At 37.5% G+C, this 72,089-nt stretch overlaps 4 long non-coding RNA genes and 9 gene segments (V, D, J or C); all 13 read right to left on the reverse strand.

Annotated features, from left to right (window-relative positions):
• Positions 1 to 1,449: 1,449 nt before the first annotated feature.
• Positions 1,450 to 2,992, reverse strand: LOC131530409 (T cell receptor alpha variable 19-like). The segment is given in 2 exon segments: positions 1,450 to 1,814; positions 1,910 to 2,992. Coding segments are annotated over 2 exon segments (351 nt in total).
• Positions 2,993 to 10,074: 7,082 nt separating this feature from the next.
• On the reverse strand, positions 10,075 to 10,977 carry LOC131528402 (T-cell receptor alpha chain V region RL-5-like). The segment is given in 2 exon segments: positions 10,075 to 10,439; positions 10,626 to 10,977. Coding segments are annotated over 2 exon segments (405 nt in total).
• A 1,522-nt stretch (positions 10,978 to 12,499) lies between these two features.
• Positions 12,500 to 13,256, reverse strand: LOC131528410 (T cell receptor alpha variable 9-1-like). The segment is given in 2 exon segments: positions 12,500 to 12,951; positions 13,139 to 13,256. Coding segments are annotated over 2 exon segments (492 nt in total).
• Positions 13,257 to 23,571: 10,315 nt separating this feature from the next.
• Positions 23,572 to 24,090, reverse strand: LOC131528415 (T cell receptor alpha variable 18-like). The segment is given in 2 exon segments: positions 23,572 to 23,882; positions 23,978 to 24,090. Coding segments are annotated over 2 exon segments (351 nt in total).
• Positions 24,091 to 28,346: 4,256 nt separating this feature from the next.
• Positions 28,347 to 29,957, reverse strand: LOC131530423 (uncharacterized). The gene is made up of 3 exons (XR_009268374.1): positions 29,762 to 29,957; positions 29,465 to 29,616; positions 28,347 to 29,354 (listed from the first exon to the last, which is right to left on the reverse strand). It is a non-coding gene; the product is annotated as an uncharacterized LOC131530423 (long non-coding RNA).
• An 8,852-nt stretch (positions 29,958 to 38,809) lies between these two features.
• On the reverse strand, positions 38,810 to 40,540 carry LOC131528418 (T cell receptor alpha variable 18-like). The segment is given in 3 exon segments: positions 38,810 to 39,013; positions 40,052 to 40,347; positions 40,442 to 40,540. Coding segments are annotated over 3 exon segments (540 nt in total).
• A 1,380-nt stretch (positions 40,541 to 41,920) lies between these two features.
• LOC131530393 (T cell receptor alpha variable 14/delta variable 4-like) lies at positions 41,921 to 42,609 on the reverse strand. The segment is given in 2 exon segments: positions 41,921 to 42,384; positions 42,493 to 42,609. Coding segments are annotated over 2 exon segments (357 nt in total).
• Positions 42,610 to 48,856: 6,247 nt separating this feature from the next.
• On the reverse strand, positions 48,857 to 49,800 carry LOC131530461 (uncharacterized). The gene is made up of 2 exons (XR_009268396.1): positions 49,668 to 49,800; positions 48,857 to 49,522 (listed from the first exon to the last, which is right to left on the reverse strand). It is a non-coding gene; the product is annotated as an uncharacterized LOC131530461 (long non-coding RNA).
• Positions 49,801 to 50,840: 1,040 nt separating this feature from the next.
• LOC131530436 (uncharacterized) lies at positions 50,841 to 52,740 on the reverse strand. Its single transcript, XR_009268388.1, has 4 exons — positions 52,377 to 52,740; positions 52,211 to 52,270; positions 51,736 to 51,855; positions 50,841 to 50,951 (listed from the first exon to the last, which is right to left on the reverse strand). It is a non-coding gene; the product is annotated as an uncharacterized LOC131530436 (long non-coding RNA).
• A 3,374-nt stretch (positions 52,741 to 56,114) lies between these two features.
• On the reverse strand, positions 56,115 to 56,897 carry LOC131530402 (T cell receptor alpha variable 19-like). The segment is given in 2 exon segments: positions 56,115 to 56,541; positions 56,637 to 56,897. Coding segments are annotated over 2 exon segments (351 nt in total).
• An 8,063-nt stretch (positions 56,898 to 64,960) lies between these two features.
• LOC131530287 (T-cell receptor alpha chain V region RL-5-like) lies at positions 64,961 to 65,628 on the reverse strand. The segment is given in 2 exon segments: positions 64,961 to 65,354; positions 65,503 to 65,628. Coding segments are annotated over 2 exon segments (405 nt in total).
• Positions 65,629 to 68,281: 2,653 nt separating this feature from the next.
• On the reverse strand, positions 68,282 to 69,236 carry LOC131530146 (T cell receptor alpha variable 5-like). The segment is given in 2 exon segments: positions 68,282 to 68,899; positions 69,046 to 69,236. Coding segments are annotated over 2 exon segments (504 nt in total).
• Positions 69,237 to 69,626: 390 nt separating this feature from the next.
• LOC131530456 (uncharacterized) lies at positions 69,627 to 70,673 on the reverse strand. The gene is made up of 3 exons (XR_009268395.1): positions 70,635 to 70,673; positions 69,894 to 69,949; positions 69,627 to 69,807 (listed from the first exon to the last, which is right to left on the reverse strand). It is a non-coding gene; the product is annotated as an uncharacterized LOC131530456 (long non-coding RNA).
• Positions 70,674 to 72,089: the final 1,416 nt, after the last annotated feature.

Here is a 72,089-nt window from a genome sequence, read left to right on the forward strand (position 1 = left end):
CTTTAGATCTCAAAGTTGATGAAAATCACTATGCACAGCACTGTGTAATTTATAATTTTTACATAGATTTTTCTTTTATATATTTTTTATTTCTTTATGCTTGTTGTTGTGGGACAGAGGTAAATAGCATGTGGATTTGGACTTCATCATGTAATTAAACACTTCCTCTGTTTTTGTGTGAGTGTTGAGTGTGTTTCAGTCACTGTGGGCCTCAGAGCACAGTAGTACACAGCAGAGTCAGACACACACAGATTCTTGATCGTCAGAGGAACTGAATCTGAAGACACTTCAGAGTCAAATCTCTCCTGGAACTGAGCATCATTGTCTTTTGCTCCAAATTTGTTTCTCCACAGAATGTATTTGGGAAAGTAATTTGCTCTCTGGATGTACCAGAAGAGTTCTGGTTGTGATGAAGTTGTTTTATATTTGCATTGTAACGTTACTGATCTACCTTCAAATTCAGTATTAAATTCAGTATCTGGCTGCTCAACACGCTCTTCTCCACGACACTCTGTAAAACATGAAAACATGTTAGGATAAAACTTAAAAAAATTTAACCTAAGGGTATAAAACTATGAAACAATTAAGAAATTACAAATTCCCCCACTTACTATGATAAACTCATGCAAAAATGAAAAATTTAAACAACCTATGAGTAATCATTTTGTATCATGTGTTGGCTGTAACAGGAGAAAAAGATAAATCCGTGTCAGTAAGAAATTGGATGGTTTATAGCAGGGGAGGAGAGTTTAAACATAAAAATGAAATAAAAATATGATTTTAAGTGGTGTGTGTGTATACTGCCCTTTTCAGGATATTATTGTAAAAAGATTAATAATGTTTATTCATTTATTTATTTATTATTCATTATTCACTGTTACAGTGACTATGTTTCCAGTGTCATCATTTAAGTTATTGATAATTTTACCCTTTTGACACTTAAACATTCATGATTATACCTAACACATTTACATTCTGTACATTTGTACAATGCAAAGTGACAGGAATATGGTTAAATCATCCATTATCATAGTGTGTATCCGAATTAACATATAGGGACACAAGTCAGATTTACATGTATTCAAAGATGTGAAAGATGCAGTAAATCACAGTTCCTTCATATTTACACAAGAGAGAGATGGTTTTTTCCCCTCAAATGCAGTTTGTTTTTCAGTGTTATTGCCATAATAAAATTCCTTAAAACTACTTTAATATAAGTAATATTATCATTAATACAGCATTTAAATGTATAAACATAAATGGATATGATATCAAAGCTTCAGACATAATATGTAACCTTGGTTTTATTTATTCATTTTATGATAAACAACTGTAATTCAGGAATTAGTGTGTTTCATTTTTATTACCTTTTCAGTAACCACACACAGGTGTTTCCACAAGTATAATTAAACTGTGTGAATATTAGATTGTGGGTCTGATATGGCTTGACATTAAAGGGAAAAATGAGTTTGAGTTTTTGTACGGCTTCACATAGTCTTTGTATCACTGGGCTCCTGCTCTTAGAGCACAATAATAGAGAGCTGAATCTGACAGAGTTACACCAGTAATAGTGAGTTTAGTGGATGATTGTGGTGTAGTCGACTGAAAGCGAGGATCAGCTGGGCTGCCACCTCCACCACCTGAATACTTATATATTAAATAGTGAAGCTCTCCATTAAGATACTGTCTGTACCAGTACAGATAAACATAACTGCTGCTTGCTTCATATGAGCAGCTGAGGGTCACAGTCTCGTCTTCCTTTTTTATGACACTAGTTTCTTGATTTGGTCCAATCTGGTCTGCACTCATCACACCTAAAACAAGCAAAAAATGAGAGTCAAGTATCATAAAACTATCCCATTGGATGTGTCTGGATACACATGTAATTATTAAAAGAGTCATATTGTACCTGAAGTCAGAATTAAAAGCAGAAGCAGGTGTTTTTCCATGTTGACTGTCAGATCAGGTGTGTGTTAATGTTGTCTGTGCTCTGAGCTGTAGATCTGTGTTACTGTGAGTCTCTGCAGTTTCACTCAAACACACTGGAACTTCCTGACTTCTGTGATGATACCTTCTGCTGCTTCTCATGTTATTGCTTAGAGGAAGGCTTTCGCAACTGCAAAACAAACAATATATATATATATATATATATATATTTATTTATCTAGCAGATGATTTTGAAGAAAAATACAAACATGAATGACTTTGTTGTGATGGTTTTAGGCTCAAGTGATTTGAGTTTGGAAGTTCCTGCCAAGTACATTGAGTGTGAAAGTTGTTGTAAGATATTGTATCTTTCTGTGATTATGGGATGTCATAGTGTCATAGAGTGCGTTTTAGTCACAGAGATTTAGAGCACAGTAGTACACAGCAAAGTCAGACATACGCACACACTGGATTGTCAGTGGAACTGTTCTTCATGTGGAGATCAAAAAATCTCTCCTTAAAATCAGGCTCAGTAGATCCTTCACAAAAAGTAAATACTGTACACTCGGCATAAATGTTGGTGCTCTACTTGGTAGCTGAATGTATCAGAAGAGATAAAAATCTTCATTTGTTGTTGTGGCAGAATAATTGCACAGTAGATTAACTAGATCTCCTTTATTTGCAGTCTTTTCTCCAGAAGGCTGTTCTACTCTGTCTTGCTCCCAGCACACTGAGATTGCCTGCTTTTCAGTCTTTAGCACTAAACATCTTCCTGCTCTTTATGAAATGCTGCCGTGGATTTCAGTCTTTATCTTCTTTGATGATTTGCTTCATCAGATATCTGCAGCCCCCCAAAAAGTTAACAATGATTTAAGAAAATGACTTAATTATTTTTAAAAGACCCTTTCAAATCTAGAATTTATAAAAGAAAATGGACAATTCTACCATTATTTAATTATTTGTTTCTTTTAGAAATATACTATCATTAGGCTATTACTTCGATCATATTCTCTAAAATCATTATGATGGTGTCCACCTAAAAATTTAAATTTTGTCATTGTCAATAATTTTTAGTTCAGTTTTTACAAAATATTTACTGTACATTAATTACAATTAAAAATCCATGAGCCAAAATAAAATTTACTGAACTGAGTTAATGAATAAACACTAAAATTAGAGCACATCTACAGGATTTTGGGTAATAAGACATCTATCATGCTTGTGATAAATACTTAAATAGATAATTACAAATAAATAATTGTAACACAATAAAAGAAAAAAAACCCAATAATAAATACACAGTAATCTTAAAAATATAATACAACGATGATGCTATTATCTGAAATTACCTAAATTTATTATATTGTCTGTAAGTATGAAAATGTTTACAAATTTGTGTCTTCTTTTGTGCATTGTTTCACGTCTACCTCTTTTTTTAACTTAAAAAAAAACAATTATCCAACTTCTCACACAGGTGTTTCCACAAGTGTAATTAAATTGTGTGAATTATAGATTGTGGTTTTGATATGGCTTGAAATCAAAGTGAAAAATGAATTTGAGTTTTTGTACGGCTTCACGTTGACTTTGTATCACTGGGCTCCATAGAGCACAATAATAGAGAGCTGAATCTGACAGAGTTACACCAGTAATAGTGAGTTCAGTGGATGTTTCTGATGTAGTCGCCTGAAAGCGAGGATCAGCTGGAGTCCCAGTGCTACTCCCTCCCCGACCAACTTTCCATATTAAATACTGAGGTTCTCCATTCAGATACTGTCTGTACCAGTAAAGTGTAACATATCTGCTGCTTGTATCATATGAGCAACTCAGTCTCACAGACTCTCCTTCTGTACTGATGACATTTGCATCCTTATTTGGCCAAATCTGGTCTGCAGCCATCACACCTGCAAACATGAAAATAAATATTTGCTTACATTTTAAGAAACACGTGAGTTAATTTCAGTCACATTACACTTAATTATCTATTTTCCTTAGCATTGGCATCAAAGGGTATTTTACCTGAAATAATGTTTAATATCAGAACCAAGTGTTTGTCCATGTTTACTAAGTCAGATCAGTTCTGTTGATGCTCTTCTGTTCTCTGAGTTTCTGCAGGAACTAAGTCAATCAATCAGGAACTTCCTTCTCTCTGTTGAGATGATGCTCATTTTGGTAAATGAATGAAAGAGGTAGAGGAGCAGATCTGTAAATGACATGTTATTTATCAAATAAAAAGGAGGAGCTAATGATGAGGATTGATAATATGAATCTGTGGTGTATATTGCCATCTTATGGTAAAAGCATTATAACATGAAGTTTAATTTCTTAATAGTTTCCTAATTAATTAAGTTAGTTAGTTTGTTTGTTTTAAAGGTATTTATAAAATTATTAGAACTAAAGTTTGATGGAATACATTCAGTGTCTGAGTTAGCAGTTTGGGAATCTTATTCTATTTATTGTTTTGTGATTCAGTCTAGAAAATGTAACAAGATCATATGGGATGAATGTGCATCAGTATCATGTGGATTTGCATCTCGTCATATAACTAAGGACTTCTTCTGTTTTTGTGCGAGTGTTGAGTGTGTTTCAGTCTCTGTGGGCCTCAGAGCACAGTAGTACACAGCAGAGTCAGACACGTGTAGGTTTTTGATCATCAGTGGAAATGTTCTTGATGTAGAGTTCAATGTTGCAGAAAATCTCTTCTTAAAATCAGGCTCAGTAGTATATTGACTCAGAATTAATGTTGGTGATCTGTTTGGTAGTTGTTTGTACCAGGAAAGGTTTATGTTTGTACCAGTGGTAAAATAATTACACTTTACAATAACTTGATCTCTTTCACTTGCAGTCATTTCTCCTGAAGACTGTTCAACCCTGTCCTGTCCCGAAGACACTGGAAAAATAGACAGAAAAGTAAATCATTAACATTATTAGGAAACTAAGTGTAAATATTTAGTAACCTATATTTAAGTAATTTTCTTTCTGTTTAAGTATGCAGAAACAAAAAAATGTGCTTACCATCATATGGTGCTATGAAGTACTACGGCGTTTTGGTGCCTCGTTAAATTATAATTTTTAAAATCTAAGATTACGAGATTAAAGATTACTTTGCTGCTGTACCATGGCCGCAGCAGGTGCAGTGATATTACGCAGTGCCTGAAAGTAGTCCCCAGCTAGGTACCTAGTTATAATATAGCTGGGGACTACTTTCAGGCGCTATGTAATATCACTGCGCCATGGTACAGCAGCAAAATTCCTTGATTATTACGCCGGAATGAGAGTATAGTTCGTAGCCAAATCGGCCTAGAAAATCGCAACTTTTCATTTTCTGCGGTCTTAGTACGATATAACTACAGAAGAGTCAAGTTTTAAATAGGACAAATATCGAAACTCTTTGGTCATTTTGAACGCGATGCTACTGGTCTAATCGGATTCAATGATCTATGCTAAGCTATGCTAAAAGTGCTATCGCCAGACCCAGAGATTGGCTGAATGGATTCCAAAACGGTAAAACTCAACTTATTAACTCGGGGAGTTGGAGAATGAGCCTAAAGTGTTCCTTTAACCCTTTTTTAATACACTACAAATATATGTGGGATTACTAGCAGAAATCATACCATGTGTCATACTCGCAGGGACAGTATGCTTGGAAATAATATTTCATGTCTTCCATTGCATTCGTTATTTGTAGTGCGCCAGCCACCCAATAGCAATAAGCTTTGTGCTTTTAGTGCTTTTAATATAAAACAAAGTCTCAGCTTTCAAAATCACTTTTATAGCGAAACACAAATTATGTGTTTTACAATAATGTGATTTTCAAGATCTTTAATGTGGCGTGACAGATCGCTGTATTTATGTGAATAAATTCATTAAATTATTGTGAAAATTCCACCACCTACTCCGCAAAATCTGTGGTGTACAAACTTTCATTCCTCACAGCCTGTTTAATTAAACAGCAATAAAACTTTCTAAAGGTTGAAGTGGACTCAAATTTGTTAACACACGTTATATTGTTGTCTTTTCTGCTGTAAACTTTAAGTGACTATTCACAAACTGTTTTATTCATGGTATAGGCCTACTGTAAATGAGGACATTATAATGTCTTCCATTCATTATTTGTAGCGCGCCTGCCAACCATAATCGCAACAATTTTGTGCTTTGTTGCTTTTACACACTCAGCTTTCAAATTCTGCCAGTTTTATAACGAAATACAAATTATAAATGTGTTTTTGCTCTTTATTTCAAGCAAGAAAAAACAGTTTAGCCTAATTTATAATGAAAATAATGTCTTGTTCGTTATTGTATAATCGGAAAGATGACTCACGTGCTGCTTGACAATCACATTATTGCAATATAGCCTACATATTGTTTGTATTTTGCTATAAAACAGATTTCAGATTTTGAAAACTGAGATTTGGAATATCTCCCGGTGCTACCAATCGGCCATTTGCATGACCAAAAGGCTAGAATAGCCTATCTCAAAATATTATAACTATAATCTTTATTCTCGAAACATTTCGACTTTATTCTTAAAACATTTCGATTTTAATCTCGTAACATTTCGACTTTATTCTCGTAACATTTCGACTTTATTCTCGAAATATTATGACTTTAATCTCGTAATCTTAGATTTTTTTTTTTTTAAACGAGGCACTAAAACGCCGTCGTAATGAAGCACAGAGAAATCAAAGCTCATCTAAACATAGTTGTTTCTATGAGGTGGTAAAGGAACAGAAAATCCACTCAGTTCTGCTCTCAAAAGAATCAGAATCAGAATCAGAATCAGAATTAGCTTTATTCGCCAGGTGTGCAAACACACGAGGAATTTGTTGTGGTTTTAAGGTGCTCCTGGTACATACATACATACATACATACATACATACATACATAAATACACATCTGACATGAGAACAGAAAAAAAACATTTAAATAGTAAGACTTAACAATGGATGATAATCATAATAATAAGTATGAATCTGGAACAGTAGATTTATGTACAGATTTGTGCATTATTTACTCTATATACAGCTGTATAGATAAACATATGTATGTGTATTTACATTATACTTGAGAGGGAGGCAATAATTAAAGATGGAGAATGAATTCCAGAATGAATTACAGAACACAGGTAATGATCCACGTGTTAGCTATTTAAGCTGGAGATGGCATGGGGGAAAAAACTGTTTTTATGCCTAGATGTTCTAGTGCACAGAGATCTGTAGCGTCTGCCTGAAGGGAGAAGTGCAAACAAGTTGTGTCCGGGGTGAGAGGGGTCTTTGATGATGTTACCTGCCCGTTTCTTCACTCTGGAGTTGTACAAGTCCTGAAGGCTGGGCAGGTGCACACCAATGATCTTTTCTGCTGTCCTAACAGTCCGTTGAAGTCTTCTTAAATCTGATTTGCTGGCTGACCCAAACCAGACAGTTATGGAGGAGCACAGAACCGACTCAATAACAGCTGAATAAAACTGTTTCAGCAGCTCCTGTGGCAGGTTGAACTTTTTCAGCTGACGAAGGAAGTACAACCTCTGCTGGGCCTTTTTCACGATGGAGTCAATGTGATTGTCCCACTTCAGGTCCTGAGAGATGGTGGTGCCCAGGAACCTGAATGACTCCACTGCAGCCACAGTGCTGTTCATGATGGTGAGTGGGGAGAGGAGGGGGGTTTCTCCTGAAGTCCACTATCATCTCCACAGTTTTGAGCGTGTTCAGCTCCAGGTTGTTGTGACTGCACCAGACGGCCAGCTGCTCAACCTCTTGTCTGTAAGCAGACTCGTCGCCGTCCTGGATGAGGCCGATGACTGTGGTGTCGTCTGCAAACTTCAGAAGCTTGACAGAGGGGTCCTTTGAAGTGCAGTCATTGGTGTAGAGGGAGAAGAGCAGTGGGGAGAGAACGCAGCCCTGAGGAGCTCCAGTGCTGATGGTGCGGGTGCTGGATGTGTGTTTTCCCAGCCTCACTAGCTGCTGCCTGTCTGTCAGGAAGCTGGTAATCCACTGACAGATGGAGGTGGGCACAGAGAGCTGAGTCAGCTTGTTCTGAAGGGTGTCTGGGATGATGGTGTTGAAAGCGGAGCTGAAGTCCACAAACAAGATCCTTGCATAAGTCCCTGGTTTGTCCAGATGTTGCAGGATGTAGTGCAGTCCCATATTAACTGCATCATCCACAGATCTGTTTGCTCGGTAAGCAAACTGTAGGGGGTCCAGCAAGGGTCCAGTAATGTCCTTCATGTGGGCCAACACCAGTCTCTCAAATGACTTCATGACCACAGACGTTAAGGCAACAGGTCTGTAGTCATTAAGTCCTGTGATTTTTGGTTTCTTGGGTACAGGGATGATGGTGGAACCTTTGAAGCAGGAGGGACTTCACACAGCTCCAGTGATCTGTTGAAGATCAATGTGAAGATGGATGATAGCTGGACAGCACAGGCTTTGAGGCAGGCTGGAGAGACACCGTCTGGGCCTTTGGCTTTCCTTATCTTCTGCTTTCTGAAGACTTTGCATACATCATCTTCACAGATCTTGAGTACAGGCTGATTAACAGTAGGGGAGGGAGGGTGAGGGTGTGAATGGCTGTGCTGTGAGACAGTCGGAGGCGGGTGTGAGGTGTCAGACCAGTCTTTTCAAACCTGCAGTAAAACTCGTTCAGGTCTTCAGCCAGTTGTTGATTGGCCTCAGTGCTGGGGATGGGGTCTTGTAGCTGGTGATGGCTTTCAGGCCTTTCCACACTGATGTAGAGTCATTGCTTGAAAGCTGTTTTTAGCTTTCCAGAGTAGTTTAATTTGTAGTTTAATTAAAAGCTGTGTTTATGTCATAAAGCTCTTCTTTATATGTTTGTATATGTCACATTATATACTCATACATGGAGAGAGCAATGCTTACCCCTTGTGGATGAAGTTTGAAATTGCAAAACATGATGTTATTCTGCAAACCCTGAACAATTTTTTTATAAAAGTATGATTGGTATAAATAGGTTTTTAAACAAATGCTTGATCACCTCTATGCTTATGTTTTATCTGAGTATGTTATAAAGCTTTTCACTCATTTTTAGAATAACTGAGTATCATTGTCTGTACTGCATGATTAAAGTCTGAGCTTAAATGATCTTAATGATCTGTGATGACACAGTCTGTCAGGTTCAGCAAAATACCCTCAGATATAAATGCCTCTTTCCTCACCACCTGGGAAAAAGCAAATGCATCCAAGTTGATTTCATTTTAATTGAATGAATGAGGCATTTATATAGCGCTTTAATGTGTATTGCAATACACCCAAAGCGCTTTACAATCATGGGGGGGGGGTCTCTTCTCAACCACCACCAGTGTGCAGCATCCACTTGGATGATGCGACGGCAGCCACAGGACAACGGCACCAGTGCGCTCACCACACACCAGCTACAGGTGGAGAGGAGAGAGTGTCATAGAGCCAATGAAGTGGATGGGGATTATTGGGAAGCCATGATTGACAAGGGCCAGTGGAGGGAATTTGGCCAGGACACCGGGGTTACACCCCTACTCTTTACGATGAGTGTCATGGGATTTTTAATGATAGAGTGTCAGGACCTCGGTTTAACGTCTCATCCGAAAGACGGATCACCTCTTTGAACATGGTTGCCTTATAAAATCAATTTCACGAGTTCACACTTACATATAATAAACTGAGTAAAGGTTATGCGCATTTGGCGTGCTGTCCAGGGAGAGAGCTCCAAGCTTGGTACTTACCCCCAAGCCCAGGGTACTCCCCCTGTACGGGGAGAGGGGTCCGAGCTCTGCATTTAGCCCGGACCCAGAGCATTCCCCCCCGTGCTGGGGTAGGAACGGGCTGAAGGTGAGGAGTCGGGGTGGTGGAGGGATGCTGAAAGCGCTGATGGAGGTAAGACTGCTTTGATTATTTATGGGGGTTCTCTCTCGAGCTGATTGGATAGATGGTGTGATTGCTGATGATAAATTGGCTGTGTTAATTATCTGCGCGTGCTCCTCCCGAAATTTGTTAATAAAACATCACATCTGGAATAACATCTACTAACAAAATCTTTGTGTCAGCCTTTCTGATGTATCTTTTTATGTTGTGAATGACAATCTAATGCTGTTTTTACTGAATAGAGGGATGTTCCCTTGTGTCACCTACAGTATAGCAGATATGGAGGTTGGATATGTGATCATGTAGATGCAGTAGTTTGTATCAGGTTTTTGTACAGTGTTCTTGTGTTTCCTGTCACTGTGGGCTCCAGAGCGCAGTAGTACAGAGCAGAGTCTGATATAGATGCAGAGGAGATCTCCAGATCCACATGGTTTTCTTTGTCTTTGGTGACTTTGGCAGTGAATCTGGAATCCACATTAGACTCCTCAGCCTTTTTTGCACTGTCTGAGATGAGCACAATGAACTGAGGAGCTGATCCGGGATACTGACGATACCAGTGAAGAGTATATGCAGATGAATAACTGCAGGATAATTTAACACTTGAACCCTCATCAGCAAACTTATCTGTTTTGGTTGGTTTGATTTCATTTCCATGCGTTGCATCTGCAAAAGTAGATCAAATCTTTTAAGAACAGGTGTTTAAACTGAATCTATATTAAATTTAGATGCATCAGTATAGAATGCAATATACTACATGAAGAACACTTTATACTTAATTTTGAGAAGAAATTAGCAGTTCTGGTTGCTCAGAATACTTAGATGCAAGACACAAAGCACTTCAATACTTACATGCAAATGCAGAAAGCAGAATGACAGAATGGAGCATCATTGTGTGTGTTTCTTATGCTCTCTCTAACAAACTTGAAGTTTAAGAAGATCACATCAGATATCAGTGCTTTAAACTCCACCTCTTCCAGAGAGCTCTTTGAGAGAGAAGATCATCAGATCTGTTTCATACACCACTGGATCATTTAATTACTATTCATATCCTATTGTACCCTCTTGTGGTTACTTACTACTGTAACTGTCATATAATATACAGCAAGTCCTCAGAACACAACAAACAGAATATGAACTGCATTGTTCCTCATACTTTGGTTGTTATACTTTAGATCCATAAGGTTGATGACATTCATTTTGCACAGCACTAACTAAATATGTATATATATATATTTTTAATTGTATGCATATTGTTGTGGGACAAAAGTAAATAGCATGTGGATTTGCACCTTGTCATGTAATTGAAGACTTCCTCTGTTTTTGTGTGAGTGTTGAGTGTGTTTCAGTCACTGTGGGCCTCAGAGCACAGTAGTACACAGCAGAGTCAGATACACACAGATTCTTGATCATCAGTGGAAATGTTCTTGATGTAGAGTTCATTGTTGCAGAAAATCTCTTAAAATCAGGTTCAGTGTTATATTGACTCAGAATGAATGTTGGTGAACTGTTTGGTAGCTGTTTGTACCAGAAGAGATATGGAGTTCCAGAAGTAGTATAAGTACACATTAAAATAAATGAAATCCTTCATTTGCAGGCATTTCTCTTGAAGACTGTTCAACATTGTCCTGTCCCGAGGACACTGCAAAACAACAACAACAACAAAAAACAATATAAGTCATTTACATAAATTATTAGCATTACACTTAAACATTTAGTAACCTGGATGTACACAAAGCCTTTCTTTTAAAGTAAACAGAAACAGAAGAAATGTGCTTACCATCATAATGTGCTATAAAACACAGAGAAATCAAAGCCCATCTAAACATAGTTGTTCTATGAGGTAAAAGAACAGAAAATTCACTCAACTCTGCTCTCAAAAACTCTGTGATTATCACACAGATGTCTTCTTTAAAGGTTTGTATCGTCACATGTTACACCTATAAATGAAGAGAGCAGTGCTGACCCCTTGTGGACGAAATTGGAAATTGGTAAACATTGGCTGCATGCCAAATCACACATTCCCCTACTTTATAGTAGACAAAAGACAGTATGTGACAAATGAACTATGTCAGAATTCACAGTACTGGTGTGATTCTGAAGTGTACATAAGATGGAGAATTTACTATCCCATGAAGCCACGGGAGAGGATTTATGAATGGCTTTGGCCGTTTCTCAAACGGAAGGCTGCATCCTCCGGAGGTCGCATTTGTAGGCTGCATACGTCATAAAGAAGATCTTATTTTAGAATATTAACAGATATAAATTTGACCAGTATTTTTAGTTAAGTGTAAATTGTTGTAATATGCTTATTAATATAATGCTCAGTTAACTGAAATAAACCAGGATTGATGACGTTATACAGACTGCAGACCTCCGGAGGATGCAGCCTTCTGTTTGAGAAACAGCCAGTGACACAACGCAACTGATAGGTCACGTGACAATGACAACATGGCAAATATAGTACATTGATCAAGCATATGTTTAAAAAAAAACACATCCTACCTTTATGAAGAATTGTTCAGGTTTTACAAAACATCATGGCTGCTTCTGAAACTGCATACTCTCTATAGGTACTTTTTTAATAAGTAGGCCTAATTATTCTGCGGCTGCGAAAAAAAAGATTTGATCACCTTTTTGAACATGATTACTTTATAAAACATTATGAATATTTGGAGAAGCATCTTTTAACCCAATCTTTGTTTCACCATTTCTGTTAGATCTTTTCATGTTGTGAATGACAATCTATGATATTGATTTTGCTGAATAGAGGGATGTTCCTTTGTGTTAACTATAGCAGATATGTGTGTTGGGTATGTAGATGCAATGCTGTGTATCAGGTTTTTGTACAGTGTTCTTGTGTTTCCTGTCACTGTGGGCTCCAGAGCGCAGTAGTACAGAGCAGAGTCTGATATAGATGCAGAGGAGATCTCCAGATCCACTTGGTTTTCTTTGTCTTTACTGACTTTGGCAGTGAATCTGGAATCCACATTAGACTCCTGAGCTTTTTTTGCACTGTCTAAGATGAGCACAATGAACTGAGGAGCTGATTCGGGATACTGACGGTACCAGTAGAGAGTTAATGCAGATGAATAACTGCAGGATAATTTAACACTCGAACCCTCATCAGCAAACTCCTCTGATTTGGTTGGTTTGATTTCATTTCCATGTGTTGCATCTGCAAAAGTAGATCAAATCTTTTAAGAACAGGTGTTTAAATTGAATCTTTATTCAATTTAGATGTATCAGTATGGAATGCAATTTATAACATAAAGAAAAACAATTTATTTAATTTTGAGCAGAAATGAGCCATTATGGCTGCTCAGAGTACTGGGATGCAAAACATAAAACACTTCAATACTTACATGCAAAGGCAGAAAGCAGAATGACAGAATGAAGAATCATTGTGTGTGTTTCTTTTGCTCTCTCTAATGGACTTAAAGTTTAAGAAGATCACATCAGATACCAGTGCTTTAAACTCCACCTCTTCCAGAGAGCTCTCTGAGAGATCAGATCAGATCTGTTTCATACACCAGTCATTTGATTACTAATCATATCCTGCATGGGGCCGCCCGGGCCTGGGCCCGGGTAACTTTTGAGGTCTGGTACAAATTATGACATACAAAAATAAATAGGCTACAGGCCCATATGGATTACTCATTAAAAGATCGCGATCTCAATTCAAACACACTCAATCTTATTGCTATGTCGATGAGACCATGTCTGTAAAACCATTAAAATCACAATCGGAATATTTAAACCTGTTTTCACGCAGCCGCTGATCCAGAGAGAGCAGCGCTCATCATAAACTTCATGTTTGAAACGGCTTTACAAACAGTCTACACAGTAGGCTACATTTCTGTGTTGCAAACATTAAATAATAATGAAAGTATTGGGATAAAAGTTTATAGTCCGGATATAGACTCTGATGTTGCGGCAGCCGTGTTCAAAATGAGAAACTGACTTTTGGATCTGATGATTGTAATGGGTGGCGTTAGGGAGCAGTGGCGCCTCCAGGATTTTTTTTATAGGGTGGCCGAAAGGGGCCAGTATAAAATGTTAGGGTGGCACAATACAAAAAAGCGTTGCATGCCTAAATCTAATGGCAGACAATACTTTTTAGTGTTACCATTAATTCTGGGAGCATATAAAGTTCAGTAGGCTATTACTATACAGAGCAAAATGTAAAAAATCTGTATAGAGCAAAATAGAAAAAAAGTAGCTCTGCAATTCAACTGCAAGTACCCATATTTATTTGGAGTGCAAATTCATTTCAAATGAGAGTAAAAGTAAACAAGAAGCATAGATGTTTAACCCATGACTTCATCAAAACAATTGGTACACTGACTGTTGCAGTAAATGAAGCCCTAAATGTTCTCAGAATTTACAGACCTTTTGCTGAAGAAGGTGGATGTTGACTGCTTTCCTCTTCATTTCGATTATTTATCATAAACCCTACATTTTTTGTGGAAATATGCTGTCAGTGCTTAATTTAAATATTTTCTGTTTCTGTTGTCAGACATAAATTAATAAAATACTACTCGTCTGTCTGGGTAACAAAAAATGTTCTACATATGTGACTTTAAGAGCCAAAGATAGTGCATTAAATGTTGCCCAAATCTGCAATAATTTACAGATCAACTCATGGAGTAACAGAGCTCTACGCTTACTTTTCTTTTTAGGAATACGGTCAAAAATTTAGGAGCACTTTCTAATCAATAATTAAAAATCCCATTATGAGGTGATATTTGACTCCTTAAAGTGATTTACAGGGAATTTTGTTTTTACCTTTGTAATGGCATTTTTCTAACTTTATTAAAAGTATGTCATCTTTTATTTATCAGTTCAAAAATGTATAAGCTTTTTAACATTTCTAATTGAAACAACAGAATAAAAAGTAGAATAACAATAAGTTATCAATCAAATGCAATCTGTATTTAAGGAATAAATTTGTTCTACAGAGGTGGCACAGAAGACCACACAAGTGGCTTGTAGGTGTATTTTCAAGTGTTTAATGAAGCTGAGAGTGCAATTAAATTCATAAATTCATGTTGAGGTTAATGTTTTAAATATAAAATTTTGAATATAGAAATATTAAATGATTTAAATAAGAGGAAATACACTTTAAAAATTAAACTAAAACTGCCAGCAGGTGGCAGCATGTCACTGATTTTATCACTGAATCATTCATTTATTTGATTCGTTTGAACGGCTGATTCATTCAGGAACGAAGTACATGACTGTCTTTATTGACACTAGATTCCTTAAAAACGCAGCTCATGCATAAACAAAACAGTTGTGTTTGAATGCGCAGCGGCTCAGCTGTTACTTTGTTGGAAACTATTTTCGTTGACGAAATAGAGCAAAATAAGGCAATACTGTTGTAGTCAGAAAATATATGTCACTTAAATTAATATTAACTTCTTGTTTAATGAACTGTTGTATTAAATCCATCACATTTGCAAACTCCCTTAATAATCATTAAAAGCTGTCACTCATCTTAGTTTGCATCTCACAAAACTCTATTATAATCAGCTCCTTACACTGCACAGTGAATCTCTAATTTACAGTCTGTCTTCGCGTTGTTTGTTATAATGAGTGGATACGTCTGTAAGTGATAGGCTACATTACTCAACGCAGCCAAACACGTTGTGAGTAAGTTAGAAACCTTTGAAGCTCCTTCAGCGCAAACTCAAATATGCTGATTTGAGTCAGTCGCACGTTTCTCCTAAATATTTTTTTTTCATAGTCGCACGCAGTAGCCTAGTTTTCAGCCTCAAATGTATGAAGGTAAAATGAAGTCAAAAAGATTTGCATGCGCAGGGTAAGATTTGTGAAAGTGTACATAAGATGGCAAGCGTAAATTAATTTTGCATTCGCAAGAAAAGAGTTGTAAAAGTGCAAATTGCATTTCAAGCGTAAGAAAAAAAGATTTGCAGCCTTTTACTGTTTTTTTGTAAGTGTATATCAAGTATTGTGAAACTGAAACTTCATGCTAAGGCAAAATAAATATGATCTGTATTCTTCTGACTTTCATTTTTCCGCGCTTACACTTTTGGCGCTGTTGTTTCGCCCAAATACAGCCAAAAGTATTGCAAGCCTGTGCCCAGTGTTTTGCAATTGAAAACAACCTTATCAAGAACTGCAAAACGGATTGACTGCGTAAAACCAATATGTGTGTGTAGAAAAAAAAATCGTTGCAACTGTCTAAATGACTTCTTGCGTGCATAGAGCAAAATGTTCGCCAAATAACCCGCTGTGTACGTCTGTCTTTGCGCTTGCAGTTTTGGCACGATTCTCTCACTGATTTCAGATTTGCAAGCGCGTGTGGAAGGCGGGACCTTCTTCTTTCAGCCAATCAGATGAAGCTCTTGCTGACTCTCGATTTACTCTTATCTGATTGGTTCAATAAAAACTCCAGACGTGAGAACACATCTTTATTTTAATTTGACTCAGCGTCATTCTTATTGTGGGGATGGTATTTTTAATGCACACATATATATATATATTAAAAAGTAAATAAATACAATAAAATAAAATAATAAAACAAAAAGCATGATCCTTAGAAGCTGTGTACCATTAGGCTGACTACCATGTGCTTATATACTGATCTTCAAGCTAGAGTGAACATTATTGGATTGGTTCGACATTGCATTGAAATTTAATATTTTAGATAATCTGTCTACACCACTGAAATGATGTTAAACTTTACAATCAAAATGTTTAATAGCGATTTGTCTCCAGATTTGACTGTAATGCAAAAACTGACACTTCAAACCAAATCAACATTTAAAAAACTACAACTACTTTGACAAAATATAGTCTTTAATAATGTCTAAATATATGCATCTAAATGAAAAACCAAATGCAAAATAACTATGTCTGAATCAAATATTCCCAGAAACCATGAAATACACAGTAATGTTGACATTTTTATATGGTTATACATCCATCTAGTGGTTTCACATGGCATTACAGATGGTAAATGCATAATTTAGGGGTAAATATTTAGTACAGTAAAATCTCCTTTAAATACACGTTAAAGGAAAAACAAAAATCTGGCATCAACCCTGATCAGGAGACATGGTGAAATTATGCATAGTAGTGCAGATACTTTCAGTAGCATCAAGATTACAAACTAATATCATATGGTCTGCTGAAGAGGAGGAGGATGATTAGGATAAATAGAGTGAATACACAGAAATGTCATTTCCTAATATCAGCTCGAACTTCAGAATGAACACATGGTAGTCAGTCTAATGGTAGCCTACACAGCTTATAAAGGATCATGCTTTTTTGTTTTATTATTTTATTTTATTGTATTATAAATTATTTATTGAATTTTTTTTATATGTATCTGTGCATTAAAAATACCATCCCCGAAATAAGAATGACGCTGAGTCAAATTAAAATAAAGATGTGTTCTCACGTCTGGAGTTTTTATTGAACCAATCAGATAAGAGTAAATCGAGAGTCAGCAAGAGCTTCATCCGATTGGCTGAAAGAAGAAGGTCCCGCCTTCCACACGCGCTTGCAAATCTGAAATCAGTGAGAGAATCGTGCCAAAACTGCAAGCGCAAAGACACAGACGTACACAGCGGGTTATTTGGCGAACATTTTGCTCTATGCACGCAAGAAGTCATTTAGACAGTTGCAACGATTTTTTTTCTACACACACATATTGGTTTTACGCAGTCAATCCGTTTTTCAGTTCTTGATAAGGTTATTTTCAATTGCAAAACACTGGGCACAGGCTTGCAATACTTTTGGCTGTATTTGGGCGAAACAACAGCGCCAAAAGTGTAAGCGCGGAAAAATGAAAGTCAGAAGAATACAGATCATATTTATTTTGCCTTAGCATGAAGTTGCAGTTTCACAATACTTGATATACACTTACAAAAAACAGTAAAAGGCTGCAAATCTTTTTTTCTTACGCTTGAAATGCAATTTGCACTTTTACAACTCTCTTCTTGAGAATGCAAAATTAATTTACGCTTGCGATCTTATGTACACTTTCACAAATCTTACCCTGCGCATGCAAATCTTTTTGACGTCATTTTACCTTCATACAAATGCAACTGAAATGGTCGCACTGTAGAGCCCCGAGTAATATTAATCTAATAAAAACTTAGATCAGTTTGTAATTAATGCCTTAGTGACGCCTAATCTATAGCCAAACAGTATTGTATTATGTGAGTTTGACAGAATAAACTAATGCCGAGTTCACACTGCACTATTTTCAAACTTGTCGGATCACTGTTGTTTTCACACTGCGTGACTATCTGGGGTAGCATTCAGTCGCTGCTGTGTTCACATTGCACGATGGATCGGCGACAGGGGCTTTCACATTGCACGATTTCACAATAGGAAGAATCGCCGACAACGCTGTCTGATCCGCAAACTACGTTTCACAACAAAACCCACGCGAGAAGTGATAAGGAAATAACGCGAGAACCTGCATGTGTCAGACCGTTGTTCTCGAGCAAGACTGGAAGTATTAAAAAATATAGCCAGCAAATGGTCTGTGCGCTGATTTCCAGCTACAAAAAGAAAGACAGATTATGCAGGAGGGAGATGCAGGGATTGTGTTCTGCAAAGAGTGGTAAATAATAATTTGCAGTAACTGTTATGCTGATGTTGCGGCTGGTCAAGCGTTTGTGCTCGTTTCTGTATGATATAATTGTACATATTAAAATACTGATATGGTCTATAACTCCTCACTGAACTTCCCTCTGCCCTGTATCTTTGTCTCTCAATGGCTGAAGGTCATCGTGATGTAGTTTTCAGTCAGAAATCATTGCACACAGCGTGATTGTGAATCGCCGACAGCTCCAGATATTTAGCATGCCAAATATTTCACAGGCGTCGGCGACGTGTCGGCGATTCCCTCAGATCGCGTCTGTGATAATTCACACTGCGCGATTGTCACTCGCGTGAACGAGCTCCGATTTGCCTCCGATGTCGGGCATTTGTCGGCGATTTATCAAAACCTGTCGGCGAGTGAAAAATCGGGCTAAAATCGTGCAGTGTGAACTCGGCATAAGTTTTATATAACATACGAAAACGAAGTTTTACTTGTAAGTTTCCTCTCCCGCGTTGATTGCATCTCTCCAACTTGAACAGACCATGTGCTGCAGTATGCTTGGATAGTGCGGCTGTGTGAGTGCGCGAAGTCTCTCGCAGCAACGCAGGTAAAGAGGGGGAGGGGTTGAGAGCGAATTCTACGGTACACATAATACAAGTTTATTATATTTATTTTTAATGTAGTGTTTCGTCAATGTCCGTGTTAATTTATGTAAAAAATAAAATATTATTCTAAAAAAAACTCCACTCTTTCTGTTTGGGGGGGCCAATGGGGTGGCCAGTGTCATTTTAGGGGTGGCCGTGGCCCCCCCTGGCCCCCCCTTGGAGGCGCCACTGCTAGGGAGGAGCTAGCAGGTGCTCCAGCATCCCTAAAAAGACCAAAGCACCCCCATAGTTTAAGAAAGATTAAATAATACAAAAACATTTGTCTACTTACACATGCATAACTCGTGCAATGGAATATGTGACGTGATTTGCAGTCGCACATTTCATAATGTCACAGCATTTTATTTAAAAAAAATGGATCGGTTCCTTGTGCCAAGTAGGCTAGGCCAGCCCCCAACTATGGATCTTTCTAGTAAACTAGTTGAACGTTTATATGAAATATATTAATATAATAACCTACTAAACCATCTTTTAATAAGCATTTAGGCGTATTATAGCCTACATTCCGCGCTCAAGCGTGCGCATAAAGCTTGCTGCAAAGCACCGGCAAAAGTAGCTAATAATTATGAATGCATCGGGGGAAAAGAAGACATTTTAACTATTTATTACTAAACTAGTGCTTTCTCAGTTAGTGTCGGCTGCAAACGCGGCGCTGACTCTCCATCTCCACAGTAGGCTAATGGATGTGCACATTTTCATACGGACTACATAATTAGAGAATATATATATATATATATTTTTTTTAATTAGTTAGACATTTCAAGCTTTCTATAGATTTGTTTCAGTTTAGTTTATGTCTGTGAGCCGGTTGCGACACGCTCCATCCACAGAGACTGCATGAGACGACAGAAAGCACATCCAAAAATGAATAAGTATTTTATGTTCTTTCCGCAGGAAAAAAAAAAAAAGATTGCGCGGGCGCCCCCATGTCATAAATTAAGCGCAATAGGCCTGCCACCTACTACTCTCCTCATACTTGAAATACACCTACAGCGATTTTATTATTAATATAATAATAATAATAATAACCTGTTTTGGTCATATTTACTATTGCCCAGCTCCCCCTGTCATTGATCTAGCATCCTGAGCACCTGCCTATTATACAGTGGGGCAAAAAGTATTTAGCCAGCCACCAATTGTGCAAGTTCTCCCACTTAAAAAGATGAGAGAGGCCTGTAATTTTCATCATAGGTATACCTCAACTATGAGAGACAAAATGAGAAAATAAATCCAGAAAATCACATTGTAGGATTTTTAAAGAATTTATTTGCAAATCATGGTGGAAAATAAGTGTTTGGTCAATAACAAAATTTCATCTCAATACTTTGTTATATACCCTTTGTTGGCAATGACAGAGGTCAAACGTTTTCTGTAAGTCTTCACACACTGTTTCTGGTATTTTGGCCCATTCCTCCATGCAGATCTCCTCTAGAGCAGTAATGTTTTGGGGCTGTCGCTGGGCAACATGGACTTTCAACTCCCTCCAAAGATTTTCGATGGGGTTGAGATCTGGAGACTGGCTAGGCCACTCCAGGACCTTGAAATGCTTCTTATGAAGCCACTCCTTCGTTGCCCGGGCGGTGTGTTTGGGATCATTGTCATGCTGAAAGACCCAGCCACGTTTCATCTTCAATGCCCTTGCTTCACTGAGGTTTTCACTCAAAATCTCACGATACATGGCCCCATTCATTCTTTCGTTTACACGGATCAGTCGTCCTGGTCCCTTTGCAGAAAAACAGCCCCAAAGCATGATGTTTCCACCCCCATGCTTCACAGTAGATATGGTGTTCTTTGGATGCAACTCAGCATTCTTTCTCCTCCAAACACGACAAGTTGAGTTTTTACCAAAAAGTTCTATTTTGGTTTCATCTGACCATATGACATTCTCCCAATCCTCTTCTGGATCATCCAAATGCTCTCTAGCAAACTTCAGACAGGCCCGGACATGTACTGGCTTAAGCAGGGGGACACGTCTGGCACTGCAGGATTTGAGTCCCTGGCGGCGCAGTGTGTTACTGATGGTAGCCTTTGTTATTTTGGTCCCAGTTCTCTGCAGGTCATTCACTAGGTCCCCCATGTGGTTCTGGTATTTTTGCTCACAGTTCTTGTGATCATTTTGACCCAACGGGGTGAGATCTTGTGTGGAGCCCCAGATCGAGGGTGATTATCAGTGGTCTTGTATGTCTTCCATTTTCTAATAATTGCTCCCACAGTTGATTTCTTCACACCAAGCTGCTTACCTATTGCAGATTCAGTCTTCCCAGCCTGGTGCAGATCTACAATTTTGTTTCTGGTGTCCTTTGACAGCTCTTTGGTCTTGGCCATGGTGGAGTTTGGAGTTGGACTGTTTGAGGTTGTGGACAGGTGTCTTTTATACTGATAACGAGTTCAAACAGATGCCATTAATACAGGTAACGAGTGGAGGACAGAGGAGCCTCTTAAAGAAGAAGTTACAGGTCTGTGAGAGCCAGAAATCTTGCTTGTTTGTAGGTGACCAAATACTTATTTTACCGAGGAATTTACCAATTAATTCTTAAAAATCCTACAATGTGATTTTCTGGATTTTTTTTTTCTCATTTTGTCATAGTTGAGGTATACCTATGATGAAAATTACAGGCCTCTCTCATCTTTTTAAGTGGGAGAACTTGCACAATTGGTGGCTGACTAAATACTTTTTTGCCCCACTGTAAATGTTACATTATGCCAGAAGGTAGCGAACAGTTAGGCTACTGTTAAAATGTAATGTAAAATGTCTAATTCATTCAATCAAGAGATTTGTTCAAAAACGAAACAAGTTCATATATTTCAAATAATATTTTACATATTTTTATTTTAATTGGCTCATTTATAAAATTTTACACTCATTTAAATAAAACATTTTGTAAGAAACCTACCTTACTAATGTTTTGCTTCAGAATCTGAGAACCGTGATCTCTATTCTAAAAATCAATTATCCAGAGTCTTAATAAATAGGCTAATATCTGGCATCTAATACTAATTGTTTCTAATATTAAAATGTAGACTAGGATGTAAAAGGTACAATCTTGCACTCTTTATTTAGTACAATAACAAGGATTTGGTACATTTATAATGCATTATAATACCACTTCTAATCCATCGTGCCAGTGCTCGAAGCGTCTTATAAGTGAATTTTTGCGTGTCTCCTTTTCTGTTATAATATTTTAGTTTGTGATTGATATAATACTGCTTTTTGCTGATTAGAAGAGTGTTTCCTTGTTTTAACTGGCAGATATGGAGGTTGGATATGTGTGTTGTAGATGCAATGATGTGTATCGGGTTTTTGTACAGTGTTCTTGTGTTTCCTGTCACTGTGGGCGTCAGAGCGCAGTAGTACAGAGCAGAGTCTGATATAGATGCAGAGGAGATCTCCAGATCCACATGGTTTTCTTTATTGTCTTTAGTGACTCTGGCTGTGAATCTGGAATCTACATTAGACTCCTCAGCTTGTTTTGATCCATCTGTGATGAGTACAATGAACTGAGGAGCTGATCTGGGATACTGACGGTACCAGTGAAGAGTTAATGCAGATGAATAACTGCAGGATAATTTAACTCTTGAACCCTCGTCAGCAAACTACTGTGTTTTGGTTGGTTTAATTTCATTTCCATATGCTGCATCTGCAAAAGTAAATGAAATCTTTTAAGAACAGGTGTTTATACTGAATCTTTATTCAGTTAATTATTAGCATGCATTCTGGCTGCTCATAATATTTAGTTTCAAAACACAAAACACTTACACAATACTTACATGCAAAGGCAGAGAATAGAATGACAGAATGGAGCATCATTGTGTGTGTTTCCTTCGGTCTCTCTAACAGACTTGAACTTAAAGATCACATCAGGTACCCCACCTCTTCCAGAGAGCTCTGTGGGAGAGCAGAGCAGATCAGATCTGTTTTGATTACTATTCATATCCTATTGTAACATCCTGTGGTTACTTACTAACTCTGTCATATGATATAAATCCTCAGAACACAAGAACGCTAGATTATTCCTCATACTTTAATTGTTATAATACTTTAGATCTCAAAGTTGATGACAATCACTATGCACAGCACTATGCAATTTATAATTTTTACATAGATTTTTTATTTTTTTATTTATTTATGCTTGTTGTTGTGGGACGGAGGTAAATAGCATGTGGATTTGGACTTCATCATATAATTAAACACTTCCTCTGTTTTTGTGGAGGAAGTTTTCAGTGTTATTGCCATAATAAAATTCCTTAAAACTATTTTAATATAAGTAATATTATCATTAATACAGCATTTAAATGTATAAACATAAATGCATATGATATCAAAGCTTCAGACATAATATGTAAACTTGGTTTTATTTATTCATTTTATGATAAACAACTGTAATTCAGGAATTAGTGTTTCATTTTTATTACCTTTTCAGTAACCACACACAGGTGTTTCCACAAGTATAATTAAATTGTGTGAATTATAGATTGTGGGTCTGATATGGCTTGACATCAAAGGGAAAAATGAGTTTGAGTTTTTGTACGGCTTCACATAGACTTTGTATCACTGGGCTCCAACTCTTAGAGCACAATAATAGAGAGCTGAATCTGACAGAGTTACACCAGTAATAGTGAGTTTAGTGGATGATTGTGGTGTAGTCGACTGAAAGCGAGGATCAGCTGGGCTGCCACCTCCACCACTTGGATTCTTATATATTAAATAGTGAAGCTCTCCATTAAGATACTGTCTGTACCAGTACAGATCAACATAACTGCTGCTTGCTTCATATGAGCAGCTGAGGGTCACAGTCTCGTCTTCCTTTTTTATGACATTAGTTTCTTGATTTGGTCCAATCTGGTCTGCACTCATCACACCTAAAACAAGCAAAAAATGAGAGTCAAGTATCACAAAACTATCTCGTTGGATGTGTCTGGATACACCTGTAATTATTAAAAGAGTTATATTGTACCTGAAGTCAGAATTAAAAGCAGAAGCAGGTGTTTTTCCATGTTGACTGTCAGATCAGGTGTGTGTTAATGTTGTCTGTGCTCTGAGCTGTAGATCTGTGTTACTGTGAGTCTCTGTAGATTCACTCAAACACACTGGAACTTCCTGACTTCTGTGTGATGATACCTTCTGCTGCTTCTCATGTTTTTGCTTAGAGGAAGGCTTTCGCAACTGCAAAAAAAAAAAATATATATATATATATATATATACATTTATTTATCTAGCAGATGATTTTGAAGAAAAATACAAACATGAATGACTTTGTTGTGATGGTTTTAGGCTCAAGTGATTTGAGTTTGGAAGTTGTTGTAAGATGTTGTATCTTTCTGTGATTATGGGATGTCATAGTGTCAAAGAGTGTGTTTTAGTCACAGAGATGTAGAGCACAGTAGTACACAGCAAAGTCAGACATACACACACACTGGATTGTCAGTGGAACTGTTCTTCATGTGGAGATCAAAAAATCTCTCCTTAAAATCAGGCTCAGTAGATCCTTCACAAAACGTAAATACTGTACACTCGGCATAAATGTTGGTGCTCTACTTGGTAGCTGAATGTACCAGAAGAGATAAAAATCTTAATTTGTTGTTGTGGCAGAATAATTGCACAGTAGATTAACTAGATCTCCTTTATTTGCAGTCTTTTCTCCAGAAGGCTGTTCTACTCTGTCTTGCTCCCAGCACACTGAGATTGCCTGCTTTTCAGTCTTTAGCACTAAACATCTTCCTGCTCTTTATGAAATGCTGCCGTGGATTTCAGTCGTTATCTTCTTTGATGATTTGCTTCATCAGATATCTGCAGCCCCCCAAAAAGTTAACAATGATTTAAGAAAAGTACTTAATTATTTTTAAAAGACCCTTTCAAATCTAGAATTTATAAAAGAAAATGGACAATTCTACCATTATTTAATTATTTGTTTCTTTTAGAAATATACTATCATTAGGCTATTACTGCGATCATATTCTCTAAAATCATTATGATTGTGTCCACCTAAAAATTTTGTCATTGTCAATAATTTTTAGTTCAGTTTTTACAAAATATTTACTGTACATTAATTACAATTAAAAATCAATGAGCCATAAAATGGACTGAACTGAGTTAATGAATAAACACTAAAATTAGAGCACATCCACAGGATTTTGGGTAATAAGACATCTATCATGCTGGTTGTGATAAAAGCTTAAATAGATAATTGCAAATAAATAATTGTAACACAATAAAAAAATTAAAAAACCAATAATAAATACATAGTAATCTTAAAAATATAATACAATGATGATGCTATTATCTGAAATTACCTGAATTTATTATGTTGTCTGTAAGTATGAAAATGTTTACAAATTTTTGTAATGTTTACATCAGTTTCATGTCTACCTCTTTTTTTTAACATTTAAAAAAAAAATTATCCAACTTCTCACACAGGTGTTTCCACAAGTGTAATTAAATTGTGTGAATTATAGATTGTGGTTTTGATATGGCTTGAGATCAAAGTGAAAAATGAATTTGAGTTTTTGTACAGCTTCACATAGACTTTGTATCACTGGGCTCCATAGAGCACAATAATAGAGAGCTGAATCTGACAGAGTTACACCTTTAATAGTGAGTTCAGTGGATGTTTCTGATGTAGCCGCCTGAAAGCGAGGATCAGCTGGAGTCCCAGTATCACTATAATCCCGAGCATCTTTCCACATTAAATACCGAGGTTCTCCATTAAGATACTGTCTGTACCAGTAAAGTGTAACATATCTGCTGCTTGTATCATATGAGCAACTCAATCTCACAGACTCTCCTTCTGTACTGATTACATTTGCATCCTTATTTGGCCAAATCTGGTCTGCAGCCATCACACCTGCAAACATGAAAATAAATATTTGCTTACATTTAAAAAAAGTTAAATTCAGTCACATTACACTTAATTATCTATTTTCCTTAGCATTGGCATCAAAGAGTATTTTACCTGAAATCATGATTAATATCAGTAGCAAGTGTCTGTCCATGTTTACTAAGTCAGATCAGTTCTGTTGATGCTCTTCTGTTCTCTGAGTTATGATGATTGTGATGCTCTGAGTTTCTGCAGGAACTGAGTCAATCAATCAGTAACTTCCTGCTCTCTGTTGAGATGATGCTCATTTTGGTAAATGAATGAAAGAGGTAGAGATGCAGATCTGTAAATGACATGTTATTTATCAAATAAAAAGGAGGCGCTAATGATGAGGATTGATAATATGAATCTGTGGTGTATATTGCCATCTTATGGTAAAAGCATTACAACATCAAGTTTAATTTCTTAAAGGGGTGGTTTACTGCTTTTTTTCTTTGCTTGATTGTGTTTATGGGGTGCAATATAACATGTCTTCGTGTTTCGTTTGTTAAAAAACGCCTTATTTTTCATATATTTCACCTTTATTGTAAGCCGCTTTCTCCTCTGTCACTTGAACGACCGGTTGACTTCCTGATTCTCTGAAACCACTCCCTCAGAAACAGGCGATGGGCTCAGATTGGTTTGTTGGGCCGGTGTGTTGTGATTGGCTAAACCGCGTACTGCACATTGTCCGGAAACTTCACGCCCATTACCTTCACGGACGACAGCTGCATGTGCTGCGGTCAAATGTAAATAATGGTGTCAATATTGCCATATCAGTTTAAGCCAGAATCAGACCCAGAAAGCGGTAATGAAGAGAGTCAAGCAGAACTTCCGCAAGCACAGCTCTTACAAACGTTTCTGAATGGAAGTTTGCTGTTGTGATTACATATCATTTTTTGAAGTTCGTACACGCTTGTCTTATACACACAAAATAGCATCGAACTAACTGGCTACTAAAACCAAACAGCGTTGGCTTGTTTACGTTCTTGATCAAATCGAAAAATTACGTCATAAAGTATACATGGAAAATACATTTACAAAATTAGTACATAATTACAAATTCGGGTCCAAAATGTTTGTACGCGTTTGTCATAGACACAAGAAATAGCATTTAACTAACTGGCTACTAAAGCCAGCGTTGGTAGGCTATTTGTTTACGTCCTTGATAAAACTTAAACATTACGTCTGAAATTATACATGCAAATACATTTAAAATTATGAAATCTTACTTACAGGTTGTGGCCCAACAACTGCTGCCTCTGTTTTAAAGTTGGAACTGCTCCATGTTTTAGTAATAGTTTCTGTGTGAATCCGGCATTGAACTCGTGTAGATTCTGGAAGCTGTCTTCCGTAAAATGCACAGCACAGAGAGCTAAATTAGGATTGTAATTGTCAGGAACATAATCAAACATAAATTTTAACCATTGTTGACGAACTACAGCATCTGTAGGAAGCCCGAACACAGAAGACCTGACAGCTGGGTGAAAATAACAGCGTTTCGACAGCATGGCTACAACTCTCCACTGTAACTCTTCCTCTTCGACAAAGCCACAGAACATGGCCTTGCCCCCTTTTTTGCATGTTCCGGAGGGAGGGGTTGATGGGTTTATTTCGTATGCAACCCGGGAAGTATCTCGTTGTAGTCCCGTATGAGTCGTTTTTGTAGGCATTAAACTTCCTGATTTTTAAAAGACGATATCTCCGCTTACGTTGAACTTTCAGCGCAGCAGCTTTGCAGATACTGTTCATGCACCAACAGCAACATTACACACTATTTAAAATTAAAAAGTGAAATCGCAGTAAACCACCCCTTTAACAGTTTCCTAATTAATTAATTAAGTTTGTTTGTTTGTTTTAAAGGTATTTATAAAATTAATTAGAACTAAAGTTTGATTGAATACATTCAGTGTCTGAGTTAGCAGTTTGGGAGTCTTATTCTATTTATTGTTTTGTGATTCAGTCTAGAAAATGTAACAAGATCATATGGGATGAATGTGCATCAGTATCATGTGGATTTGCATCTCGTCATATAACTGAAGACTTCCTTTGTTTTTGTATGAGTGTTGAGTGTGTTTCAGTCACTGTGGGCCTCAGAGCACAGTAGTACACAGCAGAGTCAGACACACACAGATTCTTGATCGTCAGTGGAACTGAATCTGATGACACTTCAGAGTCAAACTCTTCTGGAACTGAGCGCCATTTTCTTTTGCTCCAAATTTGTTTCTCCACAGAATGTATTTGGGAAAGTCATTTGCTCTCTGGATGTACCAGAAGAGTTCTGGTTGTGATGAAGTTGTTTTATATTTGCATTGTAATGCTACTGATCTTTCTTCAAATTCAGTGATGTTTTTATCTGGCTGATCAACACTCTCTTCTCCACGACACTCTGTTAAAACATGAAAACATGTTAGGATAAAACTTTAAAAATTTTAACCTAAGGGTATAAAACTCTTTGAAGCAACTAAGAAATTACAAATTCCCCCACTTACTATGATAAACTCATGCAAAAATGAATAATTTAAACAACCTATGAGTAATCATTTTGTATCATGTGTTGGCTGTAACAGGAGAAACAGATAAATCAGTGTCAGTAAGAAATTGGATGGTTTATAGCAGGGAGGAGAGTTTAAACATAAAAAGGAAATAAAAATATGATTTTAAGTGGTGTGTGTGTATACTGCCCTCTTCATGATATTATTGTAAAAAGATTAATATTTTTATTTATTTATTTATTTTTATTCATTGTTCCTGTTCAAAGTCTATGTTACAGTGACTGTTTCCAGTGTCATCATTTAAGTTATTGATAATTTTACCCTTTTGACACTTAAACATTCATGATTATATCTAACATATTTACATTCTGTACATTTGTACAATGCAAAGTGACAGGAATATGGTTAAATTATGGAAGATGATGCAATTATCTGGAATTATGTAAATTTATAATATTGTCTGCAAGTAAGAAAATGCTTACAAACTTTTGTGCATTGTTTCACGTCTACCTCTTTTTTTTTAACATTTAAAAAAAAAAATCCAACTTCTCACACGGGTGTTTCCACAAGTGTAATTAATTTGTGTGAATTATAGATTGTGGTTTGGTGTGGCTTGAGATCAAAGTGAAAAATGAATTTGAGTTTTTGTACGGCTTCACATAGACTTTGTATCACTGGGCTCCATAGAGCACAATAATAGAGAGCTGAATCTGATAGAGTTACACCAGTAATAGTGAGTTCAGTGGATGTTTCTGATGTAGTCGCCTGAAAGCGAGGTTCAGCTGGAGTCCCAGTGCTACTCCAATCCCGAGCATCTTTCCACATTAAATACTGAGGTTCTCCATTAAGATACTGTCTGTACCAGTAAAGTGTAACATATCTGCTGCTTGTATCATATGAGCAACTCAATCTCACAGACTCTCCTTCTGTACTGATTACATTTGCATCCTTATTTGGCCAAATCTGGTCTGCAGCCATCACACCTGCAAACATGAAAATAAATATTTGCTTACATTTTAAAAATAAGTTCATTTCAGTCACATTACACTTAATTATCTATTTTCCTTAGCATTGGCATCAACAGGTATTTTACCTGAAATCATGATTGTACAGTCCAACTCTTGTTCACCATCCAAAGGACACAAGGACAACTCAAATTTCTGACTCGATCACTTTTATTTTCTTTTGGCTTTGTCAGTTGATTGATCTGCTCAGTGAATTAGCTCAGTGAATTAGGTTGTAAACCTTTAAACAGAGAACAAAAATTACCTTTCTAATTAAACATTTAATTACACATTTTAAATGAATTTTATGATGAATGAATTAAGCCTTTTACATGGAATAAAGCAGTATTTCAAACACCATAAAAGTAAATAAACATTTCACCAACCATTGGCGTCTTTGGACTGAACCTACGAATGAACTTGGAGCTTCTTCTCTCTGAAGTTTGTTTGCCTCCATGACTGAGGAACTCCATGTCTTTAACAGGTGCTCCAAATCAGTGACAATGACAAACAGCTGGATTTCTGCTGCTGGTGCACTCTGGGAAATGTAGTTCTTAGAATCTTATTCCTGAGATTCAGCTCAACACCTCCCACTTGAACTCCTGTTTTTTCAAAACCAGAGAGGTCACAAGCCCTTCACACCTCTGCTTGTTCTTCAGTGGGAAGTAGAATGACAAGGCGTCTGACATCTCTATGAAGAATTGTGGCTGGGATTTTGGTTTGAGTCTCTTAGTTCCACTATTAGCTCTTGTGGGCCCTTCTTTGCCTTTCGCCTTTGTGATGTGAACAGGATAGCTAGGACAAGTCTTCACAAGCACATCTCTTACGATGCCTTTGCTGTCAGCATTCACACTAACCACTCTAGCCAGCTTGTACTGTCCTCTCAGGGCGTTTTGGTCAGCCAACCAGACCACATCTCCAACAGCAACATTTCGTTCTTTGGTGTGCCATTTGTTCCTTATGAACAGATTAGGTCCAGCCAATTGGCTCCACTTCTTCCAGAAGTTGCTTAATTCTATTTGAATATATTTAAGTCTTTTGTAAGGGTAGCCATCAAACTGGAAATCTCCAGGGTCTCCCTTTGGGTTGGCGTCCTAAAAGCAGAGAGTTTGGGGTGATATACTCTACACAGTCTTCTCTGCTTTGAGTTCTTGCGTCGATGGGTCTTTCATTTGCAAGGTTGGCTGCCATGAAAAGAAAAGTTTGAAACTCTCCCCATGTGAAAACACCATCTCCACCAAGGTTGCTTAACGCCCGCTTCACTACTTTGACAGCTGCCTCTGCTGCACCATTCCTATGGGGAGAGTCTGCAGGGTGAATCTTCCACGACCATTCTGTACCATGCTTGCCAGCTGTGTCTTCAAGTTCAGACTTATTTATTCGGTTAAGGAATTTGTAAAGCTTCTCCAGTGCAGGTCTGGCTCCCACAAAGTTAGTGCCAGGGTCTGACCAGAGTTTCCTGGGGTGTCCTCTCAGTGAAGTGAACCTTTGATAAGCTAGCAGGAATCCTTCGGATGACATGTCACTCACCACTTCAGTATGTATGGCTCGGGAAGCCATGCAGCAGAAGACTATTCCCCATACTCGGAGTCTAGTTCTCTTCTTGACCTCATCTTTCACTTCATAAGGGCCGAACAGGTCCATAGTGGTGAATTCAAAAGGTGCAGCTGGGCCTGTTCGCTCTAGAGGCAGGTCAGCCATGATTTGTTGACACTGTTTTGCTTTGTTTTTTCTGCAGACCACACAGCTGTCAACCATCTTCTTGGCAAGTCTACGGCCTTTTATTACCCAGGCTTTCTTCCTCATCCGGAGAAGGGTTCCTGCCACTCCCTCGTGGTTTGCTTTGTGGGATTCCTGTGCCAGCAGTGTAGACACCCATGCTTCAAATGGTAAAACTGGCACTGTTGTCTTATCTTCGTTGAACGCCTGAATTCTGCCCCCACAAACTAGCAGTCCGGAGTTCACATCTTTGTATACTGCCAGTCTGCTCAGAGTTGTGTCTGAAAAAACTATTCCTTCTTGAGCTGCGAGGAAGATGTATTTGAGTGCATCTTCACGTTCTTTGACAGTCAACACAGCTTGCTTCGGTGATCTAAACTCCCACTTTGACTGTTTAGGGGCCCGGCATTTCCTCTTCAGCCACTGCTTAGCAGCAAGACAAACCCAGGCAACAACTCTCACCAGTTTGGACAGGCTACTGGATCTTCTTACTTCCACAAGATCTTTAACCCAGCCAGTGGGCTTCCTACTTAGAAGAATTGGATTTAACACAGGTATTTCCTCTGGAGTTTTACTCTTTGGACTTTGCTGAGTACCTCGTAGGTCTTCTTTTTCTGACTACTTATTGCTTGAGCTCTTGTTAATGCACCTGAGAATGCCTTTCTCTGGAGCTTGTTTACACTCTCCTGGCATGAGCTGCAATCTCTCCGGCTGATTTTATAGGCCACCTCTCCACTGGCCACTTCAGGAACTCTGGTCCATTTTGCCATGTGGAATTCTCACTCAAATCTTCCGAGCGCCCTCTCGTTATGATGTCAGCTATGTTTAGATCTCCACAGATCCACCACCAATCTTGCACTAGTCCAGCCTTCTGGATTTCACCCACTCTATTTGCAAAGAAGGTTTTGTATCCATAACTGACTCTTTGAATGGCTCCCAAGACTGTTTGACTGTCGAGTAGATGGAACCATCTCGATCTTCATCCGAGCATGCTTTTCCACATACTTCCTGATCCTGGCTGCAAAGACAGCACCACAGACCTCAGCTTTTACAGCTTCTCCCTTCTGATCCAGGGGTGTCAGCTTGGCTTTAGATTCAACAAATCGAACCTTAGTGCCTTGACTTGTTTCCCATCTTAAGTACATCACAGCTCCATAGGATTTGTCACTTCCATCTGAGAATGTGATGCCCCAAGGTTTCCCTTCCCAGCCAGCTGGTGTGAGGCTCCTGTGGAATTTCACCTGTCCAAGCTGCACATATTCTTCAAAAAGCTGTATGGCTTCTTCTCTGAGGCTTTCTGAGAGAGGTTGGTCCCAAGTTTCTTGGGTTAGTTTCCCACCCCCTCCCTCTTGGAATGCTTTCCGTACAAGAATTGCTCCTTTCTGTTTGGCAGGTGTAACTAAGCCAATTGGGTCGTACAGTCCAGCCACTTGGCTTAAGAGAGCCCTCCTAGTCAGTGGTTTAGGTGTCTCAGTTCTCACCTCCTCCTTGAGAAGATCTTTTCCAACTCTCATCTTCTTTTTCCTTTTGGAAAAGTTAACATGTAGAGCTTGTCTTCATCCATTTGGTAGCCAATACCCAAGGCTTTGTTGTCTTTGCCTCTCATTTGATTTGGAAGAATTAAGGTTTTACCTTGTGTTTCTGTTAAAACCCCCTCCGTCTCCATTCCTTGCCTCCCACTTTGCCCTGACCGGATCCATGGTTTGAGGAAGAACCTCCAACTTTCAAGATCTCTTCCACATTTGCTGTGATTTTATCAAGTTTATTTAGATCATTTTGGGAGGTTAAGAGGTCATCCACATAACTGTCCTCTTCAATGACTCTGCGCTCATCTTCCAAGTGAAGAAAGTTGGGCAAACGTGCGGCTTCCCTCATAGCCAACTGAGCAATGCAACCAGCAGGTCTGTCTCCAATGTTGACTCTGGTAATTGCATATTCACCTATCTCTTCACCTGGGCTGTCTCTCCAGAGGAACCTGTGAAGATGCATCTCACGCTCCTCCAACCATACAGAGTTGTACATCTTTTTGATGTCTCCTAGAGATGCATACGTCCCTTCTCTGAACCGCAGCAGGACAGCTCTGATAGGGTTGAGAACGTCTGGTCCCTTCAGAAGAAGATCATTCATACTCAAGCCTTTGTATTTCTGGCTACTATTCCATACAATACGAATTGGTGTTGTCACTGAATGAGGGTTTGGCGCCACCAGGTGGCTTACGTACCACACTGGTCCGTTCCACTCATCCATGATTTTTTTGGTGAGTTTTATGGCTGCACCTCGTTCAATCATTTCATGGATCTGGGTAGCATATGCGACTTTCCAGTCTAGCTCTCTGCTTAGTTGCTTTTCCATCCTTAAAAAACAAGCTTGGACTGCACCTTTATTGTTTGGGAGAGAGGCTGGATCTACCGTCCAAGGATATTTTGCATCCCAATGTGGCGCTGGTGTGTGAGCATCCCCCTTCTTGTAGGTGAGGCCTCCTTTAATGATCTCCAGTTCCCTCTCCTCTGCCAGGGTCATTTCTTTTCCTCCTGGTGGACAGTTTCCACATCGGCATCCCCCACATCTTGGCTCACATGCAGCTCCGATGCTGTCCCAGTGCCACCACTCAAGGAACTCACGGTTACTGACAGCTGTAAATTTGGTCTCAGCCACATCTTTTTGCTGTAGCTGGACTGTGTCAGTTGTTGGACTTGTGACTTCTTGATATTTGACAGCTGCTGTCCTCATGGAGCGAGCAAAGTGTGTTCTAGACTCATATGCTGCTACCTCCACTTCTTCAAATAAATCAGGATGTGCTCCACCCACTGTCTTCCCCAATGGACCCTCCCACAAAACGAGGTCTCCAATGATTTTTACCCTCTGGGGAGCGAGTCTTCCCTCTCGGTGGCTAATGAGAAGTTCAACCTCTTCTGGCCTTTCCAATTCTTTAAGTTTGACTCCTGGGAAGAATTTTCTCAACTTCTCAGGTTCAATTACCTGATGCACTCTGGCGATTTCATCCAAGCCATAGCAGACCATTTCATGAGCTCTCTCTGTCCCTTTAGGTGTCTTGACTCTGACTTTAAGGAGATACCTTTGTGTGTTCACTTCCATAGCCATACCACCAACCCCATGCACAACTAAAGTTATCTTCTCACGTCTTAACCTCAGTCTTTCAGCAGCCTTATGGGTGATGTAGTTTGTATCTGAAGCAAGGTCAATTAAAGTACCAATCTTCTGCCCTGCGTTTGCAGTGACTTGCATCAACATCATGATGACAGGAAGTTCAGAGAGCCCATTCCTCTGCAATAGCTCAGACTGGCCTGAAGCATCAAGGGTCACCGCAATTTTGTTGGTGTTGGTGAAAGCCTTTTTGCATCGATCTGCCATTTCTGGAGAAAGTTCAGACAAGATCTCCTCTTGTTCCTCCGTTAGTTTGCCTTCCCCTCTGCCGTCTTTTCCACTCTTTCTCTCTTCCCCTCTTCTAACTTCTCCCTTTGGGCAGAGGAAAAAATGGTGGTCTACAGCACCACCTTCCCTTTTACAGTCTTTATTTCTGCATAGGAAAGTGTCTCTGCAGTACCCATCTTCATCATGGCATCCGAGACATTTTCTGCATGCTCCCAGCTTTCTCAATACAGTTTTCTTTTCATGTAGCTTAAGTCTTTTGAACCTTCTACAGAAGAAGATTTTGTTGTTATGCCCTCTATCACCACAGACACCACATACTTCATCAAACTCTTCTTTCTTCGTGGTTTTGTTGAGGCGATCTTTCGGTCATACCTCTTGTCTGAACGATCTAATTTCTCCACCTTCTCCACAGTTCTGAGCTGTTCGAGTCTCTAGTATCTCTTCTTGACTTTTCAGGAACTTCAAGAGCATGACAAAGTGGTTGTCTGATGTGACATTGTTTCTGGGTTCAACCATGAACATCACCCAATCTCTTTTAATAAAGTCAGGCAACTTGCTTTCAATGGTTTTAATTACCAGTGGGTTATTTATAGCTCCAGAGTTTCCTAACTCTGTAAGATCTGCTAGGGCCTTCTCGACTGACTGTATGAGATCAATTACCTTCCTTGGCTGGTTCCCTTTCACATGTGCCATCTTCTCAAGCTCTTCAAGGATTTCCACTGTGATGGTTGACTTATTTCCATATCTGTTCTCCAGGACTCTAAACATGTCATTGGCAGTGGTGTAGGTTGAAAGTCTGAGGTCTTTTGAGATTTTGTCATCCACACTCTCCAGGAGTTGAATTTTCTTAACTTCAGTTGATCCGGATGGCTCTCCCTGCTTTTGCAGGCTTTCCCAGTCTTTCCTCCATCTGTGATAATCTCTCTTACTTCCATTGAAAATAGGTAGAGAGGTTGGCTTGATTCTCACTATTGGAATGGATGTTGGCAGTTGGGGTAGTAATGGTCCTGTGCCTTGTTCGTTGATTGTCCGTGCAGTGGCAAATTCAGCTTTCCTTACCTCAAGCCTGTAATAGGATGCTCTTACATCCTTGATTCTTCCATCTAATTCATCCTTTAATTCAACAGGGATCCATCTTTCCCATGTTGACATTGCGGAGATGGCCTCTTTTATTCTCTTGTCCAAGAGAGCAAGGTGCACTTCATAGCCCTCTAAATTGGCACTTTTCACAGCCACATCAGCCGCTTTATCATTGCCTTTTTCTGCTTCCAGGATTGCCACAAGAAGTTCACTCCTTCCATACCTCGACCACAGGTTTGTTTGAACAATGTTCCTTATTTCCACCAACTTTGTTTCGCCTTCATTTACAGATCTATCAAGGTCGGCTTCTTGCTGTTCATCAAGACCTGCTTTCTCATCCTCAGTCTTAATATCTGCCTCCAGTCCAATCCTGTAGTCATCATTGGCATCGAGCATCTTTCTGAAACAGTCTGACAGCTTTGTGAATTCCTCCTCTAACTCCACTTGAAGCATACTGCTTCCTCCTCTTGAAATGAAGTTGGCTTGTCTGGTGAAGCTGCTTTTTGCAATGGTCCTCTCCTTTTTAAGCTGCTGGACCGACTTCCCCAGGACATCTTCCGCCATCTTGACTTCCTCTGCGTCAACAGCTTATTACTGGATCTGAAGCCGTTTATCCTCAGGGCCAGGCCGCTCGCGTGGTTTACAACTGTACAGTCCAACTCTTGTTCACCATCCAAAGGACACAAGGACAACTCAAATTTCTGACTCGATCACTTTTATTTTCTTTTGGCTTTGTCAGTTGATTGATCTGCTCAGTGAATTAGCTCAGTGAATTAGGTTGTAAACCTTTAAACAGAGAACAAAAATTACCTTTCTAATTAAACATTTAATTACACATTTTAAATGAATTTTATGATGAATGAATTAAGCCTTTTACATGGAATAAAGCAGTATTTCAAACACCATAAAAGTAAATAAACATTTCACCAACCATTGGCGTCTTTGGACTGAACCTACGAATGAACTTGGAGCTTCTTCTCTCTGAAGTTTGTTTGCCTCCATGACTGAGGAACTCCATGTCTTTAACAGGTGCTCCAAATCAGTGACAATGACAAACAGCTGGATTTCTGCTGCTGGTGCACTCTGGGAAATGTAGTTCTTAGAATCTTATTCCTGAGATTCAGCTCAACAATGATTAATAATATCAGAACCAAGTGTCTGTCCATGTTTACTAAGTCAGATCAGTTCTGTTGATGCTCTTCTGTTCTCTGAGTTATGATGATTGTGATGCTCTGAGTTTCTGCAGGAACTGAGTCAATCAATCAGTAACTTCCTGCTCTCTGTTGAGATGATGCTCATTTTGGTAAATGAATGAAAGAGGTAGAGATGCAGATCTGTAAATGACATGTTATTTATTAAATATAAAGGAGGAGCTAATGATGAGGATTGATAATATGAATCTGTGGTGTATATTGCCATCTTATGGTAAAAGCATTACAACATCAAGTTTAATTTCTTAACAGTTTCCTAATGAATTAAGTTTGTTTGTTTGTTTGTTTGTTTGTTTGTTTTAAAGGTATTTATAAAATTAATTAGCACTAAAGTTTGATGGAATACATTCAGTGTTTGAGTTAGCAGTTTGGGAATCTTATATTTATTGTTTTGTGATTCAGTCTAGAAAATGTAATAAGATCATATGGGATGAATGTGCATCAGTATCATGTGGATTTGCATCTCGTCATATAACTGAGCACTTCCTCTGTTTTTGTGTGAGTGTTGAGTGTGTTTCAGTCTCTGTGGGCCTCAGAGCACAGTAGTACACAGCAGAGTCAGACACGTGTAGGTTTTTGATCATCAGTGGAAATGTTCTTGATGTAGAGTTCAATGTTGCAGAAAATCTCTTCTTAAAATCAGGCTCGGTGGTATATTGACTCAGAATGAATGTTGGTGAACTGTTTGGTAGCTGTTTGTACCAGAAGAGATATGGAGTTCCAGAAGTAGTATAAGTACACATTAAAATAACTTCAGCTCCTTCATTTGCAGGCATTTCTCTTGAAGACTGTTCAACGCTGTCCTGTCCCGAGGACACTGCAAAACAACAACACCAACAAAAAACAATATAAGTCATTTACATAAATTATTAGCATTACACTTAAACATTTAGTAACCTGGATGTACACAAAGCCTTTTCTTTTAAAGTAAACAGAAACAGAAAAAATGTGCTTACCATCATAATGTGCTATAAAACACAGAGAAATCAAAGCCCATCTAAACATAGTTGTTCTATGAGGTAAAAGAACAGAAAATTCACTCAACTCTGCTCTCAAAAACTCTGTGATTATCACACAGATGTCTTCTTTAAAGGTTTGTATCGTCACATGTTACACCTATAAATGAAGAGAGCAGTGCTGACCCCTTGTGGACGAAATTGGAAATTGGTAAACATTGGCTGCATCCGAAATCGCACATTCCCCTACTTTATAGTAGACAAAAGACAGCATGTGACAAATGTCAGAATTCACAGTACTGGTGTGATTCTGAAGTGTACATAAGATGGAGAATTTACTATCCCATGAAGCCACGGGAGAGGATTTATGAATGGCTTTGGCCGTTTCTCAAACGGAAGGCTGCATCCTCCGGAGGTCGCATTTGTAGGCTGCATACGTCATAAAGAAGATCTTATTTTAGAATATTAACAGATATAAATTTGGCCAGTATTCTAAGTTAAGTGTAAATTGTTGTAATATGCTTATTAATATAATGCTCAGTTAACTGAAATAAACCAGGATTGATGACGTATACAGACTGCAGACATCCGGAGGATGCAGCCTTCCGTTTGAGAAACAGCCAGTGACACAACGCAACTGATAGGTCACGTGACAATGACAACATGGCAAATATAGTACACTGATCAAGCATTTGTTTTTTTTGTTTTTTTAAAAAACACATTCTACCTTTATGAAGAATTATTCAGGTTTTACAAAACATCATGGCTGCTTCTGAAACTGCATACTCTCTTGAGTAGGTACTTTTTTGAATAAGTAATTATTCTGCGGCCACGAAACAAAAGATTTTATCACCTTTTTGAACATGATTGCTTTATAAAACATTATGAATATTTGGAGAAGCATCTTTTAATCAAATCTTTGTGTCACCATTTCTGTTAGATCTTTTCATGTTGTGAATGACAATCTATAATATTGATTTTGCTGAATAGAGGGATGTTCCTTTGTGTTAACTATAGCAGATATGAGGGTTGGGTATGTAGATGCAATGCTGTGTATCAGGTTTTTGTACAGTGTTCATGTGTTTCCTGTCACTGTGGGCTCCAGAGCGCAGTAGTACAGAGCAGAGTCTGATATAGATGCAGAGGAGATCTCCACATCCACATGGTTTTCTTTGTCTTTAGTGACTCTGGCTGTGAATCTGGAATCTACATTAGACTTCTGATCTTCTTTTGTGCTGTCTGTGATTAGTACAATGAACTGAGGAGCTGATTCGGGATACTGACGATACCAGTGAAGAGTTAATGCAGATGAATAACTGCAGGATAATTTAACACTTGAACCCTCGGCAGCAAACTCCAATGTTTTGGTTGGTTTAATTTCATTTCCATATGTTGCATCTGCAAAAGTAAATTAAATCTTTGAAGAACAGGTGTTTATACTGAATCTTTATTCAGTTAATTATTAGCGTGCATTCTGGCTGCTCATTATATTTCGTTTCAAATAACAAAACATTTACACAATACTTACATGCAAAGGCAGAGAATAGAATGACAGAATGGAGCATCATTGTGTGTGTTTCCTTCGGTCTCTCTAACAGACTTGAACTTAAAGATCACATCAGGTACCCCACCTCTTCCAGAGAGCTCTGTGGGAGAGCAGAGCAGATCAGATCTGTTTTGATTACTATTCATATCCTATTGTAACATCCTGTGGTTACTTACTAATTCTGTCATATGATATAAATCCTCAGAACACAAGAACGCTAGATTATTCCTCATACTTTAATTGTTATAATACTTTAGATCTCAAAGTTGATGACAATCACTATGCACAGCACTATGTAGTTTATAATTTTTACAGATTTTTTTATTTATTTATGCTTGTTGTTGTGGGACGGAGGTAAATAGCATGTGGATTTGGACTTCATCATATAATTAAACACTTCCTCTGTTTTTGTGGAGGAAGTTTTCAGTGTTATTGCCATAATAAAATTCCTTAAAACTACTTTAATATAAGTAATATAATCGTTAATACAGCATTTAAATGTATAAACATAAATGCATATGATATCAAAGCTTCAGACATAATGTGTAACCTTGGTTTTATTTATTCATTTTATGATAAACAACTGTAATTCAGGAATTAGTGTGTTCCATTTTTATTACCTTTTCAGTAACCACACACAGGTGTTTCCATAAGTATAATTAAACTGTGTGAATATTAGATTGTGGGTCTGATATGGCTTGACATCAAAGGGAAAAATGAGTTTGAGTTTTTGTACGGCTTCACATAGACTTTGTATCACTGGGCTCCAACTCTTAGAGCACAATAATAGAGAGCTGAATCTGACAGAGTTACACCAGTAATAGTGAGTTTAGTGGATGATTGTGGTGTAGTCGACTGAAAGCGAGGATCAGCTGGGCTGCCACCTCCACCACCTGAATACTTATATATTAAATAGTGAAGCTCTCCATTAAGATACTGTCTGTACCAGTACAGATCAACATAACTGCTGCTTGCTTCATATGAGCAGCTGAGGGTCACAGTCTCGTCTTCCTTTTTTATGACACTAGTTTCTTGATTTGGTCCAATCTGGTCTGCACTTATCACACCTAAAACAAGCAAAAATGAGAGTCAAGTATCATAAAACTATCTCATTGGATGTGTCTGGATACACATGTAATTATTAAAAGAGTCATATTGTACCTGAAGTCAGAATTAAAATCAGAAGCAGGTGTTTTTCCATGTTGACTGTCAGATCAGGTGTGTGTTAATGTTGTCTGTGCTCTGAGCTGTAGATCTGTGTTACTGTGAGTCTCTGCAGATTCACTCAAACACACTGGAACTTCCTGACTTCTGTGTGATGATACCGTCTGCCACCTTCTCATGTTTTTGCTTAGAGGAAGGCTTTCGCAACTGCAAAAAAAAAAAAAAAAAAAAATTTAAATTATACATACATTTATTTATCTAGCAGATGATTTTGAAGAAAAATACAAACATGAATGACTTTGTTGTGATGGTTTTAGGCTCAAGTGATTTGAGTTTGGAAGTTCCTGCCAAGTACATTGAGTGTGAAAGTTGTTGTAAGATGTTGTATCTTTCTGTGATTATGGGATGTCATAGTGTCAAAGAGTGTGTTTTAGTCACAGAGATGTAGAGCACAGTAGTACACAGCAAAGTCAGACATATGCACACACTGGATTGTCAGTGGAACTGTTCTTCATGTGGAGATCAAAAAATCTCTCCTTAAAATCAGGCTCAGTAGATCCTTCACAAAAAGTAAATACTGTACACTCGGCATAAATGTTGGTGCTCTACTTGGTAGCTGAATGTATCAGAAGAGATAAAAATCTTCATTTGTTGTTGTGGCAGAATAATTGCACAGTAGATTAACTAGATCTCCTTTATTTGCAGTCTTTTCTCCAGAAGGCTGTTCTACTCTGTCTTGCTCCCAGCACACTGAGATTGCCTGCTTTTCAGTCTTTAGCACTAAACATCTTCCTGCTCTTTATGAAATGCTGCTGTGGATTTCAGTCTTTATCTTCTTTGATGATTTGCTTCATCAGATATCTGCAGCCCCCCAAAAAGTTAACAATGATTTAAGAAAATGACTTAATTATTTTTAAAAGACCCTTTCAAATCTAGAATTTATAAACGAAAATGGACAATTCTACCATTATTTAATTATTTGTTTCTTTTAGAAATATACTATCATTAGGCTATTACTTCGATCATATTCTCTAAAATCATTATGATTGTGTCCACCTAAAAATTACAATTTTGCCATGTCAATAATTTTTAGTTACGTTTTTACAAAATATTTACTGTACATTAATTACAATTAAAAATCAATGAGCCAAAATAAAATGGACTGAACTGAGTTAATGAATAAACACTAAAATTAGAGCACATCCACAGGATTTTGGGTAATAAGACATCTTTCATGCTGGTTGTGATAAAAGCTTAAATAGATAATTGCAAATAAATAATTGTAACACAATAATAATAATAAAAAAACAATAATAAATACATAGTAATCTTAAAAATATAATACAATGATGATGCTATTATCTGAAATTACCTGAATTTATTATGTTGTCTGTAAGTATGAAAATGCTTACAAATTTGTGTCTTCTTTTGTGCATTGTTTCACATCTACCTCTTTTTTTAACATTATAAAAAAAAAAAATCAAAAAAAAAATCCAACTTCTCACACAGGTGTTTCCACAAGTGTAATTAAATTGTGTGAATTATAGATTGTGGTTTGGTGTGGCTTGAGATCAAAGTGAAAAATGAATTTGAGTTTTTGTACAGCTTCACATAGACTTTGTATCACTGGGCTTCTACTCTTAGAGCACAATAATAGAGAGCTGAATCTGACAGAGTTACACCAGTAATAGTGAGGTCAGTGGATGTTTCTGATGTAGTCGCCTGAAAGCGAGGTTCAGCTGGGGTCCCAGTACCACTATATGCCCGAGCATCTTTCCACATTAAATACTGAAGTTCTCCATTAAGATACTGTCTGTACCAGTAAAGTGTAACATATCTGCTGCTTGTATCATATGAACAACTCAATCTCACAGACTCTCCTTCTGTACTGATTACATTTGCATCCTTATTTGGCCAAATCTGGTCTGCAGCCATCACACCTGCAAACATGAAAATAAATATTTGCTTACATTTTAAAAAAGTTAAATTCAGTCACATTACACTTAATTATCTATTTTCCTTAGCATTGGCATCAACGGGTATTTTACCTGAAATCATGTTTAATATCAGAACCAAGTGTCTGTCCATGTTTACTAAGTCAGATCAGTTCTGTTGATGCTCTTCTGTTCTCTGAGTTATGATGATTGTGATGCTCTGAGTTTCTGCAGGAACTGAGTCAATCAATCAGGAACTTCCTGCTGTCTGTTGAGATGATGCTCATTTTGGTAAATGAATGAAAGAGGTAGAGATGCAGATCTGTAAATGAGGAGCTAATGATGAGGATTGATAATATGAATCTGTGGTGTATATTGCCATCTTATGGTACAACATGAAGTTTAATTTCTTAATAGTTTCCTAAGTTAGTTTGTTTGTTTGTTTTAAAAGTATTTATAAAATTAATTAGAACTAAAGTTTGATGGAATACATTCAGTGTCTGAGTTAGCAGTTTGGGAGTCTTATTCTATTTATTGTTTTGTGATTCAGTCTAGAAAATGTAACAAGATCATATGGGATGAATGTGCATCAGTATCATGTGGATTTGCATCTCGTCATATAACTGAAGACTTCCTTTGTTTTTGTATGAGTGTTGAGTGTGTTTCAGTCTCTGTGGGCCTCAGAGCACAGTAGTACACAGCAGAGTCAGACACGTGTAGGTTTTTGATCATCAGTGGAAATGTTCTTGATGTAGAGTTCAATGTAGCAGAAAATCTCTTCTTAAAATCAGGTTCAGGGGTATATTGGTTCAAAATGAATGTTGGTGATCTGTTTGGTAGTTGTTTGTACCAGAAAAGGTTTATGTTTGTACCAGTGGTAAAATAATTACACTTTACAATAACTTGATGTCTTTCACTTGCAGTCATTTCTCCTGAAGACTGTTCAACCCTGTCCTGTCCCGAAGACACTGGAAAAATAGACAGAAAAAAGTAAATCATTAACATTATTAGGAAACTAAGTGTAAATATTTAGTAACCTATATTTAAGTAAACTTTTTTCTGTTTAAGTATGCAGAAACAAAAAAATGTGCTTACCATCATAACGTGCCATGAAGCACAGAGACATCAAAGCCCATCTAAACATAGTTGTTCTATGAGGTGGTAAAAGAACAGAAAATTATCTCAAGTCTGCTCTCAAAAGCTGTGTTTATGTCATAAAGCACTTCTTTAAATGTTTGTGTCATGTCACATGATATACTCATACATGGAGAGAGCAATGCTTACCCCTTGTGGATGAAGTTTGAAATTGCAAAACATGATGTTATTCTGCAAACCCTGAACAATTCTTTATAAAAGTGATTGGTATAAATAGGATTTTAAACAAATGCTTGATCACCTCTATGCTTATGTTTTACCTGAGTATGTTATAAAGCTTCTCACTCATTTTTTGAATAACTGAGTATCATTGTTTGTACTGCATGCTTACAGTCTGAGCTTAAATGATCTTAATGATCTGTGACAAAGACTATAGAATACCTTAAAGAGACTTTGTCTGTGATGACACAGTCTGTCAAGTTCAGCGAAATACCCTCAGATATAAACGCCTCTTTCCTCACCACCTGGGAAAAAGCAAATGCATCTAAAGTTGATTTTATCACCTCTTTGAACATGGTTGCCTTATAAAATGTTATCAATATCTGGAATAACATCTATTAACAAAATCTTTGTGTCAGCCTTTCTGATGTGTCTTTTTATGTTGTGAATGACAATCTAATGATGTTTTTACTGAATAGAGGGATGTTCCCTTGTGTCACCTACAGTATAGCAGATATGGAGGTTGGATATGTGATCATGTAGATGCGTGTGTATCAGGTTTTTGTACAGTGTTCATGTGTTTCCTGTCACTGTGGGCTGCAGAGCGCAGTAGTACAGAGCAGAGTCTGATACAGCAGCAGAGGAGATGATCAGATCCACATGTTTGATTTCTTTTGTAGCTTGTTTTTCTTTTCTGAGTTCAGTAGAGAACCTTGGATCTACATCAGATGTCTTAGTCTCTTTCACACTCTCTATTATAAGCACAAGAAATTGAGGAGCTGATCCGGAATACTGACGGTACCACTGAAGTGTATTTGCAGAGGAATAACTGCAGGATAAAGTAACAGTTGAACCCACTGCAGCAAATTCCTCAGTGCTGTCTGCTGTGATTTCATCTCCAAAACTCACACCTGGAAAAGAGAGAGAGAGAAAAAACGTTTAATTTGCAAATAGCGATGAAATTGATTAATTACAGTGATTTGAAACTGTATACAGAATATACATACAGTAAGCAATACTAGTTAATTATATTAAATATTAATGTTGCATTGTCATGTTGATGAGATTTTAAATTGTAGTACCAGAAAATATTACATTATTTAAGGATGTAATAAGTTTATATTTTCAGTGAAAAAGTTAATTATGCATGTAAAATGTGAAAATCATTTGACAAAATATCAAATTAGAAATGCAAATGCATGCAAAACATACACACATGCACTTACATGTCAAGGCAGAGAACAGAATGACTGAATAAAGAATCATTGTTCTTGTGTGTGTGACTACAGCAGGACTGAGCTTTGTGACAGTCGAGCAAATGTAACAAGATCATGTCAGATATGTGTGCTAAACTCCTCCTCTTTCAGTCTGAAAAAAAGTGAGATATTATGCAGGTTGACAGAAGATTATGAATAGCATTTTATGGCATAGACCTTATATAAAATTTTAATCTATAGTGATGAGCACTAAAAAATGTAAAATTCTCAAAAAATATATACAAGTAGTTTACAGCATTACTACAGTTCTTGGAACTAATGGAACTAAGACTGTTACTGGTACCTGAAAACGTTCATTGAAAAAAAAAAAAGGCAGGTGATGTGAATGGTCATTCCAATTCTGTGGAGCTTTATGCTTTAGTTCTGTGTACATATTTTAGGAAAGAGAGTTTCTGTGTGAGTGTTGAGTGTGTTTCAGTCACTGTGGGCCTCAGAGCGCAGTAGTACACAGCAGAGTCAGACACACACACATCCTTGATCATCAGTGGAAATGTTCTTGATGTGGAGTCCAATGTTGCTAGAAATCTCTTTGTAAAATCCGGCTCAGTGGTATATTGACTCAGAATTAATGTTGGTGATCTGTTTGGAAGCAGTTTGTACCAAAAGAGATATGGAGTTATGGAAGTAGTAGTATAATTACACATTAAAATAACTTGATCTCCTTCACTTTCAGTCATTCCTCCTGAAGACTGTTCAACCCTGTCCTGTGCTGAGGACACTGAAAAGATAGACAGAAAAAAAGTAAGTCATTAACATGAATTATTAGGAAAGTATACTTAAAAATGTATTAACCTTAAAGTAAACCATTTGTCTTATAAAGCAGGCCTGTACTTACTATCATAATGTGCTATAAAACACAGGGAAATCAAAGCCCATCTATGCATAGTTGATCTATGAACAAACATTCACTCTACTGTGCTCTCAAAAGCTGTGTCAGAGAGCTCTTCTTTAAATGTTTGTATCATGTCACGAGATATACTCATATATTGAGAGAGCAAGGCTGCCTCCTTGTGGATGACGTTTTTAATTGCTTAAAATTGTTACTTTGAAAACCATTTTCCACAAAATTAGTATTAGCTTGAATATGTTTTTGAACACATGCGTGACACCTACTGCTCATCTCTCAACTGGTCTTGATATAATTTAAGATTTAAAGGTCACATTTCTTCTTGTCTGTAGAAGACCGTCGTTTCCTTTTACACTCTTAAAAATAAAGGTGCTTCAAAAGGTTCTTCAAGCGATGCCATAGAAGAACCAATTTTAGTTCCACAAAGAACCATTCAGTCAAAGGTTCTTTAAAGAACCATCTCTTGCTTACCTTTTTATAATCTAAAGAACCTTATTCACCACAAAGAACATTTTGTGAAACAGAAAGGTTCTTCAGATGTTAAAGGTTCTTCATGGAACCATTTAGACAAAAAGGTTCTTATATGGCATCGTGAAGCACCTTTATTTTTAAGAGTGTAGTCAGGTTTTTGTACAGTGTTCTTGTGTTTCCTGTCACTGTGGGCTGCAGAGCACAGTAGTACAGAGCAGAGTCTGATACAGCAGCAGAGGAGATCATCAGATGTTTGTTTTTCTTTTCTGATATTAGTACTGAATCTTTGATCCACATCAGATGTCTGAACTTGTTTTGCTCCATCTGAGATGAGCACAAGGTACTCAGGAGCTGATCCAGGATACTGACGGTACCAAAGTAAAGACCATGCAGATGAATAACTGCAGGATAATGTAACATCTGAACCCTTTGCAACAAACTCCTCTGTTTTGTGTGGTGTAATAGTATCTCCATTACTGGCACCTGCAAATAAATGTGAAATGTTAGTTTTGACCTTTTCGTCTCAAAGGGGACTATACTAATAAAATGGAAGCATTGAAGCAGTTCATTTACTTTTAGTGCACTTTTATAAATTAAGTCCCTGAATAATAAAACTATACTTCATACATACTTCACTGTGATTATGAAGGTAATGGTACTTACATGCTAAAGCAGAGAGCAGAATAACTGAATGGAGTATCATTGTGTTTGTGCTTACAGTTTCAGATTAAATTATTTTATGTCAGTTTTGACAAACTACTGTCAGATATACTTTAAGCCCCTCCTTCCTCGCCACCTGGGAAAAAGCGAATGCATCTAAATTCACAATCCATGCATACAATAATATATAGTGCTTTATAGAGGGGTGTTAACCCTTGTGTTAACTAGCAGATATGGGGGTTGGATGTGTGTGATGTGGATGCAATACTGTGAATCGGTTTTCTGTACTGTAGTGTTGTGTTTCCTGTCACTGTGGGCTGCAGAGCGCAGTAGTACAGAGCAGAGTCTGATACAGCAGCAGAGGAGATGATCAGATCCACACGTTTGATTTCTTTTGTAGCTTTTGAATACAGACGAAGATCAGGCTCAGATTTGTTTGAATATTCAGTGAGAAGAAGTAAAAACTCAGGTTTTGCTTTGAGATACCGGCGATACCACTGGAGAGAGTTAACAGTGACAGCAGTGGTACTGTAGTTACAAGACAGAGTCACATTTTCACCCTCAAAAACATGTTTTTCTAAAGTAAATGGTTGTATTGTATCAGCTGAAGAAGTTTCTGTGAAAAAGAAAAGGCCTTCAATTAATCAAGCAATAAAGTGATTAAACCATCTATATATAATCTATATATAAAATCTATACAGTGTCACTTTTTTTTACATTTATGTATTTATTTTGACTGAAATAATACTGAAATAATCTCTTACCCATGCAAAATTGGATTATTATCCAGGTAAAAAGAAACATGTTTGCAGAGAGATGATGATGGCAAAAAATAGTTCTTCAATAACTATTTGGCTCTTATCATCCTCTCAAACTGTCAACATCAGTGTGAATCTGCTCCTCCCACTGCTGGAGTGTTTTATTCTGTAATAATTGGACAAGACGTCTTTGTGGGGAAATATGATCAGGATGAATGTCATAAAACACATAGTGATATATATTGCATTAGCAGTGAACAGCACTTATATAAATTGGTATACCATTGTAAATATGTTTACTGATGTCACCGTGATGGCTTCAAAGAACAGTAAACACATATTTATTTATTTATCAAAATAAATCACATTGAATATGTATATTTAGGGAAAGTACGTCAACAACTGTGTGTTTCAGAGCTCTTAGTTCTTGTCAGGATGTTTATGTGTTTCAGTCACAGTGGGCTGCAGAGCACAGTAGTAAACAGCAGAGTCAGACACACGCACATCCTGGATTGACAGAGAAACTGAGTTTGAGGATTTGTTGAGATCTGCTTGAAATCTTTCCTCAAATTCTTTTTCACTGCTGCTTGATCCAGTCGAGAGTTTACGGAGCATGTAAACTGGGAATCCATTGGTTTTATGTTGGTACCAGTAAAGATAAGGGTATTGGTCACTGGTACTGTAAGTGCAGTGAAGTTTAACCATCTCATGTTCAGAAGCTGTTTGAACTCTTGTTGGCTGATTGACAGAATCTTGTGTGTTGCACTCTGTCAGGGGAGATAAAAAATGTAAACAAATAAATTTTCAAGTATATTCTGATGTAAGGAACAATTCAATTTAAAAGCAAAGTTGCTTTACCTAGAACTGCAGCCAACAGAAGTAAATTCCTCAGCCAGATTAACATAGTATACATAAAGCGTATACAAATTTCAAAGGCAATATTAGTTCAATATGATGATGATAAACATGAGGCAGTTTAGATTTCTCTCTCTGTGTTTAGATTTCTCTTTGTGTGACTCTATGTTTGCACAGGTTAAACACATAGGAGGAGCTTGCAAGTATAATAGGATACAATTCTGCCACAAAGTGGTGAGGATGTGCAATTACATAACTTCCGTTAAAATTAAAACAAGAAACTCTTAAAGCAGAACTGCAGGTTTTTTTTACTTTTAATATATTTTGTAAAATACACAGTTTTCAACATTAACTGTCAATTGTCAAATATTTCATTCTAAAGGTTAAAATGATTGCCTGTAACCAAAAGAAAAGGAATTTGCTGAGCAGATTTTGATGCTGTATTTACGCAGGAAACTTGTTATGAAAATGTTTCTTTTAAATGTTTCTGGTTTACTTTTATGCCTTTAACAATCTGCTTCTCACAGGTGTGACCATATTTTATTACATTTTTGATGGATAGATTGTGGTTTTGATTGTGGTTTTCACTAGTTAGGTCCAAAGTGAAAAGAGCTTCAGGTTTTTGTACGACATTCTTTATGTTTTGTATCATTGGGCTCCTACTAATAGAGCATAATAATAGAGAGCTGAATCTGACAGATATACATCAGTAATAGTGAGTTCAGTGGATGTATCTGAAGTAATCGACTGAAACCGAGCATCAGCAGTGTCTGCAGCACTCCATGATCGAGCACCTCTGTATGTTAAAAACATAAGTTCTCCATTAAGATACTGTCTGTACCAGAAAAGCCGAATGTAATTGCTGCTTGCACTATATGAGCAGCTCAGCTTGACAGCTTCTCTTTCTTTTGTGATAACATTTTTATCTTCATCTGGCTCAATACTGTCCCCAGACACCAAACCTGTGAATAAAAAGGCAGAATATAAACCAAACACATTTCAAACACAAGACACATCACAAACAGTAAATGACTACTTTTTTTAAAACAATGTTTTTTATGATTTCTAGGCTCCACTGTTTCATTAATCACTCAATAATGAATGTACCTGTTCCCATAATAACAGTGAGTAGAAAGCATCTGTCCATGCTGAATAAGATCAGTTCAGTTCTTTCTTGAGCCTTTCAATGTTCTGCACTGTGTGTGAGACACTGAAGATCATAAAGACACCCAGGAACTTCCTGCTCGCTGTCACATGATGCTGTTTGCTGTTTGAATACAAACTTCTCAAATGGTCTATCTATCTATCTATCTATCTATCTATCTATCTATCTATCTATCTATCTATCTATCTATCTATCTGTCTGTCTATCTGTATGTCTATCTGTCTGTCCGGCCGTGACATATTTTTCTTCAGTAAACTCGACAGTAAACCGTGTCATCTTTTCTATCTTTCTGAGATTTACAGACATCATGTAATATTTGTGTGTTATGTTATAATTGTTTATATTCTATTGTTTTATATCTTGCTTTTCATTATATGTACTGCATCAACCTTGCAGCTGCAGCTTTTCTCCTTGTATTGGAAAGAAAAATCCATGTGTGCATTTTCTCAAGAACATTTGACAACACTGCAGCCCTGTGGCAGAAATATGCCTGCACACTGTGATTGTCATTTAACACTTTTTATAGCATAAAGAACCTATTAAATCACTTGGGAAAGTAGAGTGCATGCAAAGTGAAGGACAGTACTGTATGTTGCATGAATGTCAAAATGTCAATTTAAGACAGTATGAAGACTTGCTCTCTGTCACTGGGTAAAGGGTTTTTGTAGTGAACTGGTGTGTTTCCTGTCACTGTGGGCCTCAGAGCACAGTAGTACAGAGCAGAGTCTGATACAGCAGCAGAGGAGATGATCAGATCCACATGCTTTTGTTCCTGTTTAGTGAGCTTAACTGAGAGTCTTGGATCTACATCAGACATTTTGGTGTTTGTTGCACCATCAAAGATGAGCACAAGAAATTCAGGAGCAGATCTGGGATACTGACGGTACCAGTATAGATCATCTGCAGAGGAATAACTACAGGATAATGTAACATTTGAACCCTCTTCTGCAAAAAGCTCTGTTTCATCTGGTGTGACGTTTCCACAGACAGCAGCTGAAAAAGATGAGGTACATTTTAATGAGCGTTTTAATTAAGCTAATCATTAACAATTGATAATACATATATAAATATACATACATGCCAGAATACAGAAGAGAAAAACTGAAAAGATATCCATTGTGCAGTGCAGTGTGTTCACTGGAAGACTGAATCGTTTCTTCTGCAGTCTGAATTGATTAGATTGTGTCAGATCTGTGTAGACCCTCCTCTTTGTTTACATTTAGCTCCTGGAGAATTAAGTATTCTCTTAGAAATGTCCTCCTATAAATAGTTTTGCCTTCTGTGTTGGCCCAACTTCTAGTATATTTCTTTCTTTTGTAGTTCATATGAGAAGTAAGAGTGTTTTTTAAAAAAAAAATTCGTTTGCTCATAAAATGTTATATTACACAAAATAAATCTTGGTCTAGTTTGGTAATGTTTCTTGCACTAAGCCTGTGCACTGGTCCTCAATGATGAGTGATAGATCACAGTATCATGTTTCTGTATGAGCTTTGAGTGCGTTTCAGTCATTGTGGGCTGCAGAGCACAGTACACAGCAGAGTCAGACACACGCAGATTCTTGATTATCAGTGGAAATGATTTTGAAATTGTGTTTAGATCTCCGCTAAATCTTAATCTTAATCTTTCAGCCAAAACTGAAAATTCTGTCATCATTTATTTATACTCATGTGGTTCCACACCTGTAGGACCTTCTGTCTTCTGAGGAACACAAAAAATAGATATTTTGAATAATCAACAGAAGAAACTGTCATACATGGCACCTGTGGAAAGGCATGAGTATAAGTAAACATTTACTGTTCACTTATGGTTGGACTCCTCCTACCAAAATGAATGCACATAAATGGAACAGCACATAAAATAAATAATGCAAGCATACCAAAAACTTTGGTATTTGATGCATTTTTTAAGAAACATTTTTAGAAGGAGATCAGACTCTTTATTATTATTGTTTAATAATCAAAAAATTAAGCATGACAATCAGTAATCTTAAAATATGCAATTGTGGCTTACCCATGTCTCTGTTATGTGTCCTAACAAAGCTCTTCTCATCCCACTTAATGTATTGGTGGCTTCATACTCTTCAAGCACATCATCTCCTTTCGATTTTTCTGTTAAGCCAGCATGAACCATCTGTAACAATATTAAAGGAACAGTTAACATAAAATTTTAATTCCAAACCTATACGATTCACATTTGCTCAACACAAAACATGTTCATGCTTTAAAAAAAAGATAATAAAGTGTCTAAAGTAGTTTACGCGACTCATGTGCCATATTCCAAGACTTGTGAGGGCACAAAATCACTTTGAATGACGAACAATTTAACTCATTTAGTGTTTTCCTTGAGAAGACCAACTTCCCCGTCTGCTCCGCATCTCCAGTGAAAGAAAATGTCTCTCTGAGAAGGGTTTAGAGCCCACAACACATAAATATTATCAATATGTGATGTAATAAAACACAAATTTTAAACGAGGTAAAACACTTACTTCTTATGTTTCCCCTGTTAAAAGTGGCTTCCACTTCAGTGCATAGCCATTCAAATGCATCTGTGAGAAACATTTAGGCTCGTTTAGGCGCGCACAGCATAAAAATATCGTCATAAAGTAATATTATTTTATAAAATACAAAATGTAAATGAGGTTAAACACTTACTTTCGGTGTTTTCCTTGATAAAACCAATTTCCTGAGGAAAAGTTTAGGAGTGCACATCATACAAATATCACTATAAACCAATATGATGTTGTGAAATACATACAAATGAGATAAAACACTTAACTTTCGGCGTTTCCCTTTTAAAAAGAAACGTCCTCGTCTGGTCTGCCTCGCGAGTGGAAGAAATGTCTTTAAAAAACGTTTAAGCGCACACACCTTATAAATCGCTATAAAACGATATGATATTACAAAACACATTTTGTGATTAAGATTAAACACTTAATTTCTCCGTTTTCCGTCCTCATTATGCTCCGCATCAATAGGGTTTCCTATTTAAAGCAACGGAGGACCCTGCAAGTCGAAAAATGACGCTAAGAACATGGCGTCTGTGAAAAATATTCCAGATGGGTCAAGCGCGCACACGAGCAAATGTCCCGGATGTGACTAATAACACTCAACAGAGAGTTTCTCTGCGTATTTACACCGGCCAGAGGGTGCTGTTTACACTAGCTAGTGTTAACCCCCTAAAGTTCAACACCACAACTTTAACACTTTACTCTAAAAGTCCTTAACACTAGGATTTCAACACCGGAGATTTTGCTGTGTAATGTCACTGTTTTAATGCATTAATTCTTAAGCAATAAAACAGAAACTATAAAATACAAACTGTAAAATGGATGAGATTCACTAAAATAAAGAATCATTGCACAGCAAGTCAAAAAATATGAAATGCCAAGGAGAAGAAATAAGTATTAAGAGTAGATTTAAAAACAGATAATGTTGAGGCAGTTCTGATATGAATTGGGAGACTATTCCACAACATGGGGCCAACAACAGAAAAAGCATGATCACCTCTGTTTTTGAGACGTGCCCTGGGGACTTGCCAGAATCAGCAGATCTGAGTATTCTTGACTGAGTGTATGGTTGTAACAGATCAGATAGGTACTGTGGAGCCAGATTATGGAGAGATTTATAGACAAACAGTAGAATTTTAAAATCAATTCTATATTTGACTGGCAGCCAATGCAATGAAATCAGAACAGGCGTGATAGACTCATACTTGCGCTTCCCATAAAGAAGCTGAGCTGCACCATTTTGAACCAACTGCAGACGAGAAACACATGACTGAGAAGCACCAATATACAGTGAGTTGCACTAATCCATTCGAGATGTTACAAAAGCATGCATAACCATTTCAAACTTCTTTAGAGACAAAAATGGCTTCACCTTCGTCAGAAGACGAAGATGTTAAAAACAGGACTTAACCACAGCACTTATCTGCTTACCAAATTTAAGATTATTATCAAACCATACACCTAAGTTTTTTGCACATGTAGTGCTATATGGAGTAAGAGGTCCAGATTCAAAATCGTGCGCACAGTGGTCATTTGAGCCAAACAAAATAAATTCTGTTTTAATTTCATTGAGGCTTAGGAAATTACTTGTAAGCCAAAGTTTTAGTTCATCCAAACAGTCTAAAATAGGTTTTAAGGCCTGTTTGTTATCACGCTTCAAAGGGATATAGATTTGTGTGTCATCGGCATAAAGATGAAAAGAGACCCCATACTTATTAAGAATAGATCCTAGAGGAAGCATATAAAGAAAAAACAGTACCGGACCATGGATCGAGCCCTGAGGCACGTGAGTAAAATTCATTCACTTTACACTATTTTCATTAGCATTGACATCAAAGAGTATTTTACCTGAAGTCATGATTACAATCAGTACCAAGGATCTGATTCATACAGTCACTCAGGAACTTCTTTCTCTCTGTTGAGATGATTCAGTGGAACCCTCAAACATATGAAAGAGAAACACATATGTGAATGAGAGATCTGTTATTTAAAGTAAGGAGGAGCTAGACTGTAATGAGACTTGATAAAATTAATATATGGTACATATTGCCATCACTTTTCTTTTATTTTCCTTTCCTTTCCTTTCCTTTCTTTTCTTTCTAAATGCATCCTTTCACAAAGTTATTATAATTCATTTTAAACATGGGTATTTGAATGCATTTCATCAGACTTTTGTTCTCAGTGTCTGAGTTGACAATTTGGGAATGTGATTCTCTTGATTGTTATGTGCTCCAGTATGATTTGTATAAGGTATAGTTATAGTTATGTCAGGTTTTTGTACAGTGTTGATGTGTTTCCTGTCACTGTGGGCGTCAGAGCACAGTAGTACAGAGCAGAGTCTTTTAGAGCAGCAGAGGAGATCATCAGATCCACATGGTTTTCTTTATTGTCTTTAGTGACTTTAGCCGTGAATCTGGAATCTACATTAGACTTCTGATCTTCTTTTGTGCTGTCTGAGATGAGCACAATGAACTCAGGAGCTGATTCGGGATACTGATGATACCAGTGAAGATAGTATGCAGATGAATAACTGCAGGATAATTTAACACTTGAGCCCTCGTCAGCAGACTCCTCTGTATTGGTTTAATTTCATTTCCATAAATTGTATCTGCGAAAGTATGGCAAATCTTTCATGAACTGTGTATTGCAATATACACTCTAAAGAAATGCTGGGTTAAATACAACCCAGCGCTGGGTAAAATATGGACGAACCCAGTAATTGGGTTGTTTTTACCCAGCGGTTGGGTTACTGCCCAGAAGGCTGGGTTAAACATTTAACCCAACTATTGGTTGAAAACAACCCAGCATGTGTTCTGTCCAATATTTACCCAGCACTGGGTTGTATTTAACCCAGCATTTTTTGAATGTATAAAGGAACACACTTTATGCATCATTTAGATGCAAAATCACTAAACACTTCAATACTTACATGCAAAGGCAGAAAGCAGAATGACAGAATGGAGATTGTGTGTGTTTCTTATGCTCTCTGTAACAGAAATTTAACAAGATCGCATCAGGTATCAATGCTTTAAACTCCACCTCTTCCAGAGAGCTCTTTGAGAGAGCAGATCAGATCCGTTTCATACACTGTGTCATTTGATTACTATTCATATCCTATTGTACAATAGGATATGAATAGTAATCAAATGACACAGTAGTGTATGAAACGGATTTTGGTTCTTACTAATCTCAATATACAAAATATGATCTGGAATAATTCAACATACTTGTTAAAGTTCTCTGTTTATATTCTCTGTTTAGATGTGCATATTATGCACACAGAATTAATTTAGGTATGCAGTTTATTTTTGCTGGTATTAAAACAGTTATTCAGTTGGCACAGTTGTACAACTAACGACAGACACCAAAAGTGACAGGAATATGGTTAAAACATCCCTTATAATAGAGTGTATCAGGATTAACATAATGTAACAGTCGAGTCAGGTGGTCAGTGGTTATAGTGTAATTTTAGGATAATCCAAATTGATTAATTCTTTTGAAAGGAATTATGTATTTACTATCAGTTTAACATATCAGTAGGTAATATAAATAGTGTAATTTAAAAAAAAATCTTCAGATTATTTCATATTTTCTTTGATGTTTTGAAAAAGATGCAAATGACAGGTGATGTGAATGCTGGTCATTCCAATTCGGTGGAAACGAGCTTTATGCAGATCTGTGCACAGATTTCAAGTGTGCTTGGCTATTTTATCCTCTGCAATGTGTCTCCCTGAGCTTTTGTGTGAGTGTTGAGTGTGTTTCAGTCACTGTGGGCCGCAGAGCACAGTAGTACACATAAGAGTCAGACACAAGCAGATTCTTGATCATCAGCGGAACTCTTCTTGATGTTTCATTTTTATTACCTTTTCAGTAACCACACACAGGTGTTTCCACAAGTAAAATTAAATTGTGTGAATATTAGATTGTGGGTCTGATATGGCTTGACATCAAAGGGAAAAATTAGTTTGAGTTTTTGTACGGCTTCACATAGACTTTGTATCACTGGGCTTCAACTCTTAGAGCACAATAATAGAGAGCTGAATCTGACAGAGTTACACCAGTAATAGTGAGTTCAGTGGATGATTGTGGTGTAGTCGACTGAAAGCGAGGATCAGCTGGGCTGCCACCTCCACCACCTGAATTCTTATATATTAAATAGTGAAGCTCTCCATTAAGATACTGTCTGTACCAGTAAAGTCTAACATAACTGCTGCTTGTTTCATATGAGCAGCTGAGGGTCACAGTCTCGTCTTCCTTTTTTATGACACTAGTTTCTTGATTTGATCCAATCTGGTCTGCACTCATCACACCTAAAACAAGCAAAAAATGAGAGTCAGGTATCACAAAACTATCCCATTGGATGTGCCTGGATACACCTGCAATTATTAAAAGAGTCATATTGTACCTGAAGTCAGAATTAAAAGCAGAAGCAGGTGTTTTTCCATGTTGACTGTCAGATCAGGTGTGTGTTAATGTTGTCTGTGCTCTGAGCTGTAGATCTGTGTTACTGTGAGTCTCTGCAGATTCACTCAAACACACTGGAACTTCCTGACTTCTGTGATGACACCTTCTGCTGCTTCTCATGTTATTGCTTAGAGGAAGGCTTTCGCAACTGCAAAAAAAAATTATACATACATTTATTTATCTAGCAGATGATTTTGAAGAAAAGTACGGTAACGCTTTAGATTGCAACCCGCAACCTACTGCGTAAGTAAACAGAATTTACAGTGTAACTTTGTAATTATAGCAGTGGCATCGCTCGGCTAGGGGCATCACAATTCATGTAGGTTGTTCTATTTTGCAAGCTGTTTGAGCAGTACAGCCAAACTAATTTCCCTATTATAAAGACAAAGCCTTTCAAGGTAACAAAATATTTTAAAAAGTATGGCGGATATTTAGGCCAAAGTGGGTGAAGATAAAAATCTTTGTCATTATTTTATCTTTGTTATTAAAAAATGAGAACAAAGATACATATTACAAATACACACAATATACAAATAAAATAAACAGTGTTATATTTTCAGGTACAATAGGTGTATTTAGCAGGAGCATTCAAGAAACTGAATGAACAAATATAAAAATAAAACACTATATAGTAAAGAGAGTAAAGTATAAAATTTCGATTTGATTAGCAGTTGTTGCAGTTAGGGTTAGAAAACAGCAGTTTGTTGTGAAAACCTGGCAACCCTGGTTGGTGTTGGGAAGTTGCTGTGATTGACAAATAAGCTTTCATAAGGTCAGCTTTCTTGTGAGTTATAAATCGTAGCTGAAACTCATTAACTCATTTCACTTGATGTCTAGTTTTGTTGTTCAGTAATCTCCATCATGTTTCCTTTAATAATAGAATGATTAAAAATACCTAGGCCTATAAAATACCAGTATAAAATTATAAAAATAATATGGTCTTTCTAAATCACTCCCAAACATACGATTATTGTTTAGGCCACATACCACGTGATATTAGAATAGGTACCCCTTAGTTTCAATATACTTACAGTATAAATTATTTGTAATTTTACAGGTTGTTACCCCTTTATTCCCCAAACGTCGCCATATTATTCCCCTATACCTACACGGAGGTACACTATAATTACAAAAAAGTTACGCTGTTTATTTACACAGTTCTTTACAGGTTGCATGGTTGTTACCCCCTTACCCAAACATAACACATTGTTCCCTTATACCTACACGTACGTTCTTTGTAGGTACACTATAATTACAATAATTGTGGAAACACCTGTGTGTGGTTACTGAAAAGGAAATAAAAATGAAATACATATTATCTGAAATCACCTAAATTTATTATGTTGTCTGTAAGTATGAAAATGCTTACAAATTTGTGTCTTCTTTTGTGCATTGTTTCACGTCTACCTCTTTTTTTAACATTACAAAAACAAAAAAAAACAAACAAAAAAAATTCTCACAGGTGTTTCCACAAGTGTAATTAAATTGTGTGACTAATAGATTAGTTTTGATATGGCTTGAGATCAAAGTGAAAAATGAATTTGAGTTTTTGTACAGCTTCACAGACTTTGTATCACTGGGCTTCAACTCTTAGAGCACAATAATAGAGAGCTGAATCTGACAGAGTTACACCAGTAATAGTGAGTTCAGTGGATGTTTCTGATGTAGTCGCCTGAAAGCGAGGTTCAGCTGGAGTCCCAGTGCTACTCCAATCCCGAGCCTCTTTCCACATTAAATACTGAGGTTCTCCATTAAGATACTGTCTGTACCAGTAAAGTGTAACATATCTGCTGCTTGTATCATATGAGCAACTCAATCTCACAGACTCTCCTTCTGTACTGATGGCATTTGCATCCTTATTTGGCCAAATCTGGTCTGCAGCCATCACACCTGCAAACATGAAAATAAATATTTGCTTACATTTTAAAAAGTTAAATTCAGTCACATTACACTTAATTATCTATTTTCCTTAGCGTTGGCATCAAAGAGTATTTTACCTGAAATCATGATTAATATCAGTAGCAAGTGTCTGTCCATGTTTACTAAGTCAGATCAGTTCTGTTGATGCTCTTCTGTTCTCTGAGTTATGATGATTGTGATGCTCTGAGTTTCTGCAGGAACTGAGTCAATCAATCAGGAACTTCCTGCTCTCTGTTGAGATGATGCTCATTTTGGTAAATGAATGAAAGAGGTAGAGGAGCAGATCTGTAAATGACATGTTATTTATTAAATAAAAAGGAGGAGCTAATGATCCTGTAATGAGGCTTGATAATATGAATATATTCATTTCTTACCCCCGGTTTCACAGACAAGGTTTAGGGCTAGTCCTAGACTAAAATGCATGTTTGAGCTGTCTCAACTAAAAATATTTTGCTCTGACATATCTTAAAACATGTCAGTCACATTGTTCTGTCTCAAGATGCACACCTGTAATGTTTTCTTCTAAGGCATTTTTATAAAAGCTGCTTAAATTTCTTAATTTTACTAAGGCTTAGTCCTGGCTTAAACTAAGCCCCGTCTGGGAAACCGAGCCAATATTTTCCTAATTAATTCATTAGTAAGTTTTTTGTTTATTTTAATAAATGTATTAATAAAATTAATGAAAATGAAGTCTGATTGAATACATTCACTGTCTGAGTTAGCAGTTGGGAATCTTATTCTCTTTATTGTTTTATGATTCAATGTCACAAGATCATATGGGATGAATGTGCATCAGTATCATGTTAATTTGCATCTCGTCATATAACTGAAGACTTCCTCTGTTTTTGTGTGAGTGTTGAGTGTGTTTCAGTCTCTGTGGGCCTCAGAGCACAGTAGTACACAGCAGAGTCAGACACGTGTAGGTTTTTGATCATCAGTGGAAATGTTCTTGATGTAGAGTTCAATGTTGCAGAAAATCTCTTCTTAAAATCAGGTTCAGTGGTATATTGGTTCACAATGAATGTTGGTGATCTGTTTGGTAGTTGTTTGTACCAGAAAAGGTTTATGTTTGTACCAGTGGTAAAATAATTACATTTTACAATAACTTGATCTCTTTCACTTGTAATCATTCCTCTTAAGGACTGTTCAACCCTGTCCTGACCCGAAGACACTGGAAAAGAAAAACTAAATCATTAACATTATTAGGAAACTAAGTGTAAATATTTAGTATATTCAAGTAAACATTTTTCTGTTTAAGTATGCAGAAACAAAAAAAAACATCATAACGTGCTATGAAGCACAGAGAAATCAAAGCCCATCTATACATAGTTGTTCTATTCAATTCAAGTTTATTTGTATAGCGCTTTTACGATACAATCGTTGCAAAGCAGTGTGGCGAGTGGGCGGGGCCGAGAGCCGTGGGAACGGAGCGAGGCCGGTGGAGTTAATGATAATGAGCGACACCTGCACCACTCGCCGGTCTCGAGTCCCACGGAGGAGCTCCGGAAGGATAAAAGGAGGAGGACGACAGTGGAAGACGAGAGAGGACCAGGCCTGGACTTTTATTTTGTATTTTGTGCGAGTCGTCCGTGAGGGGCTGCCGCTTTACTTTTATGTTTGTTTATTTTATTAAAACTTTGTTTGAACGTTCGCCGGTTCCCGCCTCCTTCTTCCCGATCTACGAACTGTGTTACAAGCAGCTTTACAGGAAATTAAGTTTCTACTATACACATACACATATATATATATATACATATATACATGCATACACATATGCACACATATATACACGTACATATGTGAGGAAGAAACCCAATATATTTAAGTTATGACAGACTTAACTTGGTAATTCTGTATGTTGTCTGAGGGTTGGCATCCTCCGTGGTCCTCTGAGGGGTTGCCACCCAGTCAGCAAACAAATTTGGCCCAGACTTGGCATGCATCTGGCACAGTTGGCATTCATCCGGCACTGGCATACAGCATGTGGGCCAAACATGGCCCGGGTTTGGCAGAGGTGGTACCGGGTTTAAGACGGCACACAAGACATGGGCCAGATGTCAAATGTAGTATTTGGCCCAGATGTCAAATGCAGATATGTGGGCCACATAAGTATTGCTGATCTTGACCCACATTTAAAATCCATTTCAAATATTTTTGAGTAAAATGCCAATGTTTTCCCATACAGAAAGGTAATATATTCACATAAATGTGAAACTGTTAAATATATTTTAAAATGCATAACATAAAGCTCATACTGTGTGTTATTATGTGTTTGTATGCAAAATTATATTCATGCCTCACGATATTATATAATATATGATATTATATAGTATATTATAGAATAATATATTCTGTTGTTTTATATATATATTCATATATTCATCTGCCATTCATCCGGCACTGGCATACAGCATGTGGGCCAAACATGGCCCGGTTTGGCAGAGATGGTACCGGTTTAAGACGGCACACAAGACATGGGCCAGATGTCAAATGTAGATATGTGGGCCACATAAGTATTGCCGATCTTGACCCACATTTAAAATCCATTTCAAATATTTTTGACTAAAATCCCAATGTTTTCCCATACAGAAAGGTAATATATTCACATATATGTGAAACACTGTTAAATATATTGAAATACATTTGAAAATATATTTTAAAATGCATAACATAAAGCTCATATTGTGTTTAATTGTGTTTACATGTGAAATTATATTCATGCCTCATATGATATTATATGTTATATTATAGAATAGTATATCCTGTTGTTTTATTTATATACAACTGACTTCAAACAATGTTTTGCATTCACTGCTTTCATATTCTCATTCAATTTACAGTTTGATGTAGGCCTACTAAACAATACATGATGAAATTTCAGGACATTTTATTTGACTTTTGTACTATTTATGTAAATGCGTAACTTTGATGTGTTTTGATGAATTTTTTCACAGTATATTTCAACTATATCATCATGCATCTGTAAAACCTAAAAATATGAATTCTGGTATCTTAAGATTTTTTGTATGTTTTGTATATTATTATTATTATTATTATTGCATTTCACCTCTCCTGTAGTTTGTTTATTTCTAATAATCCTGACATTGAATACTACATTTGTTGGCTATGTGACATATTGTTCCTATTCTTCCATGCTTATGGCTGTGCTGCAGAGCTGGAGCGGAGCAGATCTCCTGTCGAAGAACATCTCCAAAGCACCATGAACCATCTGACTAGTAAGTAAAACCTCAAACATTCAAAAGTTTGTCGAATATTCAAAAAAATATATCAAATAAATATCAAATATTTCCCAGACAGCAAGCAGTGTCCGCTAGATCCAATTCAGGGCCAGTTATGGGTAATTAACTTGGCTGAGACTTGGGCCAGTTATGGCCCATGTGTTTATCTGGAATCCAGACCTGGTACACACTAGGATCTGGGCCAACACTATGTTGCTGTCTGGGCCAGAATAGGGCCAGCTATGGTCATACAGGTATGGTCCCACATAGCAATTTTCTCTGGCCCAGCTCTGGCCCACACAATCAGCTTTGCTTGGCCCACATACCGCAATGACTTACGGTCCTAGTGTGGACCAGGTCTGGATTCAGACAAGGGCCACATGAATAACTGGCCCAATTCAGGGCCAGTTATGGGTAATTAACTTGGCTGAGACTTGGGCCAGTTCTGGCCCATGTGTGGCCCTTGTCTGGAATCCAGACTTGGTACACACTAGGACCGTAAGTCATTGCGGTATGCGGGCCAAGCAAAGCTGATTGTGTGGGCGGAGCTGGGCCAGAGAAAATTGCTATGTGGGCATCATCTCTTCTCAGGTGTTTGGTCATCCCGGATCTTTTTAAGGGTTGGATCCAGACTGACGCCTTCAGTAATTCCTAGTTACCACAGGATGTTAATCCCGTGGCAGAATCAGAGAAACAGATAGAGACGTAATTAGCGTAGCTGCTGTTCTATTCAAGCAAAATGATTTGTTCAACCCAATCTAAAGAATTATAATGTACATTTGATTAGATATAAATGCAGTACAAGATTATTATGTGAATGCTTGGCTAAAGAGATGTGTCTTTAATCTAGATTTAAACAGAGAGAGTGTGTCTGAACCCCGAACGTTATCATGAAGGCTATTCAGAGTTTGGGTGCCAAATGTGAAAAAGCTCTGCCTCCTTTAGTGGACTTTGCTATCCTAGGTACTACCAAAAGTCCAGAATTTTGCGACCTTAGGGAGCGGGTTGGATTGTAGCGTGGTAGAAGACTATTTGAGTGCATGAAGATAAACCATTTAGTGCCTTATAGGCAAGTAATAGTATTTTGTAATTGATCCGAACTTAATAGGTAGCCAGTGCAGAGACTGTAAAATTGGGGTAATATGATCATATTTTCTTGACCTGGTAAGGACTCTAGCCGCTGCATTTTGGACTATCTGTAGCTTGTTTATTGAAGATGCCGGACAACCACCTAACAGTGCATTACAATAGTCCAGTCTAGAGGTCATGAATGCATGAACTAGCTTTTCAGCATCTGAAACAGGTAGCATGTTTCGAAGCTTGGCAATGTTTCTAAGATGGAAGAATGCTGTTTTTGTAACATGGGAAATATGATTTTCAAAGGACAAGTTGCTGTCTAATATAACACCCAGATTTTTGACTGTAGAGGAAGTAACAGTACATCCATCTAGTTGCAAATTGTAATCAAAAAGATTCTGAGTACTGTTTTTTGGTCCAATAGTAATATCTCGGTCTTATCCGAATTTAAGGGAATAGGAGGAAATTATTGGTCATCCAATCTTTTACATTTTTAACACAATCTATAAGCTTAGATAGTTCAGAAGTTTCATCTGGTCTTGTTGAGATATATAGTTGAGTATCATCAGCACAACAATGAAAACTAATCCCGTATTTTCTAATAATATCACCAAGGGGCAACATGTATATTGAAAATAGCAGAGGACCTAGGACAGATCCTTGTGGTACTCCATACTTTACTGGTGATAGTTGAGATGGCTCCCGTTTAAAAAACAAAGTGGTAGCGATCGGATAGGTAGGATCTAAACCATCTTAAAGCCTGCCCTTGAATACCCGTATAGTTTTGTAATCGATCTATGAGTATGTCATGATCTATAGTGTCGAAAGCAGCACTAAGATCAAGTAAAACTAGCAATGAGGTGCAGCCTTGGTCTGACGCAAGAAGCAAGTCATTTGTAATTTTAACAAGTGCAGTTTCTGTGCTATGGTGAGGCCTGAAACCTGACTGAAATTCTTCATAGAGATCATTTTTTGCAAGAAGCAGCACAATTGAGCAGACACAACTTTTCTAAAATTTTAGACATAAACGGCAGATTTGAAATGGGTCTGTAATTTGCCAGTTCACTAGAATCTAGTTGTGGTTTCTTAATAAGAGGCTTAATAACCACCAGCTTGAATGGTTTTGGGACGTGACCTAAAGATAACGATGAGTTAATAATATTGAGAAGCGGTTCTTCTGCTACGGGTAACAACTCTTTCAGTAGTTTAGTGGGTACAGGATCTAATAAACATGTTGTTGGTTTAGATGCAGTGATAAGTTTATTTAGTTCTTCCTGTCCTATAGTTGTAAAGCACTGAAGTTTTTCTTTGGGAGCTGTGAATGAAACTGAAGTACTAGACGGTGCAGAACCTACATTCTATGAGGTAAAAGAACAGAAAATTCACTCAACTCTGCTCTCAAAAGCTCTGTGTTTATGTCACAAAGCTCTTCTTGTTTGTATCATGTCACATGATATACTCATACATGGAGAGAGCAATGCTTACCCCTTGTGGATGAAGTTTGAAATTGCAAAACATGATGTTATTCTGCAAACCCTGAACAATTCTTTATGAAAGTATGATTGGTATAAATAGGTTTTTAAACAAATGCTTGATCACCGCTATGCTTATGTTTTACCTGAGTATGTTATAAAGCTTTTCATTTTAAAAATAACTGAGTATCATTGTCTGTACTGCATGCTTAAATGATCTTAATGATCTAAACTGAGCTTAAATGATCTTAATGATCTAAACTGAGCTTAAATGATCTTAATGATCTGTGATGACACAGTGTCTGTCAGGGTCAGCAAAATACCCTCAGATATAAACACCTCTTTCCTCACCACCTGGGAAAAAGCAAATGCATTTAAAGTTGATTTTATCACCTCTTTGAACATGGTTGCCTTATAAAATGTTATCAATATCTGGAATAACATCTATTAACAAAATCTTTGCGTCAGCCTTTCTGATGTATCTTTTTATGTTGTGAATGACAATCTATAATGCTGTTTTTACTGAATAGAGGGATGTTCCCTTGTGTCACCTACAGTATAGCAGATATGGAGGTTGGATATGTGATCATGTAGATGCAGTAGTGTGTATCATGTTTTTGTGCAGTGTTCTTGTGTTTCCTGTCACTGTGGGCTGCAGAGCGCAGTAGTACAGAGCAGAGTCTTTTAGAGCAGCAGAGGAGATCTCCAGATCCACATGGTTTTCTTTGTCTTTGGCGACTTTGGCAGTGAATCTGTAATCTACATTAGACTCCTCAGCTTGTTTTGCACTGTCTAAGATGAGCACAGTGAACTCAGGAGCTGATCCGGGATACTGACGGTACCAGTAAAGAGTATATGCAGATGAATAACTGCAGGATAATTTAACACTTGAACCCTCATCAGCAAACTTATCTGTTTTGGTTGGTTTGATTTCATTTCCATGCGTTGCATCTGCAAAAGTAGATCAAAACTTTTAAGAACAGGTGTTTAAACTGAATCTATACATGAAGAACACTTTATACTTAATTTTGAGCAGAAATGAGCAGTTCTGGCTGCTCAGAGTACTGGGATGCAAGACACAAAGCACTTCAATACTTACATGCAAAGGCAGAAAGCAGAATGACAGAATGGAGCATCATTGTGTGTGTTTCTTATTCTCTCTCTACAGACTTGAAGTTTAAGAAGATCACATCAGATATCAGTGCTTTAAACCCCACCTCTTCCAGAGAGCTCTTTGAGAGACAAGATCAGATCTGTTTCATACACCACTGGATAATTTAATTACTATTCATATCCTATTGTACCCTCTTGTGGTTACTTTCTACTGTAACTGTCATATAATATACAGTAAGTCCTCAGAACACAAACTGTGAACTAAATATGAACTACATTGTTCCTCATACTTTGGTTGTTATAATACTTTAGATCTCATAAAGTTGATGACATTCATTTTGCACAGCACTAACTAAATTTTTTTATTATTATTATTGCATGCATATTATTTTTGTGGGACAGAAATAAATAGCAGGTGGATTTGCACCTTTTCATGTAACTGAGGCTTTTGTATGAGTGTTGAGTGTGTTTCAGTCACTGTGGGCCTCAGAGAACAGGGTCAGTCACTGGGGTTCCTCAGGGATCAGTTCTTGGACCCCTCCTCTTCTCCACATACACTACATCACTGGGTCCCATCATACAGGCACATGGATTCTCATACCATTGCTACGCTGATGACACACAGCTCTACCTCTCTTTTCAACCAGATGATCCAACGGTAACTGCAAGGATCTCAGGTTGCCTGGCGGACATCTCGGCATGGATGAAAGAACATCACCTGCAGCTCAACCTGGCAAAGACTGAGCTTCTTGTCCTCCCTGCCACTCCGACTCTACAGCATGACTTCACGATCCAGTTAGGTTCATCAACAATAACCCCATCAACTTCGGTCAGAAATCTTGGTGTAATCTTTGATGATCAGCTGACCTTCAAAGACCACATTACAAAAACTGCTCGATCTTGCAGGTTTGCACTATATAACATCAGAAAGATCAGGCCCTTTCTGACAGAGCATGCTACACAACTTCTTGTCCAGGCCCTTGTCATTTCTAGGCTGGACTATTGCAATGCTCTTCTGGCTGGACTTCCGTCTAATACAGTCAAACCTCTACAAATGATTCAGAATGCAGCGGCACGACTGGTCTTCAACGAGCCCAAAAGAGCCCATGTTACACCTCTCTTTATCTCCCTGCACTGGCTACCAATCACGGCTCGCATCAAGTTCAAGACACTGATGCTTGCATATAGAACAACCACTGGCTCAGCACCCGTTTACTTGCACTCTCTATTAACAAACTACATCCTCCAGAAATCTGAGATCTGCTAGTGAGCGACGCCTCGTGATACCATCACAGAGGCGCAAAATCACTCTCTAGATCATTCTCATTCACCATTCCTGGCTGGTGGAACGATCTTCCCACCTCTATCCGGAATGCTGGATCCCTGTCAATCTTCAAGCAACAACTGAAAACTCATCTCTTTCGACAGCACTTGACTTCATCCTAAACTTAAAAAAAAAAAAAAAAAAATTATCTTTACTTATTCCTTCCTTTGGTAGTTTGTATTTATTTGAACAATGTCTGAGACTTGGTGTTGCAAGCACTTCGTATGTCTGATTGCCTCTTCAAGATTAATCGCTCGATGTATTCCCCAATTGTAAGTCGCTTTGGATAAAAGCGTCTGCTAAATGACTAAATGTAAATGTAATGTAAATGTAGAACAGTAGTACACAGCAGAGTCAGACACGTGTAGATTCTTATTTATCAATGGAAATGTTCTTGATGTAGAGTTCATTGTTGCAGAAAATCTCTTAAAATCAGGCTCGGTGGTATATTGACTCAGAATGAATGTTGGTGAACTGTTTGGTAGCTGTTTGTACCAGAAGAGATATGGAGTTCCAGAAGTAGTATAAGTACACATTAAAATAACTTGAGCTCCTTCATTTGCAGGCATTTCTCTTGAAGACTGTTCAACGCTGTCCTGTCCCAAGGACACTGCAAAACAACAACAACAACAAAAAACAATATAAGTCATTTACATAAATTATTAGCATTAAACTTAAACATTTAGTAACCTGGATGTACACAAAGCCTTTTCTTTTAAAGTAAACAGAAACAGAAAAAATGTGCTTACCATCATAATGTGCTATAAAACACAGAGAAATCAAAGCCCATCTAAACATAGTTGTTCTATAAGGTAAAAAAACAGAAAATTCACTCAACTCTGCTCTCAAAAACTCTGTGATTATCACACAGATGTCTTCTTTAAAGGTTTGTGTCATGTGACTCATGTCATATTTTACACCTATAAATGAAGAGAGCAGTGCTGACCCCTTGTGGACGAAGTTGGAAATTGGTAAACATTGGCTGCATCCGAAATCACACATTTCCCTACTTTATAGTAGACAAAAGACAGTATGTGACAAATGAGCTATGTCAGAATTCACAGTACTGGTGTGATTCTGAAGTGTACATAAGATGGATAATTTACTATCCCATGAAGCCACGGGAGAGGATTTATATATGGCAGTGACACAAACCAACTGATGCTGATAGGTCACGTGACAATGACAACATGGCAAATATGAGGTGTGTTCGACTTGAAGCAGCACTGCGCAGAATGATCACTGTATGACATCAAAGTACCGCGAGAGTGATTCGAATGCATCAGGATCCGTCTGCTCTCTTATTGCTCGCGGTACTTTGATGTCATACAGTGATCATTCTGCGCAGTGCTGCTTCAAGTCGAACACACATATAGTAAGTATTTACTTAAAATCTCATCCTACCTTTATGAAGAATTGTTCAGGTTTTACAAAACATCATGGCTGCGTCTGAAATTGCATACTCTCTTGAGTAGGTACTTTTTTGAATAAGTAATTATTCTGCGGCTTTTTGAACATGCTGCTTAAAACATTATGAATATCTGGAGAAGCATCTCTTAACCAAATCTTTGTGTCACCATTTCTGTTAGATCTTTTTATGTTGTGAATGACAAACTATAATATTGATTTTGCTGAATAGAGGGATGTTCCTTTGTGTTAACTATAGCAGATATGAGGGTTGGATATGTGTGATAGATGCAATGCTGTGTATCAGGTTTTTGTAATTTGTACAGTGTTCTTGTGTTTCCTGTCACTGTGGGCTGCAGAGCGCAGTAGTACAGAGCAGAATCTGATGTAGATGCAGAGGAGATCTCCAGATCCACATGGTTTTCTTTGTCTTTGGTGACTTTGGCAGTGAATCTGGAATCTACATTAGACTCCTCAGCTTGTTTTGCACTCTCTAAGATGAGCACAATGAACTCAGGAGCTGATCCGGGATACTGACGATACCAGTGAAGATAGTCTGCAGATGAATAACTGCAGGATAATTTAACACTTAAACCCCCGTCAGCAAACTCCTCTGATTTGGTTGGTTTAATTTCATTTCCATACGCTGCATCTGCAAAGGTAGATCAAATATTTTTATTTAATGCAATATACAACATTAAAAAAAAAAAACACTTTATACTTAATTTTGTTCAGTAATTAGCCATTCTGGCTGCTCAGAGTACTGGGATGCAAAACACAAAACACTTCAATACTTACATGCAAAGGCAGAAAGCAGAATGACAGAATGGAATATCATTGTGTGTGTTTCTTATGCTCTCTCTAACAGACTTGTTTAAGAAGATCACATCAGATATCAGTGCTTTAAACCCCACCTCTTCCAGAGAGCTCTTTGAGAGAGAAGATCAGATCTGTTTCATACACCAGTCATTTGATCAACGTGATCTCACAGAATTCCGTGTAATGTTCACGGACTTAATTAACCTCCGAATCTGTGGTGGCATCACGGAATCGCCAAAAATTCCGTGATGGGCTCACAGAAGTGATACCAATGTAAGTCAGTGACAGGCATCAGCCGTGCTCCACGCACGGAAACCCTTAGCATCAATATGCCGACGCGATACTGGGAAATTTATCGTCATCATTATTGTTCAGAACTGGGTAGGTTTAGGGTAGGGGTGGGGTCAGGTACTCCAGTGAAAGTATAACTGCATCGGAGTCACTCTTTTTACGTGGTCCGATGCAGCGCTGGTGTTGAACCAGTGAATCCGTGCATGGACCACGGCTGATGCCTTCTGTGAACCCATCATGGAATTTTCGGCGATTCCGTGATACCACCACAGATTCGGGGTTAATTAAGTCCGTGAACATTACACGGAATTCTGTGAGATCATGTTGGTTTGGTAGCTGTTTGTACCAGAAGTGATAAACATTAGGAAAACTGGTAGAGTAATTGCACAGTAGAGTAACTTGCAGTCATTTGTCTTGAAGGTTGTTCAACTTTGTCTTGTCCCAAGCACACTGGAAAATAGATTTGCCCATTATTCATGTACTGACACTGAGTATCTCACACAGATAAAGTGTAAATGATGAAATAATGTTCTTACCAAACTCAAGAGCTGTGAAGAAAAGAGTAATAATCACCCACTTTGCCATTGTTGCTCTAAGTTAAAAAGGGAGAATATTTTAACAGAACTTTCAGTAACACTTTATTTTGATAGTCCACTTTAGACATTCTACCAACAGTAAGTAACTTTGCAACTAGTCAACTAGCAGTCATTAGAGTATTAGTAGACTGTCTGCTTGATATCTTCTAACACTTTATTTTGATGGGTCCACAACATACAACATACTGACTATGAGAAACTTTGCAAGTATATGTCAACTTATTCTAATAACCCTAAACCTTATGCAGAGTTCACACTGCACGATTTTAGCCCGATTTTTCACTCGCCGACAGGTTTTGATAAATCGCCGACAAATGCCCGACATTGGAGGCAAATCGGAGCTAGTTCACGCGAGTGACAATCGCGCAGTATGAATTACCAAAGACGCGATCTGAGGGAATCGCCAACACGTCGCCGAGGCCCGTGAAATATTTGGCATGCTAAATATCTGGAGCTGTCGGCGATTCACAATCCTGCTGTGTGCAATGATTTCTGACTGAAAACTACATCACGATGACCTTCAGCCAATGAGAGACAAAGATACAGGGCAGAGGGAAGGTCGGTGAGGAGTTATAGACCATATCAGTATTTTAATATGTACAATTATATCATACAGAAACAAGCACAAACGCTTGACCAGCCGCAACATCAGCATAACAGTTACTGCAAATTATTATTTACCACTCTTTGCAGAACACAATCCCTGCATCTCCCTCCTGCATAATCTGTTTTTCTTTTTGTAGCTGGAAATCAGCGCACAGACCATTTGCAGGCTATATTTTTTTAATACTTCCAGTCTCGCTCGAGAACAACGGGCTGATGCAAGCAGCTTCTCGCGTTATTTCCTTATCACTTCTCGCGTGGGTTTTGTTGTGAAACGTAGTTTGCGGATCAGACAGAGTTGTCGGCGATTCTTCCTATTGTGAAATCGTGCAATGTGAAAGCCCCTGTCGCCGATCCATCGGGCAGTGTGAATACAACAGTGACTGAATGCTACCCCAGATAGTCACGTAGTGTGAAAACAACAGCGATCCGACAAGTTTGAAAATCGTGCAGTGTGAACTCGGCATAACCTAACAGTCTACTCTGAGAGTTAGTAGACATGTAGTTGCAAATTAATGATAATTAGTTGACATGTAGTTACAAAGTTACTTATAGATAGTAGAATGTCTAAAGTGGACTATCAAAATAAACCGAACTTTCTTCTTACTGTATAGTCTGTGTTTCTCTTTGTAGTGTCAGATTGTTCTTAAGGTTCAGCTTTATATATAATTTGAGGAATGATGCCTCCTTGTGGCGAGTTTGAATATTGTGCTGAGCTGAACAAATAGGGGATAATGTACATCCAGACGGTTGTTACCACAGAATAAACCCCAACAGGGTGATCAGCACCCCGAAGCGAAGTGGGGCTTATCACACAGATACTTGCCAAATAAGTACATGAAATATTGATTTGAGAAGAAAAACTTTATTTCATATTTATTTCATATTTGTAATTTAATATTTAATATTTATTTAATATTTAAGCTCTTTCACAGAGTTTTTTTTTTTTTAAACACAGCTTCCACAAAGAAAAACAGTTCCTAACAAATAGCTTTGAGCCTAGAAAAAGCTCAGACATCCTACCTGTTTATAATTACAAAAATAATATATTACCGCTGCTATCAATACTGAAGTCCTCTGGTTTAATTTTACAGTAAATACAGTTGACAACTGAGGCACTAGTTGATAGCAGTTGCATTTGAATAATACACCTTGGAACGTTGTGACTGACCAACAAGAATCCAACCGTGTAATAATTTAAATTAAAATCAGTTTTAACACATTCTGACATAATTCACAAACATTGTAACTAATATCAGAATCAATTAATTAGAAAGAATTAAAATTAGGAATCAGGACAATGGACATGTTAGTCTGCACTTTATGAAGAATTTGACTTTCACTGGAAAACTTTCTTTAAGACAGTTGTGATGTACTGTAAGGAAGTAAGGAATTATTCTACTGTTTCCTTTTCATTACCTCAGTAACCACACACAGGTGTTTCCACAAGTTTAATTATATTGTGTAAATTTTAGATTGTGGGTTTGATGTGGCTTGTCATCAAAGTGAAAAATGAATGTGAGTTTTTGAACG

This window comes from Onychostoma macrolepis, chromosome 02 (genome assembly GCF_012432095.1).
Source record: "Onychostoma macrolepis isolate SWU-2019 chromosome 02, ASM1243209v1, whole genome shotgun sequence".
NCBI classification, from domain to species: Eukaryota; Metazoa; Chordata; class Actinopteri; order Cypriniformes; family Cyprinidae; genus Onychostoma; species Onychostoma macrolepis.